Here is a 67,205-nt window from a genome sequence, read left to right on the forward strand (position 1 = left end):
GAACAGCAAGAGCCCATAAATAAAACACTGGTACCTCTGGTGCAGTGACCAAGGGCAGTGACCTTGGTGTGCCAACCCTTCCCTCCACCCATTCTGCAGCCATGGAGCCAGTAGGATTTTTTATTATATGGGATCATGGCCAGGCCCCAGAGATACAAGCACAAAATAATGTTGGATTGTAAAACAACAGGCAAACAAAGCTGCTTAAACCAGATCCACTTATATGCCAGTGGTCAAAAATAAAATCAATGAAAGAAATGAGGTTTTGATGTAAAATTCAAATGTTAGAGATAAAATCAATTAACTTGGGTATGGATTATTCTCTTTTTATTCTGAGCTGAGAGAAATATTATAGAAAAGCTCACAGCACTGGAGCATCTTTGCTTCCTGGGCTCATCTGGGCTTTGGAACAAAAAAGAGTCCCATGAGTTCATTTTTATCAGGGGAAAAAAAGCATTTTTAACCCAGTGACAAAAATATCCATTCCTATTGTTCCACTTCTCTGTCAGCTGCTGGGATGAATAACCTGGCATTTCCTTCCCGTGTCCTGCAGCTAAATCTGCAGGTTTCAAGGGAAAGCTCACAAAAATGGGGAATTTCTAAAAATTTGGGCCCATGTGCAACTCTCAGTGGCAAGCAGCTGCTGTTGGCCACTGCCTGAGAGCATGGCTCTAATATGAATTTCACTGACATAATTCTGAAGAGAATCAGGGTACTGGGATGATCCTGAGCTGGCTTGCAATCATTTGCTGCTTTAATACATGTCTTTAGAGAGTTAATCTGAAAGAGGACGGGTTTAGATGAGATATTGAGTAAATACATTTTGCCCTGTGAGGGTGGGCAGGCCCTGGCACAGGTTACCCAGGGAAGCTGTGGCTGCCCCTGGATCCCTGGAAGTGTCCAAGGCCAGGTTGGATGGAGCTTGGAGCAACCTGGGATAGTGGAGGGTGTCCATGCCCATGGCAGGGGGCGAAATGAGATTAAATCCCTTTGAACCATTATAGGATTCTAGGATATTTTCCTGCATCTCCTCTTATTCACTAAAGATGAAGAGATTTTGCAGCAAAGCAGAGCAGAAGGGTCTGAAAAGGATGGGCATTGCTTTCCCAGATTGCATCTGAGGTCTCGTGTTTGGAGGATGCTGCCTGCCCTGCTCCAGCCAAACACAAAGGACCATGTGAACAGAGTTGGGCTCCCTGGCCAGGCTGCCAGCATTCCCAGCCTGGGAATGGCAGACCTGGAGCAAAAAGGACTAAAATTCCATCCAAACCTCTTAGAAAGGCATCTTTATCTCAACTAGAAAACCAAATTTGCAATGTCTTGGAGAGTACATTGTGCTTGTGTAGTGACTGCTCATGATGAGCGGATATCAATGCCCTGCATCCGAAACCTCTCTCAGGGCACTCCATGTCCATCAGCAAACCCTCATGGCCCACGAGAAGATTTGGCATTTAAAACCTGTGCCCAACCCAAAAATTGCAGCTGTGAGCATTGCTCTTGTAAACCTTTCAGGAGAAACATCCTTAAATGAAACCAAGCCCCATTCTCTTGGACTCCTGATGCCACCACAGCATGCCCAAGGACCAGGAGGGTTCTCCATGAGGATAAGGTGGCACCTCTCTTCCCCACGGTCCATAAAACGTGCCTACCATTCATTATTGGGCTGCTCAGAGCCTTGTGTGGTCCATTATATTTTATGCCAGTTTCCTAAACATTCACAGTTAAATAAACTATGATAACACTTCATAAACATTTTTCTAACATGCGGAATGTTTGACATGAATTTCAGCTATTTTAAAACTAATAAACAATTGTCAATCGGATGTTGGAGACTAAGCAGAAGCCACAACTGTTCTTATGGAACATCAAAGGCATAATAAATATCTGATTTTTTTTTTTTTTTTAAGTGAGGCTTTTGTACTTTTGCCTATGAGCCTCTGTCAAGAGCGGGGAGGGACGAGCACTGGGGCTGTGTGTTATTGACTGCTGTGCTTTGGGTTTTCAGCAAAAAATAGGAGAGGTTACACTTCATGGGATCAGCTTGCACTTCAGAAATCTCCCAGTGTTTTGAAAAGAAGCTGAGCAGACACCAGGCTCCTGAAAGTGCAGACACATTTTTTTCTCACAGGTGAAAGGCACCTTGCAGAGCCTCCCTGGTTCTGCCACTCCTCTGGCATCACTCCTGGGGTAAGCATGACCAATGGCACTTCGATGGACACAAAGCTCACACTCCGAAGGGATTTTGCACTCCTGCAATGACCACACCCTGTCCCTCAGCAGCTGGGACAGTGCCACCAGGCAGGGATGGCAGCACCGAATCCCCACATCCACCCCAAGCACTCACAGCTCCTCCCTGGAGCAGGACCAGCCCTTTGATCGTGCCCTGATGGCTGGGAAGGGGAGACAGCTCAGAAAAATACTTGTCAAGAGAAATACAATGTCCGTGGAATATTTTTTTTCTGAGGAGTGCCCTGGGTTGAGGAAAAAGAAAAAAAAAAAAGAAAAAGAAGAAAAAGCTGATTTCAAATAACAGCTCATTTACAAGAGATAGACTGTCTCTCCTTTAATCTATTGTTCACAACATCCCTACTGGTTAAAGGTTTCCCTCCCAACAACAAGAGCTTGTGAGCTTCGAGAGGAAAGCAGCACAGGCTAATATTTATCTCTGGGCACATCCATCAGGAGGGAGGCACCCCCGGCAGCAGAGCTATCAGGCCCGTGCTCATCTCTCCTGTGCCACGAAGGATGTGCAGTTCCAGAGAGATGAAAGCTGTTCCCCTCTTTGGGATGACAGATGGTGGCCAGCGTGGGGGAGGGCTGCCGGGATAATTGTGCTGCTTTACAAAAACTGCAGAGTTTTGGAAGCAAATCTGAGGGAAAGTTGTACAGGCTAAGGACCAGATGCAATGAAATCTCTGGTTTCTGCCATGACACAAGACAGAAGCACTGGACAAGTCCTTTAAAGCCACGTGTGAGGCTCACAGGGATTTGGGATGCTCTTGCCAAGCTGCTGCAGAGCCATCAATCCCCAGTACAGGGCTGTCCTTGTGCCTGAACAGCTCTGCCTCCTGGAGCCCCTCTGCCCTCACAAACCCTCCACTCAATAAAATCCCAGGGACCCATAAAATGAGAAAACAAGAAGGCATGAAGCTGTCAAATAGCTCTCCCAGCCTTCCCCAGCACTTTCTGTGGGCTCCCAGGTGTGATGCCCAGGAAAACCAGGCAGGGAGCTGCTGCAGCTTCCACTGGCTGGATGCTCTGCTCCACCTGACAAAACCCTCTCTAAATTCACACCTCAGCTCGTGCCATTGTGAGCAGATGCCTCGTGCTGCTGCTCAGGCTTTGTTTTAGTCCCTTCTGCTCTGGGATGTCACTTCTTGCTGACAGATCTGTGCCTCTCACATCTGTGCTGCCGCTGTCCCCCTGCATCAGAGCCACAGGAAGGTTTTTGCTGGCCCATTTTCTCCCCTCCTGCCCTGGCTGGCTGGGACAGGGCCGGCACCCAGCTTTTCCCACCGGCAGGAAAAGGCTGGTGAGCCCCACTGGAGCCAGTCTGGCTGCTCTCGGCAGAGCTGGGCGCTGGGGCAGATAAGTAAACACTTGCAGCTCTGACATAAATTACTTTAGTCCTTGACAGCAGGACACTGACCAGGGTCGCCTGATAAGGGAGGGAAAGCCTTGCATGTCTCTCAGTCCCACTCAGATATTTCACAATAAATGTCACTGGGAAAGAATAGACACTTCTGTAGCCATTAGGCAGCTGCATGTTCCTGTCACCTTGAGAAGAAGGGACGCATTGTCAGAGCTGTCGGAGCAGGCAGGAACCAGCTGTTAATCTGCTCTGACATCCTTTTTCACAGAGCAAGTGTGAACGGGGCGTTGCAAAAACCCAGTGGAAAGGTGATTAAAAATAGGCCCTCCATGAACATCTCCAGGGTCTGTCACTGTGCTGCTGCTGGGGAACCAGAGGATCAGGATGGAGACAGCAGCTCCTCCTGGTCTCAGCTCCATCACACTCTGCAGACCTCTCCTGCCTGTGTTTCCCCTCAGCAGGAATCACGCTGTCCAAGGAGGGGCCATTTCCCTTCCTTTCCCTTCTGAGGGTGGGCTGGGGGCTTCAGGCACTGACTGCTCAAGCCCAGGTGACAGAGTCGCAAAGCTGACTAAAGATGAGCTGGATGGAGCAAGTCTGCTCCTGGCAGATGTCACAGTGATACCTGAGGATGCCACCAGCTCCACCAGGACACCCTGCTCCTCTGCCAGACATCACCCATGGAAATGTGTCTGCAGCATCAGTGTGCAGCTCTCTCCACTGCTCTGGCTGAGGGGGTCCTGCTCCCACAGGCCCTCATTACAGGGATGCTCACACTGGTGACAGAGATGTGGTACAGAGATGCTGGGAGTCAAATGTACCTGATGGATGGCTCTGAACTTCCAAGTGAGTCCACCTGGGAATCTCTGTGGCTTCATTGCAGGCAGGCAAAGGACACAGAGTCTGGGCAAGGGGCCGTGTGTCTGCTCTTCCACAGGTGTTTTGGAAAAAGTGGGCTGTGGGGCTGGTGTTGTATCACACACTCAGCTTAGAGCCTGGCTTCAAATGATTTCCCAAGTCAGAGATCCCTGCCTCCACACCATCTCCTTTTCTTAGGGACATTATTGCCCAAGGTGCAGATTCCTGTGGTGGAAATGGGTTTGGGGTTTGTCCCAGTGGGTGAGACCCCAGCAGAGGTGTTCCTGGACTTGTTGCTTACAGAGAGACTTTGCTGGCCCAGCTTTCACTCCATGTAAGTCACCGGCACACACTCTGCCAGATCCTTCATCTATTCGTGGATCACCATGTCCTGCAGATCTTCAGGGCTTTGCTATGAAGTTTTTCAGATATAAACCCCTTTTAGTACTTCAGATAATAGGAAATCTTGTATGGAAGATATCTGTGTAGTGTCTAAAGCATTTAGGATACTCATTAAAGGGGTATTTCCCCTGGTACCTCATGTGTGACCATTGGAGGAGGATTCTGGTCAGTCCATCTGCAGGCTGCCACATCTCACCAGGGTCCCACCATGGCACAGGCTGTGCCCCCCCAAAGCCCCAGACCCCCCTGGGGACCTGGCCTTGGCTCCTGTCCAGGTATGAAAGGTCTGGCCAATGCTGAGAGATGAAAGCTCCCTCGCAATCCCATGTTCAATATTTGATTGTGCTCCGCTGCTTAGACTTTTAATGTGGTTCTGCTTATTTTTACAGGTTTCCCAATCTGCCCCCTCCCCAGATTGTTTATATATTTGGAAAGCCTTCTGTTTAGTGCCTGTAATACCCCTGACGTTCTTTCTCTGCAGTGGTCTTCCCTCACCCTCTCTTCTGCTGAGACTTAACTGGGATTTGTTTCAATACTAATCTCTCAAATTGTTTATTAAACCACCTCCTGATTTATCTGCGACAGATTTTTCTTGAAGTTATAAAATTTCAATCAAAATTCCTCGGGGCATTTCGCATTCCCTTCTTACGATCACTAAATCCTATTTATTCTTGGTGTGACCCCCCTGGCTCCCAGCCCGGGCTGGGGAAATGGGAATGCACACTGCAAGCCACTGGCTCCAATTGCCCCCCTGCCCCAGCAACCTCCAGACAAGAAAACTTCTTGAGTTGCTCTGCCTAAACCATTTCTTCCCTTTCCACCTCCAGCCACTAGCAAAGCTTCCCTGCTAGCAAGAGGGAGTTTTCCTCCTTGTTCCATCCCTTGGCACCTAGCTCCAAGCCCATAACATGCTAAATAATTCCTCTTCCACCTTGGTGTTTACATTCTTCGGATACTTTCCGCTGCTTTTCATGTCCCGACTCCTTTGGCCCTTTGCTGGGGGTACCCAGCTCCTTTCATCTCGGCCCATGGAGCAGCCTCCCAGCCCTGGCTCCCTCCAGCCCGCCCAGGTCAGCAGCACCAGCACTGCCCAGACTGCTTTCTCCCCCAGAACAGACTTATCCACCCATCCCAGTCTTTCTAGGATGAGGTTAGCCCAAAGGATGAGCTCGTTCTCTGTGCCTGGATCCTGGTTATCCATCAATGTTTCTGGCTGTCTCACTTGACATAAATCAGGTATAGATTGGGTCAGGCAGTGTTTTATATCCATTTCTGGCTCCACAGGGAACACAGCTGACCAAAATCCTGGTTTGAGAGGCACTCCATGGATGCACACGGCAAAACTTCCTCCTCCCTGCTCTATTCTATCTCCCACACCAACGCTGCAGCTTTTCCTACTGCCCAGGGCAGTCTTTACACAGAGATGAGGACAGAAAATATTTCACCTATCTGGAAAAAAAGGTTTGATGGTCAGCCCTTCAAACAGCTTTTGGGATCTACTTAAAAGGAAAGAAACCCTTTAATGGTCTGAATACCAAATAATGTCACATCAGGGATTCAAATCCTTCCAAAGGCTTTATTCTTGTTATAATTTAATTATATACCTACTAGAGCAAAGGAATGACCAGTCAGTAATTGGAATGACACATCTGTGCAGAGAAGAAAAGACCCACATTTTTAGTTTAATAGACACTATTTTCCCTGAACACAGTCACTGACCAATGTTAGCCAAACTAAACAGTCCACCTACTATACACAGGGCACTTCAAAGGGAAAATTAAAAGAGACAAAACTGATATGAGAGGATGAGGAATCGCAGAGGGTCCTTATCAGGATCCCTTTCAGTGGATGTTCCCATGTTTTAGTGGGGGAAAAAAAAAAAAAAAACAACAACAACAACAAAAAAGAGCCGGGAACGAGAGCCTGATAGAGGATTTTCCTCTGGCTAGACACAGGGTCTTTAAAAAAGCTGCGGCAGAGTGTGGGATCATTAAACACCTTCAGATTCCTTCCCCACTGCCAATCACGGCATCAGCAACCGCCCTCTCCGTGGCGTCTGCTGATCCCACTTTGAAAACCTCCCCATTTATCACTGCTGGGAGAGATCCTGCTGAGACCGCTGGAGCCTGCTGCTTGTCAACAGGGCACCTTATCTTCTCCAAACATTTACTTAACCCTTTGTCTGGCAGGCCGGGAACAATGGGAGCCCGGCCGGGCCCCGGGCTGGGGATCCCAATTCCAGCCCTGCTCCCTGCCCGGTCACAGGCACGGCGCCCAGCTGAGCTAAGGGAGGATGTTGGAGACCACCAGCCTCCAGCTCCATGGTTACTTGCATCCTGGTAGAGCAGGGAATTATTTTTGAAGTGTTTTCTACCAGGGACAGAGGGAAGGAGCTTTTCTAGCTCTAAGCAGGTAATGAAATACATCATCAGAAATTCAAACAGTGTCCAAAATCAGCTACGTGAGCCCAGAGCTGCTGCAACTCTACTTGAAAGAACCTTCAGAAGATGTAGTTCTTGCTGTGTACTATAGATAATAGAATTTTACTCTAAACTCATTGCCATTTCAAATAGAAAATTCCAGATGTGTCTTCATTTAACAACTTATTTCAAAGCAGCTTTTCTTATAAAAGCTGGCACTTTTATTTTTTGAGAACTTTCCTATGATGCAGTGAATGAACCAGAACTACAGGTTCCCAGTGGAGATGGGTCTGACACTTGCAAGAGGAAAATGAGATCTCAGCTCTTGACCTGCAGTACAAGAGGAGAGAAACCCACGGGCCAGATGTGCACAGAATCAGGCAGCAGTGATGAGTTCCCTGCTGCCAGCAAGGATGCCTGTGGGGCTCCAGATGAGGAATTTTGGCATTTTGGCATGAGGGACCCCAAGGCTGCACATCCTCACTTGGTAAGCAGCCTTCAGCAGCCCTGCAGCAGCGGATGGCGGGGACAGACGCACTGGCCCAGCAACACAGAAGGATGAAAATCCCAAAGGAGCCTGAGGACATCGAGATGAGCTCTCCCAGCTCAGCTCTCCCAGTTGTGAACAACCTGCAGCAGACTGGCCTGGGCTGAGGACAGTAACAAATGGTGTTTGAAGCTGAGTTTCAAGTCTTTGTGTTGTCGCTGTAACGCTTTGTGCCGTTATCTGTGACAAGAGCAGGGAGTTCACGTCTTTATCTGGGAATAAAGACTCACAGATCACGGCAGTGTTTGACAATATGACAGCCTTGGGAAACCTGGAATACAGAAGGAAACAAACATACCTTCCAGCAGAGCAGTGGTGGCAGACTGATGCTCCTTTCTCAATCCCAGTCTGGATTAGTAGGTTCTTTGAAGTGTTTTAATTGTCTGCCTTTCGTGTGCTTGTTACCAACCACTCCAGAAGAGAGGTGAGCTCAGATATCTGCTGGCCATCCCTCCAGGATTGGGGACCATGACCAGTCAGTAAGGAACTGGTAACACAGGCAGAGAGCTCTGGTCACCTTCTGAAGGGCAGCAGCATTTACCCTTCAAACACTGCCCACAGCAGAGCCATCAGTGGAGTTACTCCATGTGCTGAGCGTAGGCAAGGGCCTAAAGAGTACTCAAACCAGGCTAAATTTCACTAAACTAGGAAGTGTGCTGTGGGCATTAGACTGGACAGTATGCACTGAATTTTTTCCAGTGAGAGCAGGGCCCCTCATAAAGAGAAGCTCTATTCAGAGATATTCAGTTACTCAGAGAGCTACGCATTGATCTCAGATCTACAGGAAATTTTAGTGATATTTTGTTACTTTGTGTCTCCTTTTTGGACAGTGAACATTCCAGCTTGCTCCAACTGATAACTTATTTTTTTCTAAAGATCTGTGACTGAGAACTGGTGTTTCTTCAGTGCTTCTCCACCCCCATATGCTTGTTCTGCAATTTTGGACAAGGAAAGCACAAGCTTTGTACTGCTAAAATGGAGACAAGATTCCCTTGTCTTCTGCTCTGGTGTTTAAGTGATATTGTGATAGAGAGAGAAGCACATAGAAACAGGTGAAAGAAAAGGTGTTATATTTGCCTGAGAAGAAAGCATCCACCATTATTCATCTGGAAAAAAAAAAGTAAAAAAAAAAATCAAGCCAAAAGAAATCCAAGGGTGTAAGTGGCTCAGATAACTTTGGATCTAGAGGGGCCTTTGATGGAGAAGGAAAGCAGACTTTGGATGTAGCTTGTACAGCCTTTACCCTGGCAAGAGCCATAGGAATGTGACATATATTTAGCCAGCATGCCTTGAACTTTAGAGGACACTGCTGTGCAACTCATCACTCCCATCCCCTCATGTTTTTTATTGAGGAAGGCTCCCAGAAATTGCCAGACATCTGATGTATTCCTCTGGGAGTGGAGATAGTCATTCTGGCATGGAGACACCTTTTGTTTTCACAGAGCGTTGCTGGACTGACTGCTGAAGTGGCTGTCACACTGCTGTCCCCAAGCTGAGTGACACTCCAGCCCCCTTGGCAGCAGAGGCCGTGTTTCTGTGTGGTGGGAGCATTTGGAGTAAAGCCCTGCGTGCTTTGGCAGTGCCAGCAGAGCTGGTGAGGCTCACCCAACACCGCAGCCCTGGCTCCATCCCACCGCTGATAACTGCAGCTCCTCCCAGTCCCAGCCAGGACAGGGGAATTGCATCCCTCTTAGCCAAGGGGATGTGCTCCCCATGGAGCAAAGGCCATCCCTCGCTGTCCAGAGGGATGAGTTCTAGTGTCTCCTGACTCGGGACAGAGGGGACAGAGCACAGTTCCACCTGTCTGATGCACAGCCACGGTGCACTGCTTCCAGCACGAGCAGGAATGATTGGACAAAGGCAGCAGAGCTGCCACTGCACTCTGAGTTATCACACAGTAGACCCATCAGTGCAATTAAGACTCTCAACAGAAGCAGTTAAAGATGTTTTTCTACACCCTACTGTTGGTGGGCAGGGATTTAACATTGGCATTGGGCTACCAGCATACCCAAGAAGAGAGAACTAGTCTGAAAACACATCCTATGTTCCTCTTTCAGGCATTGAACTGAATAAGTTTCTTTTCCCCCAACCAGATTTATTTTGGCTTAGTTTAACAGAGTAGGATGACTACCAGGAGTTAAAAAACATAGTACTGCTTTTTTCTGCAGCTTGCAAAAGTCAAATCTCATAATTTCAGAACAGACATATCTGCATCAAGCCCACCAAGACAAGAACAGGCTTTTGAGCTCCCCCTCTTCAGAGCTCTCTTGCCCCAGCCCTGCTCAGAGCAGTGGAGATGCTCTGGTGGTGGCAATGTCAGGTATGAGCTGGCTGCTGTGCAAGGATCACAGAGCTGACAGCAACTCACTGGGTCTGAGACATGAAGGGAGCTGGAAAAAGGGCACTAAGCCCATGGAAACTCAGTGAAGACACCATGGGGCTTTGCCATTAACAGGCTGCCATAGACCAGAAGATCAGCTGCAGTAGGTTAGTGGCCACCAGAGCTGATTTCCTCACTGTCACACAGACACTCAGCTTGCCACAGCTGTGACAGGAGAACCAGTAAGAGCCCTAGGATTATGTTCTACACATGAAAAAACCCCACATTATTAATTTGATAGAAGACAGCTATAAAGCAACAGGAAACAGCGTGAGATACATCCAAAACTGTCAGCAGGAACCACGGGAAGGATTAGAATAAGAATAATTGCTTTAAAGTGCTCAGCTGTTATCACAACAAAACTACTAAAGCAGCCAGGACCACCTTCATCCCCCCAGTAACCACAGGTACAGGAGAATAGCTCCAGGTACAACCAACAGGTGAGCTTCCCTGGGCCTGACCTGCCAAAGCTGAGCCTAGAAACCCTGGCAGTGCCCCGTCCTCATCAGCAGTTGGAACAGGAACAAGGAGGTCAGACCCCATCACCACGAGGGAAGGGAGAAGATTTCAAGCTTCTCCAACAATGAATGAAGCACCTCTGGAAGAAGCCAGTGTTACTTCAGACCCTGAAGCTACATTCCTGTGACAATACACGATTTAACACACTGCAGGGGCCCCAGGGAGGAGCAGGTCTCTAGTTCTCAGTCTCTCCCTTGTCCTGGGCTTGCTTGGACTCTGAATTGAAACTCAAATGCTGCACACCAGGAGAGCAGCAAGTGCTCACATGGGGTAAATGTGACATCACTGAAGGTTGCTGCTTACCTGAGCCCACCTGGGACCTGCAGTGCCTTCATCTCCCTGCTCCAGAAACATCCAAGCACCCAAATAACCTCCCTAATACAGCCCAGCCCCTCCAGCCAGGGCTGGGGGATGTCTTGCTCATGTGCCCACCTCTCATTTGGGCCACACAGCACTGATGGAGCATCCTTTGCTCCCTGTAGGGAAGCACAGAATTAATATTTTATGCATAATTAGTAATTTTTCATTCATTGCCACTTCTATAAAGTGAGTCCAATCTACAGCAAATTTGTCTAGAGTGATAAAAATGTAATTTCAGGTTCCTACACTTTCATAGATTTAACATTTTTCCAAATAATCTTCCCAGTTCTTACATTGTTTGCCTACCTGTCATGGTCTTCTTTTAGACATAATTTTGTTATCTATTACTTTAATCCCAAAATGGTGAGGGAGTGCTACATGAAAAAAAAAAAAAAGTAATGGGAATAGGCCCAGCAAATGGAGTTAAGGAGAGATAGGAAGGAGCCAGGATCTGTCAGCTCCCCAGGGCCCTGCAGGATGCCTGGGAATGACAGACAGCATTTTCCTCAGATGAGGCCAAACACATTTCTTGATAAACTAATTAAGCAAATGTGTTGAAACAATGTGAGTGTGACTTGGTGCTCATGGCTGGGGCTGCTCCCAGGGCAGCCCTGTGGGGAGCAGAGTGTTCTCCCAGGGACATGGGACTGAGGAAAGTGCAATTTGGGAGGGGGCCATGGCTGCAGTGCCTGCTCCAGGGATGTTCAGTGGGTGCCCATCTCTGGCACCATGTGTGGAGCAAGGATCACTTTATGGGGTTTGTCTGATACAGAGTGGGGTGCTGAGGCCTGTGGCATGTCACTGTTCCCATTAGCTGGGCTAGCCCATAAGTGTTCAGCCCCAACAAGAGGTGATGTTTGTGGGTCACACTGGCAGGAGTATGGAGGGATGTGTTGCAGGGAACTTTGGGCAATAGCTCTAGGTGAAGCTGCAGGTAATATTGAATTACTGCTGCTGCTGGAGGTACTGGCAGGAGAGAGAAGGAAGATGGTGGTGGTACCCTGGAGAGAAAGGAAGCCCAGTGCACCCATCAGGTGAGCTGGAGGCAGCTGCTTTGGGGTACCCTGAGCTCATTCTGTGTCCATCACTTCAGTGCTGTGCCTACAGCCTTCCTCCTCTGCTCACACATGTGGTCTGGGCCCAGACCATGGGGCATTTGTACCTTTAGACCTTACCCTCTTTGATGACACAAGAAGCATCATTGAGTTCAGCTTGATGTCCCCAGCATTCTCTGCCTTTGTGTTTTTCCTGCAGCCAAAAATAGCGAGCAGGAGAGCGGTGCCAGGGCGGCTGCTCCCTGCCCGGGCTGGGGACTCCCTTCCTCCACCCCCTTGGAGCCAAACCATCAGCAACAGCAAAATGAAATATTCCCATCCCACATGCTTGCTCTAAGGATGAAAGATTACATCCTATCCTTCCTTCTCCTCCCTCTTGGTCCTCCACTGCCTTCCAAACATGACGTTGGGCCATGTGTATCCGGAGCAGCCTTTGCTCAGACATGACAACCTGGACTTGACCCCTGAGCTTCTGGCTCCACTGAGTCTTCCTGGCCATTTCGGGCAGCAGGAACCTCTGTCAGCACTGGTGATGGATGGGTTCAGTGGGAGAGAGACCTTCAGACAAAAAGTCTCTCAAACACAGCGACAGTGAAAAGTAAAATAGACCCTGAGCAGCAGCAGCCTGTGACAAGTAGAGTTTGTGGTTCAGAGCTGCAAAGGGCTGTCCCTCCTCAGGGACATTTGGTTGTCACCACCCTTTTCTGCAGCCCGTGGTGTCCTTTGAGAGCTTTTTCTCTTGCCCAGGTATATGCTGGCTTTCAGGCTTTCCCTCTCTTCATCTTAACCAGCAAGAGCTGGAAATAAAACAAATAGCAGCAAATGTTTCTCTAGTGTGTCAAGAAGCACAGATGCAGAGGGACTGCCCAGGTGGGGGATCAGACACAACACCTGCCCAAAGCCACAGCTCTGGTTATGCACAAATGAGCTCCCAGCAATGAAGATGGTTCATGGGTATCTCCAGTTGTGATCAGCCTGGCTTGACCAGCAGATGACTTTATTATGTCAGGCAGGGTCAGGACAACTTCTGGATGGGATCTGTCTCCTCAGAGTTGTGCTATTTGCAAGATATCAGTGAACTCCAGGAGATCAGACAACCCTGCCCAGCACCCACCCCACACAGTCCTGGCTTCGAGTGGTGGCTTGCACTGCAGGAATCCCTGGAGAGAGTCAGCCTGGTCTTGGAGACATCAGTCTCTTGACTCCTCTGCAGAGCTGGGGAAGCCAGTACAACCAGAAGAGGAAATGAGGGCAGAGGAGAGAGGATCTGACCTTGTGTTTCTGTCTCCTTTTCCAGATTAAGCCATTTCCTTAATAAGAGACACACACCCTGCAGTCCAAATATTAGCTGAGTTTCCATTTCAGGCAATGCCATCAGCAGCAAGCCCAACCCCAGCATGCGCCTGTACCTGCTCTCCATTGCATGACATTTTAACATTGAAACCCCATTAATTGTTCAGACAAGTCCTTCATTTGTGTATCCAGCACAGATGGCAAGCTCCTTCACAGCACCAGTAGCCTGAGCCCTGGACTGGGGGAACATCAAATCAGAGGAACAAGTCACAGCAACCCTTTGCTGCTGCCCTGACTCCACATGGGTGTGAGCAGAGCAATTCTGCTTCTGGGGGTGGCTGAATTCACGTCACTCCTTGTTCCACCACCAAAGCAACAACCAGCAGCCACAGGGTGCAAATCATTTCCTTCAGCCAGGGGTTCAAGGCTAAGGTCTAATCCTCTGGGAATACTGGCTGTGACCAGGGAATAGGGGTTGCTGCTGGATGGTGGCTGTGTGTGCTCCAAACCCTTGCCCTTATTGCCCGTGCCCCTCGTTCACCTGGTGCTTTATGATGGGCTTTGCTAACATACATGAAATTTAATTTCCGGTTATTAACCCACAAAAAGGTATTGCTGTTTTCAGAATTACACTGCTTCCAATTAGTGTTGCCCTTTGGTTTATGGTATGTTGTTTTTCTGGAAAACCTTTGAACCAGGCTGTGCACCAGCTGAAGGGCATTCTGGGGCTCTTAATAAAGATTAACTCTTTGGAGCAAATACCTGTTCTGATTCATGAGAACTGCAGACTCACAAGGGAAGGGGATCTCAGGAAATCCTAGATGTCTCTTTGCTTTCCCTTCAATTTTCTCCATGTATATTTTCATGCTTTGCAGTTCCCATTTTCCTGCCGTGCTGAAGGCAGTGTCTTTCTTTCTGTAGGTAGGATGGTCATGACAAAGTAAGAATTTTTTTCAGAAGCTGGACATTCAGCCACTGCACTCCTGCTAAGAAAGCCTTTGGGCTGGTTTTGTCCCATGCCTCTGTCAAACTTGTGTAGAGAAGAAAAAACTTGTGACAGCAAGAGGAGAGAAGGTGCTTATTGTCACCTAGGAACAATGATACACAAATTTATTTGATGTCTTGCTCATTGCTGACTCTCACCACTCACCTTTTTTCCATGCACCCATGAAATTTTATGCCTCAGAGTCAGCTTTAGTGTTTCTGCTTTCTTTGGTGTTACCATTTACTCAGGTCCTTACCTTCAAACTACCAAATACAAAGACAAAAGTGACCTCAATGGATGTATTTTCACTCTGACTGGCTTTCAGCTTATGTTTGTTATTACATCACATTTCTATCTCCAAAGGCTGTAGTCTCCCATGTTAATTTATTCTTTCATTGGACCTTCCCCAGGCAAAATATTTAAAACCAGGGGGAAAAAAAAGAAAATTTACCTTAGGAAATTTAGCATTCATTGCTGTCTTTCAGCCAGAAAGTTCTCTAGACTTTTTGCAGCTCCCCTAGGAGACAGATGATTTGCAGTGTGGGTACTTGTACCATACATGTGCAAGGCAAGTCTCATCTCTGAGAATCCAGTGCTGAGTTCTTGGAGAGCCAACGTGTGCAGCACTCCATTATCTCTAATTTCAAGCAAAAAAGTATTAATTAGAGTAATCTTTGAACAGGCTTGATGTCCAGAAGGACAAGATCCACATGTTTCAGGAGCATTTCACCCCTCAGATGCAAACCCAAGGCAAGATCTATGTGCCGGACAGCCATGGACCAATATAATCCTTGGATATTCTCATTCCTTATGGAAATGGGTGCTTCATTCTCTGTTTGAACAGTCTTGTTTAATCAGCTCCTCTGGACCAGCACTTCTCCTAAAATCTGCTCTATAAAGCAACAAGCCCAAGATTCCTGAGTGGGAAATCCGTGGCTGTTCCCTGTTTTGAGCATGGCTGTATATCTGCAAGGACATGCAGTGAGCTGAATGACTCCAACCTTGGTGGGTCTGAGGACATTTATTGTGAAAAGCATCTGGGGAACCATCAAAGTAATTGCTCAGGGCTGATGTACGTGTTTCTAATGAGTCTCACTGCAGAGGGACTTATTCAGTGTCTGCGTTATTTACACAGGACAGCACTATCAGTAAAAGGCCTTATTATCTTCTCTGTATTTGTAACTGTATCTTTCAGTTTAGCAACACTCAAATTCAGTGTGGCTTGTGTTTTTTTATTATTTTTATAGCTTGTTTCCTCTTTAGTGATATTATCATGGAGCCAATAAAACTGCTTTCCTTCTACATCTGGTCAAGGGAAGATTTTGCTGGGTACACGAGTCATATTTCTGTAAATGCCTCCAAGTGAATATAAAAAGCTGTTGGAAGCAATTGAGTTTATTGTTGCCTTATGTACTGCCATTAATTAGGAAATAAAGTGAACTGCATTTTATATCACTTGTAATCAAAACGTTACAGTCTTAATGTGAAGTCTTCCAAGTGCAGAGCTTCAAAGCAGCCTCTGTTCTCGTACAAATGAGCAGTGAGGAAAAAGGATACAAAGATTCTTTAAATTTTAAAATTCATGGCCCAGATTTTCTGAGTGCTGCCATGCAATGAGGCAGGATGGAAGCAACTGCACCAACAGGGCGGGCAGGCAGGATAACTGCACCTGGATAACCTTTGCCATTGTGTTTTATTCCACCACTGCAGCATCCCAGTAACTCTGGTAACTGAGGATGGCTCCTGGATTGGGTACCACGAAACACCCATCTTTAGCAACCACCCTTTACTTCAGATTAAATTGATGGTTTCATCCCCTAAGTCTGTTTTCATAGAATTCAGAGTTTTCTTGATGCCCTTTCCTGCCTCCCAGTTTAAAACACCAAGCAAGATAAAATATAAATAATAAAAGAAACACAAACAAAATACTTGAAAAGAAAAGAAAGCAAGAAAAAAAAAAAAAAAAAGAGGCATTTCATCAGCAACCCTTTTTTCATAACCTTTAACATTAGGTGCCTTTGTCAAGTCCATTAGGACCATATCTGCACTTTCCGGAGTTTGAATGCTTTCATATATTTGGCTCCATATGAACAAACTGGTGGAGCAAACATATTAGTAGATCATTTGCCATGTACATGATTCAGATACCCAGACATGTACAAAACCCAGGCAGGGATTAACCAAGTCTGACAGCACTGAAGTGACTCCAGTTGTGTGTATGTATAAGCGATAATGAACCAAAAGCCCTGTTTGCCTTCAAATAACACACAAAATGATTAATTAGACAGAGGGCATGAGTAATAATCACAATATTATATGCTCCACCATAATGGAACGCTGCTCTCTTCTTGCTTTGTTCCTCTAATCTCTGAGAAGCAAATATCCACTGGGTGTTACCAGCAGAGTGGGAGGCAGATTGTGGTTGCTCACAGGTTATGAGCAGCACTTCTTTCCCACTGTGATTTTATACCCCCGGGACATCCAGAAAACCTCTTTGGAAAATACCCGATTGCTAAAGGATTAAAGAGATCTGCAGGAAAAAAAAAAAAGCAGAGTTCTAGTTGCAGATTACGGACTTGAACGTGTTCCCATTAAATTAAATGGTAAAATTTTCTTTGATTTGGAGCTGGATCCTGAATGCTTTATCATCAAGATATTCTTTGCTAAAAGTCATAGCTTGTTGTAGACATACATAAGAAAAAAGAGCAGTTGCACAACCCCTTATTTCCTGTTTATTCATCTCTTTCTGCTGTGAGGCAAATCTGCTTTTTTGAGTATTTAGCAAGCAGCTCTTCCTTCAGGGTGTTCCCACCCTGGCTGGGCACAGGAGCTGCTGGGTCTCAGCCCTGGAGCTCGCCCCAGCTCAGCCTCCAGCCCGGCCTGGGGTCGGCAGATGGAGCAGCAGCCTTGGCTTGCTCCTGTCTCCTTGTCCCTCCAAGGAGCAGCATGGATGGCAAATTTCCAGCATGGACTGGAGAGCTAAAGATGATGTCAGGAGCCACCTTATGTCTTGGTTCCCTGCCCAGAGACCAGGCAGCAGCAACTGCACGAGTGCAGCTCCAAACTCTCTCTGCAGTCCCAGCCCTGCCCTCCGCACTTGGCTCAACAGCAAAGAGGACAAGGAGATTAAATCCTCCACCAACACTCTGTGCCTTTATGATGTGAGCTGTGCTTCTCCCCAGCTCCCCCAGGAAGCCCACACACCACACAGAAGTGCACAGGGGTACAGGGCCAAAATTTGTCCTTAGGTTTGAAATTCAACCGACACTAAACCCAACTGAACAGACACACTTTGTTTTCCTCATTAAAATAACAAACCCCATTTTTCTATATTAGCTATATATAACTTTAACCATCCTCCAAAGTTAAAAATATTATAGGCAAATTCCTGTCTTTGCCTATTTTTAGTTGCTATTGTCCCCTCTGACATTTTGGTGCATGTATTGACTTGGATGCTCATGGAGCTGGCAGAGGTTCTGCAGGGGTTGTTCAGTAGGAAGTGACCAGGGAACACAAGCTGTGATGCATTTCTGCATTTTAATTCATTAATTCGAGCTCAGCCCAAGGGAAACTGGTGCACTTCCTCAAGCACCACTTTATCTTCTTCCCCAGGGACCCTTGGTTTTGGAGTGAGAGAGGAGGTGATCACACTGCCTGTGTGGGAGCAGCCCTAGACAATGGAGTTTACAAATGAATATTTGTTTTTTTCTACTGTATTTTTCTCCTTTAAATTCCTCCCACCTCTCTTTCCTCAAACACTACCTGGTTTGGGGGTCCACTGTGCAAGCAGGCTGTGTTCAAGACAAAACAGCATCAATACCCAGGGTATTTGTGATGCATCATCACTTTCTGGTGAAGATTTTTTATCTAGGATTGCAAAAAGTGCTTTCTCATTCAGTCTGTGCAGTATGATGTTTCCAATATCAACTCTTGGTCCCTCTCTGCCTTTGAAGGATGTTTTGAAGCCACTGATGGGCAATGTAAATGGAGATGTGAGAGACCCTCACAAGCTGTACCAAGCTCCTGCTTGTTTCAGTAGAAACTGAGAAAATAAGAGTGAAGGTGTCTACCAGACACTCCAGAAACACTGCCTGGATAAGCATGGAAAAACTGGTAACTATTCATGATTTAACCATCTTTGTAAATATTGCAGAAACCTCTGAAACACAGAGGCAGGCAGCTCTGCCAGCATGAGTCATGAAAATCAGATTTATCCTCACCACGTCTTGATCCACATTATCCCACTCCCAGCCACTTCCCTTTCCACAGCTCTGAAGCACCCTGCACCCCACAACTGCTCTCCTTGCCAGACAAATGTCTCCCTGACATTTGCACACCCTCTCCCATGACTGACCTCAGCAAAGTTGGAGTCTGATGCAGAAGGGAAAATATTCCCTTCACTTGACATACCTACGTGTTAAAATGAAACAGGCTCGTACAGGGAAAAAAACCTCACCCTTATCAGTGTGACATTGTGGAGTCCCACGATCATAATCCAATATTAGTGTGTGATAGAGGTCCTGCTGCTGCTGCAGCCCATGCTGGGGGAGAGGTGGCACCTTGGGGGTGACCTCTGCGAGGCTCACCTGCCTTAAGCCCCCAGCACCTCCCTCAGACAGGGGGATTTGTGACTTTGGGAGGGGAGAGGAAGGTCAAGGACACCTCCTTCCCAGTCACTGAGCTTGTGCAAAGTGCTCTGCAAGAATGAGAATCAGATGGAAAATTATGGGAATAATCAGATCTCTCAAAGTCTCCTTCATGCCCTAAAAGCTTCCCAAATTTACCTCAGGAAGGACTGTGGGAAATGTGGAGAACTCTATGCTGGGGAGATGTGGAGGGGCTGAAGTGAAGGTTGGATGCAAATCAGTGCCTCTCTCCATCATTCCACCTGCCAAATCTGACTCTTTTCCCCACTCTGCAGGCCACAATCTCATTTGGGTTCCTGCCCTTTATCTTACAATTTCTCAATTACTCCAGGTTTCAAGGACCTCACCTTTTTGGCACCTGAATAATCCATTCAAGGGCAATCTCTGCACTCCTTGCCCACGGTGCAGGTGATGACAGCCCTTGGCTCAAAGGTTATTGTATGAAGCAGGGTTTGGCCCCTGGTCCTGCTTCTGGATGAGGATGTTTGGCAACAGAAGGCAGCTTTCCATGGTCACTCTCTCCTCTGAGCATGTCAAAGCTTTGCTGAGGAGAAAGAGCTTAAGGCCATTAAACTTCCACATCCAAATGGGATCCATGAAATTCACCTTGTTCCCTCACCCTGCCATCAAATCCCAGCCAACAGGGACTCTGAATCTTTCCTCTTTTTGTAAATAAAGGGATGTATATGTCAAAGCACTGTACTTGGATGTGAACCTGGAAAAGCCCTGTGCCAAATGATGGCTTATGAATTTGAATCTCTACTGGGAGGGCTGCACTTCAGTCCTTCTGGCACCCTGGCATCCCCAAAACCTTCCCCAAAACCCTGCCTGTAGCTGTTAGAGCCAAACTGGCCACATGTGCTTGCTCATATTTATCTTTCTTGAACCACTCTGGCTCAAGGAGGGACATTTAACATGTCAATCATATTCCCATTACTGTAGCAATTCATTAGTGCAGTGGAATGAGATCCTGAGAGAAATTCTCTCAAAGGAAAGGGGTGGAGAAACAGGCTGGGGAGTCTGCAAGGTTAATTCCCTGGGGAATTGCTTTATTTTTTAATTCAGTGCAAATTCAATCATGTTTGTCAGCTGTTTTAAGGAAAATACAATTACCTCAGGTGCTAAGACACCATGGAGAAAAGGATAACTTGGGACTGGTCTGAGTTATATCCCTAAATACAAACCAGATTAAAGCTCCAAACCAGAGACAGGAGAAACAGGACAACAAATGGCACTGCTCACACAGGCAGCCACACACCACCTTCCCCAGAGGTGACATCTAAACCTAATATTAAAGTTTAGTGTGACCACGGTTAGATGGTGCTAGAAAAACTTATTTTCCTTTATTTTCTGCAGTCTGTACCAGAGAATTCCATCAAAACAGTGGCCCAGGCAGCAGCCCCTGCTTATTTGCACCCCACACAGATCAATGGGATGCACAAGAGCTCCTGAAAGCCCAGCATTTGTTCCTGGCCCAGACTCCAGCAGCTGCTGAGGGCATCCATTTATAACAGAGACAGTGGAGATCCCTCTCAGCACTGCAGAAAGGCTCTTTACGTCATAAATTGTATTTAAAGACTCTTTCAAGGAGACAAGCAAATTTAAGAGGGCAGTTAGCTCCTGGCACTTAGATGCATAACTTTATTTGAGTATTCAATTTCCTCCTTCATTCATAAAGTAAACAATCTGAGTTATCTGAAAGTGACTGTATACTCCTGCAGTGTTTTCTTAAAAGAGTCAATAGGAGCAAGGCGACATAAAATGCTTCAGAGAGCATGACACAGGAAAACACGAGCCTTTAAATTATACACATTCAGGAAGCGGTTGAATTCAGCATTTTAGATGGAAAGGTTAAAATGTTTGTGCTGAATTGTATTAAATCTTTCACCAGTAAATCCTGTAGGAAGCAGAACATTTGAAGGAACCTACTTATTCCCAGTGTCTAGGAAAGACTCCCAGAGTTTCAGAGGAAAATGTCCATTAATCTCATCAGACAAGTGCAATCTAATAAAAGCTGTTGTTAAGTTAAGGCAACTTGGTTAAGTGTTTTCCAAATTTAGTTTATTCCTCCACACCCCCCCAAAAAACCCACCTTTTGGTCTGAAATGAAGAAACTTTGTTGCTTTTCAGCCTGAAATGACCTTTTTGAAGAAGATTTTACCAGCTTTTGGAGAACTACTGCTGGGTGCTGGCAAGGGTGGCCAGGGCTCCTCAACAGCAGCTCAACTCCACTATAGGATGGGTTTGTAGATTCAGGTCCCTCAGCAGGACAAGCCCACTGTCCCCTAGCAGTGGTTTCACTTCTCAAACACAATCCAAACTTTATCAAATGGATTGGTTTTAGCCCAGTTCCACAACAAAATCCAGAGCCAAGTAACCAGAGCCATTTCTGCCACTGACCTCCTGCTGCACCTTTTCCAGGTCATTTTGCCTCATGACATGCCAGCTCCAATGACTGATGAAATGTGGATGGGACAGATGACTTCTGACATGAAGATGACACCAGAAAGTGCTCTCACAACTACAGAGTTAAAGATGGGGAGCCAAGCTTGAAAGTCTGATAGAGTTTAAACATTTTACCTCTGTTTGACCAAAAATCTCCCTGAGGAAAGGAAGGAATCAACTGATAGCAAGGCAGTATATTCACAGCCTCTTTCCAAATTAGAACAGAATTAATAATTTCAGTGGAGGACTGAAAATGCACAGCTAGACTTTTTCAAGAGGTATTTAGCACTTCTGGAGCCCGGAGTGCCTGATGATCCAAAGCGTTGAAATTTGTGAGCTTCCCAATGGTCAATTCAGCCTTGGCTGGGAAGGGAAATTCTCAGCTTTCTTACAAAACAAACTAAAAGCAAAACAAACCACTTTTCCTGGTGAGACTTTCATTCAATTCTGCAGACTCAGGAAGCTCCCAAGATAAGCCTCCACTCCAAGGATACGCTCCACACTGAGGCCTAGACCTGGCAATTAGCAGGAACAGAACGTGCTTAATGAATTACCACATTTGGGCAGCCAGACTCAGGAGGGAAAAATAACCTAAACCTTTGCCTTGTGTTTTCTGCAGACCAATTGTGCACTTCAATAAAAGGCATCAGTGATAACAAAAAGCATGTCAGTCTCCCAAGAAACCTTCCAAGGAAGTCCCCAGATTTCCTGTTTCTGAGTAAGGTTGAGAAACCACAGCAATTTCTCCCTGACATTTTTTTTCCCCTCATAGTTTTGGCTTTCAGTGAGACATTCAGAAGCACTTAAATACTGAGTTTTAAAAAGCTTCTAAACCTCAGATCAGATTCTGGTTTTGTTTGGATTTGTTTTCTGATTAAGAGGTAAGTAGATTTCTATTTTATCCAAACCAATTTGCCATGAATTAGGGACTATCTTTAGCCAGTTGCTCTTTGAAAAATCAAAACTAAATTTAATTACAGGAGTGGAAGCCAGCTATTTTAGAAATTGTGGATACTATTGTGGTTTTATTTTTGGCTTTAAGCTATTGTAAGTGGAAGAGGTTTTGGTTGCCATTTATCCAGGCTGCCTTTAAAAATTCCATCTCCAGTGACCTCACTCAGATTTCTCCAGATGTGTCTGATTTTGTGGTTATGTTCCAAGCCTCATTGACACCACTGTGGCCAAAATGATTGGTGAGGCACCAACCAAGCCACAAAGGCAAAGCAAGCCAAGAAAAGTGAAGAGGTATCAACATTTCAGAGGCTTCAAAAAGTTTAAGGAAACTTTTTGTTTGAGCACAAAGGTCTTGTGAAACCTGGAGCTCCTGAGGAGAAGGTGCCAATATGTGAAGGCAGCTCGTGGTGTCTCCAGTCTATCCTGGATGTCCCAAAAATGTATAAATTAGTGCTTTATAAAAGTCCTGTTTTACTTAGGTTTAGATATGTCTAAACCTGGGGAACAAGGGTGGGTTCAGCACCCACGAACACCTCAGGGTGCTCCTGCTCTCCCAGCTTTGTGACTTTGGGGTGATGGGGCAGGTGTGGCTCTTCTCTCCCCAAGTTTGGTGCCCATAACACCACAAAGGTATCTCTGTCCCTGAGACTGGAGTGCCCAGGGCACCCCACACAGCAGGGAAAGCGGGGAACATGAGGACACAGCTCTGCATCCTTGTCAGGAGGTGAGGGCAAGCAGCAATGTCAGAGTCAATGACCTCAGAGCACAGCCCATCTGAGAAGGAGAACTGTTATTAAAACTGTCTGCTCAGAAATGAGCTATCCATTATTAATATTTTAAATTGCTAAATCCTCTCTAGCCGCGTGTTAATATGAGGCAAAGCTGCATGATTTAAAAGCAAAGCTCAAGCCACTGTCAATCACTCCTGGGAGTGTAGCAAAGCCTGCTGCAGGAATATTGATGAGACAAATTTTCCTTCTGGGAGAGATGTTTCTGGAACAGCTTTTCTGGGTGCTCAGCCTCCTTCCAGAGAAGGTGAGGGATCTTTCAAGTGTTGGGACTGTCCTGTGACCCACAGACACTGCACTCACCCTGAATGCAGAGCACAGGACAAAGCTGGTACACCAGGCTCGTGCTCACAGAGCCTTTCCTGTGGGTGCAAGGTTGGATTTAGGAGCAAGCTCTGCAATGAACCAAGAGAGAAACACATTCAGGAATTATGTCCCTTTATTTATGTCCCATTTTTCCCCAGGAATTATGTTTGGTTTTTATCATGGGCTTTCTACAGACTCCCGAGGAACTCCAAGATCCTTCTTGTACCTCAGCACAGAGGAAATGTTTTCTTTGCAGGAAAACATGGTTTTGGGCATGAACTGAAGAAACCCAAGCTGAAGACAGGAAGTTCTGGGTTGCTGTTGGCTGAGATGAATGTAGAAATGGAGAAATGACAGCCTGTATTTGTCACTTTTTTCCTCCTGAAGGAAAGTTGATGGCAACATGCTCAGCTACACCTGGGTGCCAACTCAATCCCAAACCTGAACTTGTTATGAATGTATTATTTAATAAGAAATATATACATTTTTATACCCATGATGACCTAATACATTAAAAATGCTTTAGGACAGCAGAAAAGCCAGTTTACAATGCTTCCAAAGCCATTCCCACGGCGTGAGGCTCAAACACCACCGTCATTCCTGACTCACCACAAGCTATCACCCTCCCTGTAAGTTCCCTGCTCCTGTTTGGTGCTGTGACATTATTAATCAGGGAGGAAAGATGTCAAGGTCAGGCTCAGGAGTGGCAATCACCCTGCAATGCCCATGCAGTGATGGCCTTGCCAGTGACAGCATGGGGAACGTTCTCCCACAAAGCAAACAAAGGTGGATCTGAATCAACTGCCTCCCAAAAGGCCACTTTCAGGTGCCCTTTGAGCAGCAGCAGCTTCCCTGTTGAACATTCCTGTTGCAGATCCCTACAGACACACATGGAGTGTCTGTTACAGCCTCCAGGGGTAAATGATTAACTCCTGTTCCACCTTGGCACTCACCTTAGTCCTGCTCATGCAGGAGGGGTGGGGTCTCCAGCAGTGTTTCCCAACCCCCTGGCTGAGGCCACGGCACTAAAAGCTGCATAAACACTCCCCAGTCAGGTGTCACAGTGGGCTCTGGGGCTAAATTCCCATGATTTCCATTCATTTAATGAACTGGAGCTGTTCTTTATTGCAAGCAAGGAGTGAACAGATGGGAGGAATGACACCAACATCCGCAATAACAGTGACACGAGGGCTCTGCTCCACTCCTGTCTGTGCCCACTTCTCTTTTTCTCCCAACAGTCTCTCAGGTGGTCCCACAGAAGGGTCAGTCCCATTCCTTTCCCTAGGGAAGGGAAATGTGAGCGCAGGTGAAACTGGAGCAAGGGCTGGAAGTTTCTACCAGTGTTTGCTTGGAGTCATTTGCTTGGTTTGGAGGAAAAAAATCGTAAGAAGAATCTCACTTTGCTGTTTTCTATCCAGCTTTCCCCCCATGTACGCTTATGTGCACTCATTCCCAATACAAGGGCTTCCAAAGCTTTCCCAGGCATGAAACTAGATTTGCACCCAAACCAAGACAGAATCTTCTACTTGAATGATAAAATTTTCCTACTTGCTCCTGTTTTCTTCTAGATCATCAGGAAATTCAAATAGCATCCCCTTTATGAGGGTAATTATCTCTATGGGAGAGCTGCTGAGCGGGGTTACCTTGCACCAGCTGAGAAATTTGCCCTGGGAGCAGCTCAGCCTCCAACATTTTCAAACAGCACAATGGTCAAGGTCTGCTGTTGGCCACATTTAATGCTGCTGTGGAAATGCTTGCTATAAAATCTCTCTTGAAATTCCAATATTAATGCATTTCCTAACGATGTTAAGGAGAGCCTGCAACAACAAGGCAAAGGCTGGTAAACCCCAGCAGTCCCAAGGCAGTAGAAAACTGTAGCTGAAGATGCTTTTTGCCAAGACTGACCATAAAAACTGTCCAAAACTTCTCTCCATCCTTCTTCTTCACACCTGTGGTATCACTGACATGTTACCTGTGGTGATTCTCTTGGGTAGAAGTTTCACTGGTACATGGGATTGATATTTTTCAGAGAAGATGATGGATGAGGAAAAACTCCCTTTTTACAAGAGCCTTTCTGGAATGTGCTGCTCAACAAGCTTCCCTTTGAGAAGGAACTTTGAAATAAAATCACTTTGCAGAAGGTGTTATTGCTCCTCATTAAGTGTATTCTATGTAAATTTGATACTGAACAGAAGAAATTCTTGGAGACACCACCTCCTTCCAACCCCTGGCCACAAAGCTTTCTCCAGGAAGGACCACCTGATGTGATGAAAGGACTGGTGTTGTTTGTTTTCTTCTTCTATGCATACAATGGTGAGATTGAATGTTCAGCTCTGCTTTAGCTGCTGCACGAGTAAATAGCCTGGATATTTAATTACTGCAGCACATTGACCTGGAAAACAGCCTGGGTTGTTTTCCTGGCTGGCACACGACACCAGCTTGGCAAAAAACCCCAAAACATTGGAGAGGAGCAGTGAAGCAGTGGACAGAGACTGGGAAGGAGCACTGAATTTCCCTCTGTGCATCACCAATCTCTTCCAGAGTGATTAAAACCCAACAACAGAGCCCTACACCCCTTCATCCCCTAGAGCTCTGCTGTATCTGGCTTCCACCTTCTTTCCAGGACAAATCTCTTGGATCCACATAATGCTTCACAGACTTTTCAACCACAGGGAAGGAAGTTTGATGCCCCCATCCCATATAACCATGGTGGGAGCATTCCCCAGCTGGCACAAACCATCCAAACCCGGTGCACAGCTTCTCCCAGGGCTGTGTGTCCCCAAGGCTTGTGCAAGGAGCACTCAAGCTCCTCTGCCAGCTGGGTGGTATTTGCAGCTTAGGCAGAGCCCAGGCTGCAGCTGAGCTGCCACATAAGTTGTGCTGAACATTTCTGTGTGTAGCACAGGAGAAATGATGGTTCTGTGCTCCAGCATAAGTGACACCCCATTAGAGAGTCTGGGCCTTTGGGGGTCTGGCAGACATGAAACCACAACTTTCCATTTTCCATGCAGAAACCTTTTTTTTTATGTTTTTTTTGTTTGTTTTTTTAAAGCAACTGCTTGGGTGAGCAATGATTTTTATTGTGTTATTAATACGACCATAAACAAGAACAACATGTGTTTATAGGCTCAAGAGCTTCATTACTCGCTCTCTGACTTGGTAGAAATCACCGTGGCATCAGTTTAAAGTGCAAAATGGAGCAAATCATTGTAGCCATGTTGTAAAATCATCTGGGCAGGCAACCTTTGAACAAAAGCAATTGATAGCTCTGAGGCAGCTGTACAACAGCAGTAAACAAAATAGTTGTCCACAAGCCACCAGACCTGCAGGAGAGCAAATACACCCCATGTTTTGGAAGGGGAGGGAGCACTAAGGGGACTGAGAAAGGTTTGGGAAAGAGAAGTAAAGGTTATTCTCTGAAGATGACAGAGCTGCTGTTGGCACAGAAGGTGGGGAGGGAGCTAGGAGGGGTGGGACAGTGCCTGCTGTGGGGGGAACCTGTACCCTGGTCAGCTGCAGGGTCTGGTTCTCCCAGACCTCAGTTTTGTGTCTGATCTCCTTCAGCCCTGATGTCCCAAACATTCAAATTCCTGTGACAAACTGTGTGGGCTGAGCTGGGCTGTGCCACCAGGAGGTTGTAGGAGCAGGACTGAGGATGTACCATGAGCAGGGAAGATCCAAACTTTCCCATGTTTTGTTTTTTTTCACACCTACTGGGGCAAATGCTCCTCTTTGCCATGTAGTAGGGGGCACAAAGGGATGTGGACCCCTTGGGAAGGACTTCAAAGTGGCTGGTGGGAGAATGGCTAAATATTGCACAGAACCCCCTGGATGTGAGTCTGCCTGGGACCTGCACAGGGGTGCTGGATCTTCTGTGGGTGCAAAGACCTGGAGAGAAGGAATTTCCTCTGTCCCACAGGGCTGGGCAGACACGTTGCCTCTGCCACGAGGAGACCAAGGGACACAAGTGCTCAGGAATGGCTCCTGCCTTGGGAATGGGAGTGAAAGATTGGAAGATGCTTCCAAGAAGTGAAAAACCAGCGTTGTGGATGATATCACCCAGTGAGGGCAGGGAGTGAGCAGGAAGGAAAAATTACACATGTCCCAGTTGTTTCACTTCTTGTCCCTCTGCCTCGTTTCGTCTGTCACCAGCCCCCGGAGCATCCTGACGCTTGGTCGACGGTTACCAACAGGCAATAAATAAAGCCTCTGGAGCCACTGGTGTCAACATCTTGGCATTGTTTAGGTCTCCTTGTTTGCCTTTAAAATAACTCTCGTCCTCGGGGTCATGCAGATGAAAAAGCGAGGACCCCCTGCCATCATCCACAGAAATCATCTTGCCATGACTTGTGCTGCGCTGCCTTTTGTTCCTGCCTGCAAAGTCTGGGGTTTGGGGAGCTGCCCGGGAGCACTGCTCATTACCCAGGGCTCTGCTGCCTCTTGCCAGCCTGTGCCTTGACACGTCACCCGGGGTGCCAGCAGGCCGCCTGAGCTGGGGCCACATCGCCCATTTCCCTGAGTGCCACACTCTGGGCTGGGTTTGGGATGCTGTACCCAGCCAGCCCCGTGCTGCTGGCTTATCTGCTGCCCGGCTGTGCCTGGCTCTGCTGCGGATGTTGGCCGGCCAGGGGGTGGAAAAACAAACGGTGGAGATGTGGATCCATGCTCAGAGCCTGGTCCTGCAAACACGGTGTGCCAGTGCCGGGCCTGGCGCTGGAGGGAAGCCATTCCATGACAGCCTTTGCCCTGGCACTGGAGCTTGGCATCATTAGCAGGCTGCTAATGAAGCTCCGCAGGCACAAGAATTACTCCTCCAAAGACAGTTTTCATCCATGATAAAAGGGTGGCTTACACCCCCACCATGCCTGCACACACCAGCCCCTGCTGGACACCAGTGCTCCCCAGTGCCTGGAGCATCTCCTTTCCTCCAGCAATGGTTGCATGATGGAAAGCATCATCCTCCATCTCAGCTGAGTTGTGACTTGATGTCAGATTCACTCTCCCTGATCCTCTTTAGCCTGTTGTTTATAATAAAAATCAAGCGATCCATCTCTTCTGACAAGAGGAAGAGTTGCTCCAGGAAGCCCTGGACAGGTCAACTTCTATATTAAGGAACTATTACTTGACAGTTTCCTGGCCATAAATAGCCGTACAGTGAGGCTGGGGATTTTATTTAGAAATAACAAATAAAGTAGGCCATAAGTAACTTCATGACCTCGCTCCCCCTTCATTTCCCACCCATCTCTCCTCTTCAGTAGGGTCTATTCCTCATCCCCAAATTCCTTGGGACTTACAGGACCTCCATTTCCCACTTCTGAGATGCTGCAGAAACATGCTACTGCCAGCTTTTGGAAGTGTGGTGTGGGTTTTGCATCACTGAAGATTTTTTGCTACAGCTCAGCTCCAAGAAAGTTTTCTACTTGGCCTTCATTAAAATAATTAAAAAGCAATCTGCTCTGTATGCTGAAAGCTGGAAACCCTCCACTCAAAACATCCCCAAAACTGGATTCAAACAATTACACCTCCAACACATCCCTTATTTTTCAGTCCCTCAAGCCTTTTTTTTTAAGTTTTAGAGGACTAATTTCTGATTTTCTAATGCTCAGACTTGGCAACATTCCAATCAGGAAATACAAAAGAAAAACCCAGCATTTCAGTATTCTTTTATTATTGGGAGGTTTTGACCATTTTTGTCATGCCGTTTGCCTAAAATAATAATAAAAACCTCTTTGTTTGGAGCTGGAAAAGGAAGAGCAGCGTGTTTATTTCATGTATGACTCATCAGCTCAGTGTTGATATGCAAAACGCTTCAGAAGCTAACACTCTATAGAGATGATAGTTTTTAATATAAAACAGTAAATGTTTAAAACAACCATTCTTTTTTTTTTTTCTTTTTTCTTTCTGTTGTGGCCAATAAAACATAAGGCAGGCCATGTAGCTTACATTTTAATAAAATTAAGTTATTTGGTGCCATGTTATTACAGTCTTTTATTGGAAAGTGGAATAAATTGCACACAGTGGAGTCATAGGAGGGAGAAATCACTGCGAATAAACATAGATTCTGGGATGCATTTATTTGCTGGTTTCATGTCAGAGGAGGAAGGCTTTCCCCAGGAAAACGGAGGTGGCCCCGGGGTTCTGGCCTTGAGGAGGCAGCCCTGGGTCGCTCTGGGGTGGGATGAGCTTTTTGGGGACTTGGTGCCACAGTGGGGTCACCCCAGCCCCATGCAGCTGGCGTTTTCCACGGGCATCCTCCAAGAGAAACCTGTCCTGTGTCTCAACCCCCCGCAGTCCCGAGGCGCAGCTCATCCTCCTGCCCGTCGACAGCTGAAGACATTGGTCCCGAGGCTTTCTGCTGGAGGCTGGGGTTCCTAGGCGAGGGCCAGGGCACACCAGGAGTCCTGCCGGAGGGGCACGCTCAGCCCTGGCTGCGGGGCCATGCTGCTGGGGGAGAAGCTGTAGTCCTCGGGCTCAAACTTGAACTCGCCGTGGCCGCCGGCCAGCGCCTCGTCCGACTGGCTCTGTGCCTGCCCGGGGAGGGAAGCAGAGAGGGGTTAGGAGGCCTGTCATCAACCACAGGCCCACTGTTGTAGGGCAGAGGTAGACTAGGGTGGGTTGTGAGCAGGGTGGGCTATCCCTGATGCTACAGTTCCCTTCAGAGCAGTCTGGAGCCGGGCAGGAAGGGTGCTGCACCCCCTGCAAGCACAATGACCAGGCAGAGAGGTGTGCCAGGGCCCATCTGCATTTATTCAGTGATTGGATATGTCCAGTTTGGAGATATTTAGGTGTGTGTGTATTTTTTCAGAGCACAGCACAAAGCAGATTTCTTGGTATCAAACAAAAATCCCCTCTCCCACATGGTGTAAGCAGCGCTGCACCAGGCCCTTGGGTGCTGGGCCTAAAGCTTCCCCTCCATACACACATGTCCAAGGAGGGCTTAGACTCAGCATAAAGACAATGTTGGGCCACAACATTTTGATGTGTGGGTTGATTTAGAGCCTTTTTCTCCCTAAATCAAGGTGAAATAGCAACAAGCCCCTAGGAAAAGCTTGGGACAGAGGAGGGGCCTCTGACAGCCTCACAGCTCCATGGTCTCTGAGCACCTCAGGGCTATAAGATGCTGATAACGCATGCCCAGGGAGCCTTTTCCTGGGGGTTACAGAGGATTCCACCCTGGGCTGATCTCTTCAACTCAACAATGTTGTTTCCAAGGCGGGAGATGGGAATTAAACTCGGCTCTGCACTGAAGCCACAGCAGAGCTTGGACACCCCAGTTCTCCACAGAAGGATGCAAGATCCCATGGGAAGCCAACAGGCTGGAGACCTTTCTCATCCACAGCATCTTGTCTTATGTTCCCTGCTTCCCTCAGCCTGAGGGAGTCCGGGCTGGTGGCCACAGTGCAATGAATTAATTGCTCCACCTCATTAAGGCCCCCAGGACAGCGGCCATGGAGGTGTGTGGATCATCCACCCCAGCCATGAGCCACGGCTCCGGGCCCTGTCCCTTACCTGGGACACTGACACGATGGTTTGTCCAGGATACTGTGAGGTTGTGCTGGGCTCTGACTTTAAAGTGACCGTGCTGTCTGAGTTGGTAATGGAAGAAGGGGAGTTAGTGGCCGAAGTCGTGGATCCTGGAAGACAATTGGTAGAGGGCAGTGAAGCAATGCAAATCTGCTCTTAAATGAATTTATATTTTAACAGCAACCATGACATCTGTCTTGGGTTGCAATGCAAGATGTAACCAAAGTCTGTATTCTATTACCAGCTGTTAAAACCAAGTAGGGCAGTGTTCTTTACCTCTTCCATGACCCATCCCTCTTAACTCCAGGGGGATATCATCTATTAATGGGCCATTGGGTCTCACTGCATGACTGATAAAACTAGATCATCCCATTGTGAGATGCTCCACTCAGGGGAAGGAGCCAAGGATTCCTGCCTGGATATAATCTGAGATTTGGAATGCCACAGTAATCCTGTCTCCACTGGATTCGCAGAGGAGAGACCAGACCCATCTACACCACCATTGAACCTCCAGAGGAAAGCTACACCCTTCTACAGGACCATTGCTTTAACAGAACCACATCTGTCACTCCAGGAGGACTGCAGCCACCATTTAATGGGACTGCTACCAACACCCTGACCAGCAGGGTGTCAGGTTGTAATCTGACAGTCAGTGCTTTGTTTTTGTGGTTTTTTTTCTTTATACTACTGCATTTTTAATTTTCCTAGTAAAGGACTGTTATTCCTATTCCCATATCTTTTCCTGAGAGCCCTTTGATTTCAAGATTATAATAATTCTGGCCGGAGGGGTTATATTTTTCTATTTCAAGGCAGGTTCCTGCCTTCCTTAGCAGACACCTGTCCTTTCAAACAAAGACAGCATCTCACAGCACGATTCTACTCTTTTCCTTCTACCACATCTGTGTCAGAAAACACTTTGTATTAGGCTGTCAAGATGCTGATGGAGGAGGAGCAACCCTTTCACAATCTGACAGTGGTTTTTTTCCTATTACTCAATTTAGCCCAAATCTGTGCAAACATGAGCACTGCTGCACTGGAACCAGGCGCCCACAGCCCAGAGGAACCTGGTCAAGAGCATGACAGCACTTAGATTTTCCACCAAACATCTTCCTATCACACAAGGCCTATGCAGAAATCCAGATCTAAAGCAGTCACCAAGGAAAAATTCTCATTATTTTCTAAATCTCATAATTTTCTTCAGAAGATGAAACACTGTGAAGTGAACTGTGCTCCAAGACCCCAGGATGGATCATAACACTGTACCTGTTGAGGCTTTGCCTTTGGTAATGTTTTTAGGCTTCCTTTTCCTCGTCTGGATGCTTTCCTTTTTCATGGCCAGAGGTCGTGGTACCTTGACATTCATAAAGTTTGGAATCATTAATATTATATTTTATTCAGCTCCTTCCCACACATGTTGCTCTCCTATTTCTGTGCTGCTCATGCAAAGCAGCTAAAGTCCTTGTCCTTCACTAGGAGCTATTTTTCTCTGCATCAGGCCTTGGCTGGAAGATATATAAGGCTAACAGCTAAGGCTTCCCCACAATTTTTGTTTTTTCCTTTATTTCCTATTTTTCTTTTCCTGATTTATTAGTGACCTTTGCAATGGGGCTCTATTAAATTACAGACTGACAGACTGAGAGCCTACAGGGCTTAGAGGGAATGGGCATGGGGTAAAGAGGCTTCAGACTTTGTGGAGGGATGGAGTCTCCTCTTTGGCTGGTGGACATGTCCCCAGCATCTCCCATCCTCTGTGGGCAAATATTACCAGCCAGCCCCCATGTGGGCTCCAGAGCCTCCTTCACACATTCTTGACTAGGACATAGAGAAGAAATACGCTCCTTATCTCAGTCTGGGTTTGGGAAGCTTCAGCCTCCAGCTACTGGAGACTGGTATGATTTTATTTCATGGAATCCTAGGGTGGTTTGGGTTGGAAGGGATCTTAAAGATCCTGTAGTTCCAGCTCCTCTGCAACAGGCAGGGACACCTTCCACTATCCCAGGCTGCTCCAAGGTCCATCTAGCTTGGCCTTGGACACTTCCAGGGAGGGAGCATCCACATCTCTGCATTCCAGCATGCCCTCAGCCTCACCCTGGAGAAGCCCAGTAGCCTGAGCTTTTAACTGCTCAAGGAGACGGGACTTTGGTACAGCTCTTCTGGGTCCAGTCTAGAGGCTGGTCCTTCCAGAGCTGATCCCCTAGACCTGCTGGGCAGTGATCCCCAATCCCAGAGGGTCCCTCCCGGTGTGGCTGTGCTCCTCACCCCGTGGAGCTTCATGTACAAGCCGCAGGCGTTGCAGACGGGCTCGCCCTCGGCGTTCCTTCTCCACAGGGTGGTGTTGGTGGTGTGGCAATTAGTGCAACAAAGGCCAGCACGTCTCGATGAAGACTTCAAAACAAGCAAACAAACACGTGAGGGCACACACAGGAATGATGAACTGAGAAGTTTCACTTCATATCAAAATGAAATCTCCAAGTATGCCATATTCCCAGAAAATGTGAAACATGCACAAGAGCCAAATTCAGATCAAAGAAATTACATTCAAATGAGATCACTCCAATTTGCAAGTCTTTGTTTGGTTTGGGGTTTTTTACTTGTTTTGGTTTGGAGGGGTTTTTTTTTTGGGATTGATAAACCTGTCAAATATCCTTGCAACTCATTTCACAAACTTCCAACAAATCTGCTGGAAGTGATCAGGACTCAGAGCATAGAGAACTTCCCTCCAGGACATCCACTCAGATGAAGAAAGAGATGGAAAATGCCAGCTGGGCTTTAAATGCACAAAGAAAATTCATACTTTAAGTGAATTCTTCTGTTTTCCTGCACTCAGAACTACCAGTAAAGTTAGAAACATCCCAATTAATCTCTGGGTTGAGACAACTGGAATCAGTTGGCTGAACTGGGCAGAACCAAACTGAACTGCTCCATGATGAGACCAGGGAGGTTTATTCTTCAAGTCTCACAGATAATCTGTTCTCTTACAGGCTGTAGAAATACCCCACAGACATTAATTAACAACATATTTTGTGAGTGCAGTGATTGCTGGCTCTTAAACATTAATAATTCCAAATGGAGAAGGAAAATATTCTGGCAGAAGTAGCAAACTAATTTCTGACAACTTCCCTCCAAGCTGCTGGAAAATTCAGATCTCTCTTTATACAGACTTGTCAGCTCAATAGGCATTTCATTTGAGAGTCTTTTAACACCAGATATTGAAACTATTTTAATAAAAGACCTCACTAAGTGGAAGGTACCTCTGGCATAAGTAATATCTCAGGCTCTCCACATTTAGGTGTCTAAATATGTTCTTCAGCTACTAGAAAAATCGCTTTGAATCCGCTCAAAGGCAGACAAAAGGTGATGGAGGCAATAAAGAACTCCCTGTTTGTTTATTTTTCCATTATTGCATGATATCCTGACTGAGCAATATAATGAATGAGGTGGGAAGAGGAGGAATAAAAATGAAATGTTTTTACAAGGTTAGCAGTCAAATAAAGATCAGCTTTGAATTTCAAGAGGCACAAGTGACATGCCCTAAGTTTGATTCACTCGTTACTCAGCAAAGAGGTCTCAGCAACTATTTGCAAATAATGGAATTACTTTGGGAATTATTCAGCTTGCAAGAAATAACCAGGCAAAAATAATAATATACCAAAATGTGAGCTGACAAGCCTGGCACAGAGGATGAGACAACAATCTTTGTCCCTGATTTGGGACATGGTGTCACAGCAAGATCCTGGAGCAGCAACCCAGTGCCCTTTAGAGCCTTTCAGTTCCAGGGCTGTGCTTCTCTTCCCTACATCCAGGAGGGGCCTGGGCTCCCATGGGAGCAGAGAGAGGTGTGGAGCACCTGAAGGATGTGAGGATTCTGAGGTCCAACTCCTGCCGTGGGCACAGAGGGGAATTTGGAGCCACTCAGTCCTGGGATAACTGTGCCTGCTGCAATCTGTCCTTGCCTGCAGATGGGGAAAGACCAGTGCAAAGCCCTTTGGAAAGTCTCGAATTTTCTGGGCCACCACAGGTCCCTGTGATGGAGGGACACCCTCTTCTTGTTTCACAGGAGGCTTTGCCCAAAGCTTGCAGATGAAGTGACAATGAGACCTGTGGCTCTGGTGGCCCAAGGGCAATGCCAGCGCTGCCAGAGCTCTGCCTACGCTGCCAGCACTGTTCCTGCTCATGGGCTTCCTTCTGGGACAGTGACAAGTGCCTTCTATCCATCCTGAACATCACTCTGCAGGCTGGCTCCTCCTCACACAGCCAGGGAGAGAAGAAATCTTCCTACATCACTAGTACTACAATTTAATCCTCAGAAACCCCGTGAGAACCTGCCCCTGCACCACAACCTGCCAGCTGAGCAAGAAAGAGACAGTCAAGGCTACCACTGCTCACTGAAGGACGAGGGTACAATACATTAGTGCTGGTTTCCCAGAAATTCTCTTGAAAGAAAATGCATTTCTGCCTGCCTCCACCCCACTGCCTTTGTAGCATTCTGACCTTGTCTAGGAAGTTGTTGATTTCAACATTGTGCTCAGTGTTTATTTATACAAATGCACCATACACTCAAACAAAAACTCTTCACAGACCTGGCTTGACAGCCAAGTGCTGCTGATAAGCTCAAGGAATGGTGAATTGGTGCCTATTGAATTAACTGCATGTGAGAGCTGCTTGGAGAGCCCAAAAAATTCAAAGCCAGTGGGGAAGGTCCTTCTGAGGGAGACCAAGATGCCAGGGACTTTGCTTCACCTCCTTTTCAAAGGTGGAAAAGAAACCACTGGCTTTAACAGGGGAAAAAAAAAATAAAAGGCACTGAACCCTCAGATTTAATCAATGCTTCTCTGCCCCCATTTCCAACAGATTTGAGGGGACCTGTGGTTTACAGGAAAGATGTTATAGGGAAGTGTGCTGAGGTATCTGGGCTCAGCTCCTGAAAGTGGGGAACTCAGAGGCTCAGAGCCAAAGGCAGCAGCATCCTCTGAGATTTGCCTTTGTTACTACAGCTCTGGGTAAATCTGCACCCTGGAGGATGAGGGAGCAGTAAGAACTGAGGGGCAGAAGAAAACCAAGGCACACACCATGAAATGGCTTTAGGATCCTATTAGACTGTGCCAGGGCTGTGATACCTCCCATCCCCGCCTTCCCCAAAAGCGTCACCAAACCCACTGCGCATTGCAAACTGTAAAAAAGGTCAGGCTCTTTTCAGAATTCAGCTCCAGGTTAGTCCTTCAGCTCTGGGTGGTGTGGGAGCTGCTGAGCACAGGACAGCCACTGCATTTGCCCTCATGCTCTGCTCCATGTTCCCTTCCTAATAGCAGAAATTGCATTTGCCCTTCACCAGCTGCTCCTGATTTCAAAAGTGATCTGGATTTTCAGACTAGGTCTAAGATATCACCCTGTGAAATACACCAAGAAACTCTGGCTAGAAAAGGTGCTGCCTGAAATAAAGTGCTGCCTCTGTCCTCCTCCAATACAAACCCTTTCTGCTGAGAGCCATAGCCTTTTGAGTCCAGACACAGGCGGGAGCAGAGTGGCTGTCCCTGCTGTGCAGAGGATGTTGCCCTTATCTCAAAAAAAAAGTGGAAACAAAAAATGAAGTGGAAACTACACTCGCTGTGCCATGCACGAGCAGGCTGAGCTGCAGGACATCATTCCTGCACTGTTATCTGGGCTGTGCTGTGCTCTCTGCTGGGGGACTTTGCTTTGTGAAAACAGAAGTCAGAATAACTCCCAGCGCAGTGTCTACGCACAGAACAAAGGTCGTAACGTTAAGGATGAAAGCAACCATTTTTCTCTCCTGTGTCTGTATTTCTCTGCACTGTGAAAACTGATTTCACTGTTCCTACAGCCACAGAGCTGCTGCATTCACTGCTCTGCTCCCAGAGCTGGCACCTTCTTGTCCATGATCAGTGGATCCCTCCTCTTCCAAAAGGGCAGAACTTGTTGCAACAAGACATTTCACATCCTTGGGAAAACCCAAACTTTCAAAATGTTTCATTCCAAAATGGAAATGGAATGGAAATGGAATTTCCAGAATGGAAAGTCAAAATTGCAGCCCCTTTTCTAATCCATAAACCAAAATCCCCTTAAGTATTTCAACCCTAGCAAAACACTTCCCCTGGACAAGAATCAGCTCTTTCATTTAAGCTTTATCATTGTTGTATTTATTGCCAAAATAATTAAAAAGTTTGGAAGTACTTTGGTAATTCCCAACTATATTTGCTCATCCCTGAAAAACGGTCTTAATTTTGCAAAGAAGCGTTTTCCATCAGAAAACTTTGTTGAAATGTTTGTTGAAAAATGCCTGATGGGTGCTATAGATGAGGCTCAGGCAGGGTGCAGGCAATGCATGGCTGTCTCTCTTCCCATGTGCTGAAATAAAATATGGAATAGCAGCGAGATGTCTCCAATTCCCTCAGGGAAAAGCTGCTCAAAAATCCCTGAGAAATTCATCCAGTGGCACATTCAGATGCCAGTCTGAAATGCAGAGTAGGATTTGAACTGGTTTGCACCTCTGTCTATGCAAGGATCGTGTTTGTTCTGGAGAAATCAGCAGCGTAACTCTGAGATTTGCGGCACAGCAGCGACTGGGGGTTCAGATTTAATGTCACCACATCTTAGGAGACAGAAGGATTTTGGAGAGACAGGCAAATCCTGTTGGTTAATGCTGAATATTTCACACAAATGCCTTGATTTTAATGTGGTGAGCAAAACAGGGTTTTTCCATGGAGCTACTAATTTAATTTTGCGAATCCAGAGCTCCATTTCCGAGGGTCGGAATCAGAACGAAACATCTTGCTCAATCTTAATTTTTCTTTTTTCCTGACCGATTTTCATACACAAGAACTTGTCACATTTGGATTATTGCAAATAATTTGTTTTGCAATACAAAAAAAATAACTGCAGGAATACACCCCTAGTGAAAGCCCAAGGAGCTGCCAGCTGTTCCCCAGCATGGATCCAACAAACATCCTGTTTGTAATGACGGTGTCTGATCACAAGCTCTAAAACCAAAACTGTTACCACCAAATTTAAACATCCCAAAGCGACTCCACAAGAAAAGAAAAAAGAGAAAGATGCTCCTTTCCTCCCTCACCATGGGATCCCAACTGGAGGAAGCCCAACATTACATTGACAGAGGGAATTAATGCTTTAACCAGCAGGGAAACTGGAAACTGCCAAACCCCAAGTTTTCCCCTTAGGCAGGAGGCTGAAGGCAGCAGAGAGCAGGGCCCTATCCTGCTCCCATTGTGAGCAGCCACAAACCCACTGGGCCAGCTCAGGACCAGCCCTGCCTCCTGCTCAGCTGCTCTGCCTAAACCATGTCTGCATGGACAACTAGGAAACAATAATAATAATAATAATAATAATAATAATAATAATAATAATAATAATAATAATAATAATAATAGTAATAATAATAATAGTAGTAGAATACAAAGCAAAACACCCAGTGCAGGAACAGAGACAGGAGAAGCCTGCAGGGTCTGATCACAGGCAAGAGTGATTGTTCCTGCTCGGCTCTGGTGCAGCCCTGGGACCCCTCAGTCCCTTCAGCCCTGTCTCCACTGCCCTCTACTCGTGCCAGGACAGAAATCCCTCTGGCTTAATCCCATTCCCCCTGACCCCAGCCGGCTCTATGCTGTAACAAGGGTGTCCTGGCATTTCATCTGCGGGAGAACAGGGGGTCAAACAGACCCTAAGTCGAGTACAGAGACCCCAACAGGCACCGTGACAGCCCCCCAGCCCCTGCCCCGCAGCCAGCCCCGGGTGGAGCCGGGGCTCCCGGCGGGGTTTCCATCTCTTACCAGCCTCTTCTGCGGTTTGAGGGGCCGGTTGATGCCGTTCATTTTGTGGTAGAGCCCGCAGGCGTTGCACAGGTAGTGCCCGGTGCCGTCCTTCCTCCAGAGCGGGGTGGACATGGCTCCGCAGTTCACGCATTCCCGGCCGTCCCCGGGGAACTCCTCCAGGTATTCTGGAATAAAGAGCCGGCAGTGGGGGTCAGGAACCATCCCCTGAGCACGGGGATGTCCCCGGGACCCCGCCGGAGAGGGTCTCCGATCCTCTGTGCCCCGATACTAGGGGACATCCCCGTCCGGAGCGCGTTTATCTCCACCCTAAAAGTGTGACCCCAACCCCTTTATTTCCTCCACACCTTAATCTTTTAATATCTTGTTCAAAGACCGTCGATTCCCTTTTCCTAAAGGAAATCCCTTTCAAATCCCTTTCCCGAAAGGAAAAAGGGCTGAACATGGCTGGGGTCTCCCTGGGATGGGGAGGCGCAGGGTCATCAGCGGGAGAGCGCCATGTTATCCCAGGGTGCAAAAATAAATGGGAGCGGGGGGAAAATGAGGAGATTTTCCTGATTTCCATCACCAAACACACCCAGCCTCTGGCCGGGGCTCTGAGCTGCCCGCCGGGAGATGCCGGACAGGCACCCCAGGGGATCCCGGGCTCCCCAGCAGAGCATCACCGGCCGGCCGCGGCCCCAATTCCTGCTAGAGAGGCTCTTCCTCTTTCTGTCTTTTTGGACTTTTTCTGTCCCCGGGAAAAAACCAAAACTCCGGGGAAGCAGCCGCGGAGCAGCGTCCGCGGTCCATCCCTGCCCCGAGCACGGCTCAGCGGCAATGGGCAGCCCGGAGCGAAACCAGGACGCCTCTCCATCCAGAGTCGGCCTTTTTCCTCCTACCGTTTTTCACCCTCTTTTTAAAAAGAACTTATCCTTCTTGTTCTTTTCTTACGAGGAAAAATAGCTTTTATATTCTTTTTAAAAAAATCTTCGATCGGATTAATAATGATGCAACGGAAAGAAAAAGGAAAAAGGGCAAAACTTTAAAAGCCGGGAAACGGAAAATACAAATAAAATGTAAAGAGAAAAGGCAAAAAAAAAAAAAAAAAAGTGTAATAATTCACTGAATTAAAAAAAAAAAAAGGAAAAAAAAAGAAGAAAAAAAAAGGAGAAAGTAATAATTTAGGCTACTTGAGAGAGTTTACACTATCCAAGAGCAAAAATAAACGGCAGAGAGGACGGCAGCCGCTATTTTGGATCCTAAAGCACCGAATTCAAAGTGCAGAAAATATTTCTGAGGGATCACTTCCCTCGGCAGGACGATTCTTTCCCGCACAATGCAAAGGATTTTCACAAAGAGAAAACCCTGGAAAGAAAGCGCTGCCCAGCACCTCCGGCGTGGGAGGAAAAGCCGAGCCGGGGAGGGAGCTCGGTGGGGAGGGGGCTGCTTCTCTGCTTTAACTTTGTTCTTGGGGTGAAGATAAGATAATTCGGTTCACCGCAGTAAAGATGATAACGCGGCTGAGATCTTGAAGTGGCTTTTAAAGGACTTTGCAAACCACAGCCGGAGGAGGCTGGTGGAGAGCCCCCGGGGTTATAAACCCTGCGCACGGAGAGTCCTGTTAAATCAAGCCCGAAACTTTATTTGCTCAGAGCTTAGTTTAAAGGGACTCTCGGTGTGGGTGCAAAGGAATTGAAGTTTATTGTTCAACGCCTGAGCGCCTTTCGGTGTCTCCCCAAAGGCCGCAGAGCAATGCAGCTGCGGACCTGTTTGGGCGAAGGCAAATGAGGAGACCGGGAGTCTGTTCAAATATAAACTAATTTACCACAATAAATTACTTAAAAGGGAGGGAGCTATAAATCTGCCCCGCTAATTTAAACACAAGGGTAAGTATTGAAGCACAGGCACAAAGTCGATATTGTGGGAAGGAGATATGGCGGGGGTGGTGGTGGGGTGGGGAGGGAAGGGGTTGAACGGCCTCTCCTTCTCTGTCCTCCCGGGGAATTGCTCTGCTTTGAAACGTGGTCTTTGCCCTTCTTGTCACACACGCACCCCCCTCCCTTATCCCACCTCTGTCCAGGGTCAGCCGCACAAACCCCGCTCCCGGAACATCTCCCCATCCCTGGATAAAATCCCTCTCTCCTCTCCCGTCGGGGATGCCAGCGGGACAGCTCATCCCGGGGCCGAGCCACCGACACGCAGAGGGGACGGGGTATGAGGCTGGCATGGGGTATGAGGTTAGGATGAGGATGGGGGATGAGGCTGGGATGAGGATGGGGTATGAGGTTAGGATGGGGATGGGTATGAGGCTGGGATGGGGTACGAGGCTGGGATGGGGATGGGTATGAGGTTAGGATGAGGATGGGGTATGAGGTTAGGATGAGGATGGGGGATGAGGCTGGGATGAGGATGGGGTATGAGGTTAGGATGGGGATGGGTATGAGGCTGGGATGGGGTACGAGGCTGGGATGGGGATGGGTATGAGGTTAGGATGAGGATGGGGTATGAGGCTGGAATGAGGATGGGGGATGAGGATGGGATGGGGATGCGGTATGAGGTTGGGATGGGTATGAGGTTAGGATGGGGACGGCTCCCACTCAGCGCCCCGAGATGTCTCTGAAGGGCGGCGGCCACCTACCGAAAGTGGACCTGCGGCCGGGCAAGGCCGCCTGCCTCGTCTGCAGGCTGTGCAGCACGCTGCTCTCAAAGTGTCCGGCGGTCCAGGAAGGCGGTATCTCGGGGGTCACGTAGGCGGGGTAGGGGCTGGAGTAGGACCCGTTAACGGAGCGCACCAAGGCGTTGCCGTACTGCTCCCGGCCCCCGCCGCCCAGCAGCAGGGGCCCCTGGTAGGCGCCGTCTCGGCCCGAGGGGCTGCTGCCCGGCGGGCTGTGCGAGTACGAGAAGCCCGACGGAGGGTGGGGGCTGCCGGCGTTGAAAGCCGCGGCCTCGCCGCCGCTCTGCCCCCAGCCCGGGGGGTTGCCGAGGTGGCTCTGGTGGGGCTCGCAGCCTTGCAGGTAGGGCAGCGTCTGGAGGACGGAGGGCACCCGGGTGGTGGGCACGTAGACGGGCGAGCCGGCCGACGAGTGGAGGAAGTTGCTGGAGTCGTGGGAATAAGCCGACTGGCCATGGTTGGGGGTGAGGGCCAGACCCTGATACATGTTCCGAACTCGGCGGCGGAGGCTGCTCAGGGCCCGGCCGGCTGCGGCCCGGCGGTGCCGAGGGGCTCACTCAGAGGAACCTGGAGGGAGAAGGGAGAGCAGCAGGCTGAGACCTCGCACACACCGGGCACCCGACGGCCTTTCCCCCGCCGAAAACGCCTCTTCCCAGCCTCAAACAGGGGCTGAAATTTGTAATTTTTTTTTTTTCTTTGTTTTGTTTTCCTTTACACTTTCCTTTGAGCCACGGAGAGAATGAACCTCCTTGGAACGGGCAGCGACCCCTCCGGCACCTTTTCCCTCCCCGCCGCCCTCCTGGGCACCTCCAACGGGCCGGAAAAACACTTCAACAATTAAATATTTTTCCCAATAGTATTTCCCTTACCGTCTTTTATTTTTTTTATTTTTTTTTTTTTATTATTATTTTTTAAATTTTTTTCCCTCCCAACCCCAGGGCCTGGAGCGCAGCTCGGGGCCTTGTTGGCATAGACGCGGCCGGCTGCGGCCCCTCGGGTTCCCTGCGAAAGCATGGGCAGAGCTCCAGGATCAGGAGCATCCCCGGTGTCCCCCAGCCACCAGCGCTGCCGCTTTCCTGTCAAAAAGCGCGATAACCCTCGGGCAGGCCTCTCCTTGCGGACGGAGCGCTGCAGCCGCCGAAGCCCGCAAGAGCATCCCACCCTGGCCCGCTCCTCCCGCACAGGTACTCACATGGCAGCGTGCCGGGAGCGGAGCCGGGCATGGCCGGGGGGGCATGGAGCTGTGCTCAGACCATCCAGGGAAATCCCAGGAAAATAAAAATTAAAATAATAATAATAATAATAATAATAAAAAAATACACTGAAGCTCACGGGGAAGGCAGGAGAAAAAACAAACCGGCAGGACCCCCTGGAAGAGAGGGGCTGCCCTCTCCCGGTGTCCCCCCTGCCGCCTCCCTGTCTCCCGTGGGTGCGTCCCTGGCTGCGCCCGGCGGGGAAGTGGCGGCTCTGCCTCTGCCTCTGGCTCTTTACGGCGGCCCCGGTGCGGACCGGCCCACGTGACGGCCGGCGGGGCAGCCCCGCTCGGTCCCGGCCGGGATTGGGCGCCTCCCGGCAGGGGGGGACGGGATAAGTCCCGGTCCCGGCGGGGGGGACGGGATAAGTCCCGGTCCCGGCGGGGGGGACGGGATAAGTCCCGGTCCCGGCGGGGGGGACGGGATAAGTCCCGGTCCCGGCGGGGGGGGACGGGATAAGTCCCGGTCCCGGCGGGGGGGACGCGCCCGCAGCCTCCCCCCGGCGCGGGGCCGGGCGGAGCGGGGCAGGACGCGGCCCCCGGAGCTCCCCGGCCGCCCCCGCAGCGCGGCTGGAGGTGTCCGCCCGCCCCCGGGGAGGGCTCGGGGGTGGCTCCCTCTTTGCGGGCCCCGCTGCCTTTCTGGGGTTCGCTCCCGCACCCCATCTGGAGGCGATGCCCCCCCGCCCCGGGCCGCCGGGAGATGCTGGGGAACACCCCGAAAACTTCCCGGCGGGGATCTGGTAGTCGAGGATGAGAGCGGGTGGTTTTCTGCTCCGAGCGAGCGCTCCGGTTCTGTTTCGACTGAAGTCCCATCCTTAAGGGGAAGGGGAGCCTCAATCTGCCCCCGGCCCGCCCTGACTTTCTCAAGCTGCCCACGGGCCCGCCGAGGATGCGGCGATGCTCGCAGCGAGCCCGTCCCGGCCGTGCCCCGCTCAGCGCGGCTTTGCCACGTTCGGAGAGCAGCTCCGGCCCCTCACCGTCCCGTCGGGGCTGCCCCGCTTCCCGGTGCTCTGCTCTTCCCGGGGGAAGCAGCCGAGAGAAGGGTCCTCCTCCCTGCAGCCCCCGGCCCAGTCCCTCTGGCCTGGACACGGGGACAAAAAAATCCTTTCCCAGTTGTTCCCCGTCGGCGCCAGCCGGGAAGGGACTTCAGAGGGGAAGGAGCTCTTAGTCCCAGCAGCCCGCTTACCCCGGCTAACTCAGCCGATTTAACTCTCTTTCGGTGCCGGCCAGCGAGGAAATACTTCCATCCTTACCGGGATTTGTTTCCCGGAATTATTGCGCTTTTGCACAAAGTCGCTGCGCCCTATCTCCTCTCCAGAGAAACGGGGGGAAACACTGGCTGAATCTGTCCCGCCGCTCGCTCTATCCCCGGACAGACAGAATTTTGTCACCCGCAAGCCTTTTACGTCCCGGGTCGGGCCCCGCTCGGCCCCGGGAGCCCTCCGGTAACGCAGCCCGGCTCTGCCCGCCCGTGCGCGCCCGGCGGAGCCCGGCCAGCCTCGCCTCCGCAGGGAGCAGCGCTGCGGGAAGGCTGGGAAATTTCAGCTCCAAAATAAACTGGTGCAGGAATGCCAGCTATTTCCCTCGGAATAATGCAACGCAACTGGCTGGAGATGTATTTATTTGCTCGCGAAAGCGGCCGCTTACGGCTCGCAGGGTATCCCTGTGCCCGCAGAGCAAAAGAAGAAAACAAAACCAAAACAAATAATTCCCCCTCAAATAAACAAGAAGAACAAAACAAAAATTTTAAAAAGGAGAAAAAGTAAGGAGGGGAAAAGGATATTTTTTAAAAAGGCAGAAAATATATTTTTTTTTTTTAAATGTGAAAAAGCTATAGGAAAAGAAAATAAAAAGCCGGGAAGCCCCAGCCCCGCGGCGGCACGGATAGAACAGTACCCAGAGAAAACCAACCCCAAACCCTTCACTGCTGTGGCTGAGCCACCGCTGGAGCTTCCTTCGTTTCGTTTCGCGTGGGTTTCCACTTTTCACAATTTCAAAGTGTTACTTAACTGTAATTTATTACATGTAATTTTTTAAAAGTACGAACTACCCTCCCCTATCGCTTCTGGCGTTCAAATAAATGTGAAAACGTTGAAATAAACGAGGCGCTGCTAAATCCGGAGGGATGTACCCGGTGAGCGTGTTCACGGCGGAGAAACCCACCCTGCGCGGAAAGCTGCCCACGGAGCTGTGGCGTGTCTGTGGTCAGATCCATCCAGCTGTTGGGTTTTCCTGATTCATTTTTTTAAACTAGTTTTTCAAGGCGTTTTCTCCTGCGGAGGTGTCGGGGCTGGCGGCGGCTCCAAGGAGCGGCTCCTCCCGCGGGCTCGGAGCAGCCCTGGGCAGGTGCTCGGACACCGAGGTTCCAGCGGCAGCCGCAGGACGGCCCCGCGCTCCGAACCCGCTGGGCACCGGCCCGGGATGCTGTCACCCACGCGTGTGGTGCCCACGGCGGGGGAGGCGGCGAGCTTTGGGGTGTTTGTAGGATTTTGGGCTGCGATGGGTAAAGGGGGCAGGCGGGGGGACCGGGGGTCCTCCTCTGTGAGGAAGGCCCTGGCGGGCGATGCTTTATGGGGAGTGGGAGAGAAGGTGGCAGCGTGGCAGCGGTGGCAGCGGTGATCACTCCTCCGCAGCCCTCGCACCGTGCCCGGGGAGGTGTCACCGGAGCGGGGGACACGGGGACCCGGGGCTCTCCCGGGGGTCCCTGCCCCACCGTGGCGGCCGCACACCGCTGCCAAGCTCACGGAGAGGATTAGATACAAAAATGCTAACACAGCGCCGGTGAGGGTGATGCTCGGAATCCCCGATCCTCTCTTCCATCCCCGCTGGGAGCTGGGGCAGGCGGGAAGGCCTCTGGGGTACCCTGCGGTACCTCGGGAGCTTTGGCCCCGGGGCTCACGGGCTGAGTCGGAGCCGGCCCCGCTCCGGAGGGACTCACTTATTTGGAGAGGTTTGGAAAGGGACCGATCCCTTCCTAAAGGCTCCCCGTGCCCCCTCACCGCACCGTCCAGGCACGGCTTGGCTCCGGCTGAGCTCCAGAGGGGCCGCTGGGGCTCGACACGGCCCCTCTGGAGCCCTGACCCCTCCAGGTGAGGCTCCCCCGGGCCGGGACAGACTGCCCGGCGCCCCGGCCCCTCGGCCCTAATCCTGCTCGGGCTGATTTGTGAGCCCTGCGCGGGCCGGACGCGTGGGAGAGCCCTGCCCCGGCCCGGAGGGGGCTTTCAGCTCCCCCCTCCCACACGGAAAAGCCGGGGGAAAAAAAAAAAGACAAGTGGAGAGAGAAGGACAGAAACCTTCCTGCTCCTGCTGCACCGGGCAGGGCAGCGAGGCTCATCCCCAGCGTGGAAACTTCGGTTACTTTTCCCCTCGGTGCGCTGGGAGGTGACAATTAATTATGTCCCCTTTCCTTCCTCTGCCTTCCCCGGGCTGCAGCATCCTCCCCCGGGGCTCAGAGGCGTCTCTCGGCCCCCTGCCCTGGGTGAGCCCTGACCTCAGAACCGAGCCCTGGCTCTGCCCTGGGCCGCCCGCCCGGCACCGAGCCCCCTCCGATCGCCCCGTCCGGAGCACCCCCTGCAAAGGGAAACCCATCGCATATTTCATCCCTTCAGCCCCGGTGGGTGGCATCGGGCTCTGCTCCCAGCTCGAAAAGGAAGCATAAACTGCTCCAGGGCACAGGAGTGTCCCAGGAGCTACTTCCCCTGCCTGTGAATGACATGGGCCAACAGGGCTTGTATCTCCTTCATCCCCTGGTCTCCATTGCCAACACAGTCCCAAGTCCACATCCAGGTCTGTATCCCTCCATCCTACCCCCAGCCCCTTCCTACCCACTCTCCAAGGGATGGGCTGGTCCCTGCCCAGGGACCAAGCTCAGGTACCTCCTGCAGTCGAGGCCAGGCTGATTCCAAAGGCAGGGCTGTGATGGACACAGCCAGGGCTGGGGGAGGCCCCGTCCAGGGAGAGGCTGTGGACAAGGACTGAGCTGGCCCAGCTCAGCCAGGCTGGGACAGACAGGTTTTGTGCCTGGAAGAGTGAGGGGATGCCAGAGGGCTGTGTCTTAAAAGGGTTAAATAAACAGCAGGGTCTGCCAAAAATATTTATCTCCTGTTATATGCATGTGGCCGTGGCTCTCAGGAAGGGGGGCTGTGATAGGGGTAGGGGAAAGTATTTGGTTTTTTTCCCCCTCTTGCTCTGAGATCCTGTTTTCTTCCTCAGCTCACAAGGATTTCACTGGCACGGGGAATAAAAGATGTCCTGTAGAGATGATGTTGCTTGTTATCCCCTAGAGATCCTTTATACTGGGGTGCTTCAGTCTCAGCCGTTCCTCCAGCCGCTCATGAGCCAAAAATGGCTGCACAAATCACCCCTTTTCCTTTGATATTTAAAGGGTACAAAATGCCAGCTGCAACGTGTGCCCCCTCAGATGGCTAATTTGGCATGTGCCTCCTAAAAGTGGCCTTTGCTTGTGTGATCTGGACCCAAATTGTTTAAAACCCATTTTCCTTCCAGGCTGATTTAACAGAAGCTCCTAGTTGCAGAGCAGTCAGGAAATCCTCAGCTGGCCCAGTGAGCCCAGGAATACCCCGTGAGGGACAGACCACATCATTTTTTTTTTTCAGATGGGCAAACTGGTCTCTATGTTTGTTTAATTCAGGGGACTCTGCGGGGCTCTAACTTTGCCTCAAGCTCAAAGAATGAGGAGCTGCAGCCCAAGGAGGATACACAGACCCAGGAGGGCTCAGCATCTTGCAAGGTCTGAGGGTCTGACCCCACCTGGGAAGTTCTCCAGGAGTTTTGCCATGGGCAGGAGCAGCGGGTGACTCAGGATCCAGCCACGTGGGCGTGCTGGGGGCTGCCTTGGGTAAATGTTTGTGGGGTTGAAAGCAGAGGGCACAGAGAGGCACCAGCCAGGCAAGGAGAGGCAAAAATCTTCTGTACTGTGTAATGGAAACTATTTCCCTGTACAAACTCCAGCCTGGTGGGCTGATGTTGGGCATGCCAGCCCAGTCCTGGCAGAAGTCTGATATCAAACCACTTCCAGAGCCTCTCCAGCTAGGCAGGCTCTTCACCGTGCTCCCCACTGCCATTGCAGGCAATAAATGGGGGAAGAAAAAAAAAAAAAAAAAAAAAGGGGCTATTTTGGTATATTAACCTCCTTGTGGCCAGGTGAAAGGTTAAATTCACATGATTCATTGGCGGCTGAGAGACAGCACTTTGTTGCTAGGATTTTGGGGAATGCGGAGGGCTCCAGCGAAGGAGTCTCGCTAATCTTTAAGGGAGGGAGCCAGGCTCCTGTCTGACGGCTGCAGGCCCAGCAGCTCTGTGTTTCATTTCAGACTGTCACTCTCCTATCTCTCAGCTCACTCCCAGCTCCAGCTTGCTGCCAGATCTTGGGAACTGTTAACTCAGACAAATTTATAGATGGAAAAAGAACAGTTAGCCATTGTTCCTGGGGTGGGGGAGGGAGGAAAATGAGCAGCTTCGGCCACCAAAGTCATGATGTAACCTGGTTGTTGTTTGGTTGGGAGAAACGTGCAAAAGATCTTCATCTTCCCATGCCAGGGAAGGAAATTGGGACCATTATGTTACTACTAAACGTTGGGAGGTGCAATGTTGGTGCCCAAGTCATTTGGAGATATTTGTACAGTGTTTCCATAAAGTGGAAGCTCCCAGCTGGACATCTCTGGGGTATGAGCTCATTTTCTTCATCTCAAGTCCTGTGATACTGTGTGTTTTTCCTTAAAGCTTTGGGCTCTGGAGTAATGAGCTCCGCTATCAACAGCAGTGTTCTCATAAACAGAGCCCCTCACTATGTGGGATGCTGAGAGGAAACTGGAAATGGGAACATCTCAAGGATTAAAAAAGAAAAATCCATCTGGCAAATAGGGAGACCCTCAGATTCATTATTCCTTAGAAGTGCAATGACTTTGAGGAAGCATTGCTGATTTCCTTGGAGAAAAGTGGGAGACAGAAGTTGTTGTCTGACTGGTGCTGTGGCCCTGATCTTTGGTTGGATGCACTCAACCAGCCTTCATGAAACTTTAAATTTGCAATACAACATTAAACAACATTAAACCCCATGTCTTGAAAATGAGACAGTGCTTACTCACCTTAGGGTTTCCTTTACAGATTTCAGATGGTCTGTGGCTCCTGAACATGGGCATCTTTTGGAGGTTTGCCTCCCCAAACTACCCAAAGAAGAGAGGTGCAGATTTTGGTTTTATGCACCCGCTACACAAATGTCCCTGCAGCAAGGCTGTATCTGTGTTCCCTTCCTCGTGGTTTCTGCAGCTCTTGGCCATCTGGAGTAATTCCTGGTTCTTTGAGGCATTTTTGCTTGGAAGGAAAGGATTGTGAAAGGTCTGGAGGGTGTCACCTGCAGGTGAGTCTACCTGGCCACTTCTCCAGGAGTCCCTGCATCACTGTGGGATAACTCAGTTGTGTTTTTTATAGCTGCTTTGAATCCAGATCTCCACTTTTATAAATCCTTACACGTGTGCACAGAGTAGAAGGAAACAAGAAATTTTTGACTTAAAATATAAATAGTGAGAAGTTATGCACTTAGTAAATCTAACCATTTGAGAATCTGGCTACACAAAAAGTGATTTCTTCTTCCAAGGTCTGAAGGTTTGCAGAAGTCTGTTTTAATCAGGAGATGCATGGATTTGATTCTGAAGGCCCAAAATACAGCACAGTCCCAAACCATGACTTCCCCTCATTTTCCTTACTGGAGTTTTATTTAACTCTGCACTAACAGGGACAGAATTTCACATCTGATAAAATTTCTGCCCTATATCACCTATGCTATTAATGCTTGTTTTCTGCTTTATTTGGTATCTGTAACTAGAAGCACTTTTTTTTTCCCCACTTCAGGCTTGATGTGAAGTTTCTGGCTCAAAAGCCCAGCATTACACAGATGTGCACTTCTAAATGCAGGTCTGAATGAACCTCTGGTGGAAGTCTTCCACTGGAGTTGATACAGGTGCCCTAGGGATGAATTTGGGACACTATCTGCATCATGGGCTACTTTTAATTTTACATCTCTCCTCATGTGTTTTATGAGTCTAAAAATAATTTTCATGAGGGAGAAATGGCACTGTGACTTCTCATGAGCAAGGTACTGAAAGGATGCGACAAAATGAATGTTACAGCCTTTTCCACCTATTAGAACCAAATTTAATGTTCCCTGCATTGCTTTGCTGTGCTTCATTTGAGTATCCCCATGCCCAATATTCTTCCTGCCTCACTCACTGCAGGCTGGGCAGTCCTTCCACAGCTTCTCTGCCACATCTGTGGCAAACTGCCTTGGTTTGGGTCAGCAAATCTCTTCTACCTGACGGAACTTCCCTTCCCACTCCTCTCTGCCTCTTTGGCTGCATCCCTGACCTCTCCCAGCCTCGTTTTTCAGCTTCTCAGCAACCTCTCAGCCCTCACTAGCTGCTTTTTTCATCTGCTTTGGCATGAAAACATGGCTCCAATTAGTTGGAGAGGTGGTATGGAGAGGGAGAGGTGGAGAGGCAGCTGGTTTGGCCAGAGTGGGAAGCAAAGCACTTCTTTGTCTCTCTGGGCTGCCCAAGAGCTGCAGTGGCTTCCGTGGTTGAAAGCTCTGGAGCTGGGGGAAGAACGACAAAAGCTTTTTATAAATTTTTCAAGTAGAAAGTCAAGCAAGAACCTGGGCTTTGCACCATGAGAGTTTTAGTCCTGGATCACAGCTGGTCCTGCCCAGCTGCCTTCTCCCAGCACAGTGGGAGCCCACCAGTGCTGTGGCCAGGGAGAACACGGCAAAGGGCCACTCACAATCTCCTGATAGCTCTTGAGATTTTGCAGGAGCAGCCTGAGCAAAGCCATGTGTTACAAGAAACCTCTGGAACGATTTTAAGAGAGCAGAGATATGCAGAAGCAGAAGTCCTGGCAGGCTTTCATTCAGTTCCCCATGGAAGGGAAGAAAATTATGAGCATGTATATCCCATCTGACTGTACCCAGGCCAATCTCTAGGTAGAGTTTAACCATTGTCCCGCTCTTCCAAACCTTCAGCCTCACATCTGGTCAGCTGGTCCCTTCCTGCAGCCAAAAGTTGGGGGTCTTCCCTTCAGGGGCCATTGGCCAATCTGCATACAATTGGTGCTGTGGGTTGAAATGGAGGTCACCATTGAAATCGTGTGTTTCCAAGAGTTGTTTGATCAAACAGAATTTACAGACCAGGACAGTTATTGACAGAGCTGACAAAAGAGATGCTCCAATGATTTACACTCCAGGTGTGTTGTCAGAGCAATATATTTACCTGAGATCCCAAGAACTGTTAAAATTTAATCCCTAGAGACCTTCCCTGCAGTCCCTTGAAGGGTCACACCTCCAGGACCATATGAAGTCACCATGCAAATAGCCAAAAGTTGAGGAACTTCCAGGGGAAATAAGAACAGATACAGTGATTTAAAATGGTTTTAATGGGTATAAAATTGGAGAGGTGAGCTGATATAAGATGCCCTTTCCCTTAACCCAAATGTACAATTCTCCACAATAAAACTCTGAATACATACACATTAATCAGGATTATCTCTGAATGTCTAGCAGGCTAAGAATATGGATCCTGGAGACGTCAGCAGGAGGATTCATTAGAGGAGATGGCAAGTGCTTGGAAATGGGAAATGTATTCTCTTATAAACACAGCCTGCACTGGGGCTGACCTTAAGACTGAACAGAATTGGCTGGAGAGATGGGGAAGTCAGGGTAGGAAAACAAAGTTCACGCACAATTGTCTCATTTTTTTTGCAACAAAACTTCTTATTGAGGATTCTGCAGCTTCTCTTTTTGTTCCAGATTAGGGGAGCTCTCACCATCAAAGCTGAGACCGCTGAAAAAGCCATGCCAAATCAGCCCAAGCTTATTCTTTCCTGGTGAGACAGATTTTGTAGGATTTGGGGGTATGTGATGTGACTTCTGGAGGGATTCCCCCTCTGCTGCTGATGTGATGGAGCTTCCACAAGGTCAAAGCACTCCAAATTCTTGTCCCACACACCAGATTACTTGTTATTGTCTCTTAACTCTTTCCATTTCAACTCTTGGATATCAGAGTTCATGCACTTGAGTGAGTTCTTGTACTCAAAGATGCTGAATTCCAAGCTCCTCTGGGTGTGCTTGGGCTGGTTTCCCCTTTACTGCTGCCTCTCCTTGCTCCCTCATTTGCCTACTGAGCAAAATGAGAGGAGCTAGCACGAGTATGAAAAGAACTCAGCGAGCCAACATTGACTCCTACCTCATATCTATTAGCTGTAAATTACTTTAACATGAGTGACATCACACTTGACTCTCGGTAAAACAGTGTTAAGTTAGTGGGTAATAAAACAGCTTGACACTAATGATGGGTTCTGCGTGATGAATTACTGTCAGTGATCAGATAAGGGTTCTTGAGACTAACCTTGAACTAAATCTATTTTGTTGCTACATCTTGTGTGCAGTGTTCCACTTCTCACTGCGGGGATTAAGGGCTCAGAGCCCAATCCTGCTCTGTGCTCAGGGCTGAAGGGGCAGCTTGTGAGCAGGAGCATTTCCAGAAGCTGCTTCCAAGCATCAGGCTGCTCCCACGAGTGGAGCAGGGAGGGTTTGGCCTTAACCTTGAGAGCAGCATCCAGCTCCATGGGCCTCATGGTCACTGAGATGCTGGAACAGTTTCCAGCAGTGACTTCAGTATTCAAATCTCTGCTATTTTTAATTTAAGAAAACCCAAAAACCACAGCAAAAAAAGGCATTACACAACTAAGGCGTGGATCCTGAAAGTTTCGTTTTTTGGTGAGTTCCATGTGATGGATTTCATTATGGAATATTTTTTTGACCTGTGCATTAGGTCTGTCCTGCAAACCATGGATGTCAATGACCTCAGTGAGAATGGAGAATGCTCAGCAGCTGGCTGGACCAGGTCCTCATTCAAAGAACTTGTTTTACTTGCAAAACTTTGGGAGAAAGCTTTATACCCAAGAACTGGGAGCTGGCCAAAGTCAATGTAAAGCATAGGATTTTGAATATTTTTTTGCATGTATTTTCTTTGGACTCTAACCAGGGTGCTGCTTAGAAAAGGCTTCCCAAATTGTTTTACATTGTTATTGTTATTTGAGGCTCTGTTTTCATTTATCATCCAGGTAAGATGCCTGGGAGATTTTTTTCTATACTACTTCTTGAGGAAACCATTGGATTAAAACATTTACCATCCTTCATTTTTGTGGATAATCATTGATGTCCTGGCCTGTTTATTGCCTGGAATAATCCTGGAACATTTATTTGTTACAAATGGCTGCAACAAAGAGAAGTTTTCACTGTGTGCATCCAGATACCTCATTCATCTGTGATTGTGGCAGAGCTCATATCAAGATGTACTGGTTTTAATGCAAGTTGTAATTAATTTTGGAGAGGAGAGCCTTTGAGAGGGTGGCTCCAGTGCAATGGAGAGGAGTGTGGGGAAAATGGCTGGATCTGTCTGGGTCTTCCAAGGGACAGGTTCTCCTGAAGCAGGGACACCACACCAGGGATACAGCTAACTGCTCCTGCTCTCAGTTCTGTGCTAAACCACAACATTTTTATTGGTGCTTCCAACCCAGCAGTCAGGTAATGAAGAGCCCTGAGACAACATTTGAGTCAAATTAATTAGTCCCTATATCAGCCTATGGCCAACAGTCCTGCATGAAGGATCCCAAGGATGGAGATGATGGCTGGGCTCTGTCTGTGCCCCTGATCCCTGCTCCCAGGGCAGGTGGCACAGGAGCAGGGGTTGGAGGGGTCACAGGTATTCCTGAATAACACCTCCAGTGAAGCAAATTCTGTTTTGTTCCATGCACTTCTTCCACTGAATCCCATTTTTCTCAGAATGTTCTTGGCTGTTCAGTTCCATTTGAAAGGAGTGGGCCTTTTTCTGCATGATTCAATGCAAAAATAATTTTTCTTGGCTTTTTGTTTGTTTGTTCATTTGTGTTCCTTCCTATCCTGTATATTGATTCCCTCTGGGAAAAAAAAAAAAAAAAAAAAAGTAAGGAAAGAGAAGGAAAGTAACACTTCTGCTTGGAACAAAAGGGAGGAGACTGTGTGGGAGATGTCAAATGGAGAAGAAAATCCCTGGACTTTTTCCAGAAACCCCCATCCACTTGAGCTGTGGATACAATCAGTTTATCAAAACACCCTCTGGTGCATTTCTGTGAGGGAGTGGAGATGTCCCTCCATCAGGAAAGGTTTTTAAATGGTCCTGTGGGTTTATTCAGCAGAGGTGAGGTTCTCATCTCTATCACAGCCCCTCTATGCAAAGCAGAAAGGTGCAAGGGGAGACAGAGAGCAGCTGGCACACTCTGATGGGCCTCAATGGAGCTGGGAGGAGATCTGGGTGTGGTGGTGGCACTGGAGACACTGGGGACACTGGCACTGCCATTGCTTGCTGACCCTCTGTGGAGATGCAGCTCTGATCCCTCCTGCTGTCCCTCACAAACCTTCCCACTCCTAAACTCACCCAAGCCCCAGCCCTCACAGTCCTTCCTCTCCCTCCTCTCCCCTCTGCTTCCCAGCTGGGTGCTGTCCCAGGGGAGAAGCCCAGAGCTCTCTTGGTCACTGATAATTTGCTCTCATCAGTGCAGAGGAGCAGCTTGCAGCCCACCCTCCCTCCTGATCCTGCAGTGAGGATTTGGGGGGCACTGGAGACATGAAATCCTCACTGGATCTGCACCCCAGACATCACTGCTTGGAGGGGGGAGGCACGTCAGCAACATTTGGGCAAGATCTGCAGGCGTAGCCAGAGCTGAGGAATTCCTTCTTTCTTCCATTCCACCCTTTGATTTGCTGAGCACGACTGGGGGCACAGATTTTACATCCCTGCTTCTGACAGAGCAGCCCATGAATGTGTCACACACATGCTCACAGACGTGTCCAGGCTTAAATGCTTTTGTCTTCAACATGCTCCTTTTTATTTTTCCCTCTTTCTTTCCCTTCTCTTCCTTCCCTTCCCTGACATAACTTAGCCCAACTGACCAGAGACTCTGTGACTACCATGATGAAGGAAAGAAACAATCCCTGGATGGAGCAGCAGGCTCCAAACAGCTTATCCAGCAGATGCAGGAGCAGGAAATGCATCTCATGTCCAATTTCTCATACCTTATCCATGACTGCTGTGCTCACACAACACGTGCAGCCCAGCGATACGCGGTGCAGAAGGGTTGTGGTGTGAGCCTTTCCTCCTCTGCTCCGAAGCAGGGACTTGTGCTGGGAGGGAAGAGGGCTCAGGAGAGGTGCTGATTTGGCTGAGATGGGAAATACCCGTGGGCTTACGTAAAACAGCCCAGGCACTGGGAATGGAGCCGTGCCCACGTTTGCTTTGCTAATTAAGCTTAGCTCGGGCTCAGAGGGACTTGTTTTGGAGGGGTAAATGAGATGAGATGGAGCAGAGCCCAAACGCTCTCGCTGCTCTGCAGAGCTGCCTCTGGGGCTCAGGGAGGTATTTGTCTTATCCTTTTGGACCTGGATCTGGTCTCTCTTTCCCCAGAAGCACCCTGAGTCCATCAAGCAGTGAAAACACTTGATGTCACGACTTCCCAAGGCACAAGCAGGACCTCCTGTCCCAGACAGCCCAACCTCTCCCCAGCCAGCCTTATCCTAAAACCAGAGCAAGGAGCAGAGGCCAGATTTTCACAACAGCAATGCACTTCAATATTCCTGCATTTGTGCAAGAAAGTTGTTGTCTGTCCCCATCTCCTGCATGACAGGAGCTTCAGGTCAGGATCCCAAATTGCATCCTACACAAGCTGTTCCCTTGCTTTGCAAGAGGAGCTTTTCAAAGAGAAGTAAAAATTATTTTGGTTTGTTGGGGACTCTAACGTAGTCTGGACAGAACAGCATGCAGTAGCACATTCAGAAACAAACTGGGACCAGTCTCCATGCTGGGTTCTTGGTGTAAAACACCTTTCAGTGTTGACTCTGTTTCCCTGACCTCTCCAACATCCAGTTTCAGAAAAAATATTTTTATCATCTAATATTTTTTTTTTTTTCCTTTTTATACTCTGCCATAGAAAAAAAGGATTGAGTGAATAATCTAATCCAAATGAAATTCCTTTGGCAACGAGAGCGGGAGAGCAAGGATTGTGCCCTGAAACACAGCACTGTGCAAGGCTGCAATAATAAAATCATTGAGAACTGTGGGAAAGATGAGTTCAAAGTTTTAGAGAAATCCCACCTGGGTGTGTTTGTGTGGGAACACCTATTTCTGCATGTCAGCACCACTTGCACAAGAAAAATTTAGCAAAGCTCAGCCCCAACCACTGTTTTAAAACCTTATTTCTGCAGTTTAACCCACAGAGTAAGTTTTTTTTTTTCTGAGTAGAGTTCACTGTGCTTTAAAAAGGTGCCCACAAATTTAATAATTATCATGACAAAGTTTCTACATTCTTGCCCAAATTCCAGGGTTTTCCTCTAAGCTGGCTGGCCATACTGTAAAAGTTGGTCATAAATATCTGTCTTTGGTATAATAAAAGCAATGTTTATATTCTTGACAGAATGCATTTGTGAACTTACAGTCATTAGAGATGTAAACTGAAGGCAAGAAGATAACCTCTCTCCCAAATGTTCTATTTATTTCTGTAAAGTAATTTGTATGATTTATCTTATAGACTAAGGTTTATGGTTCACTTTGAACTCCACGTTCTTAACTCAGCAATTGCCTGTTTGGGCTGAAGCGTATAAGTGATGGCATGACCCAAAGTGCTAGATGAAAGGAAAAAGACAAAAACAAGGCAGGCTTCTGGGATTTTAACCATCATTTCTATATTCCATTGACATCTCTGGGTTAAATATTTTCCTTTGGAGGCCAATATGATCATTCCATCTGTGTGCCATATCTCCCGGTGACACGGCAGAGCGCAGAGCTGGGGCATCTTCAATGAGCCATGCCAGGATGTGTCCAACCAGGAATGCCAGGGGGTCAAACATTGGCTTCAGTCAGAACTCCCAGTTTACAAATACCCACAAGCATTAAAGCAGCATCTATTTCATGATTCATAAAAGAAGAATTTGGTGTGGCCCCGTGTGCTGGGCTGGAAAGCCCACGGTTTTTAAAGCCCATGGTTTTTAAACAGGCTCTTAAGTCTTGTTTGCAGGAGATAACATTTAATACTGAATAGACACAATCTTCCTGATTTTGCAAAGTCTGGAATGAGCTGTGACCTGCTCCATTCATCCAGCACCAGCCAGAGAAAGCTGTTGATGTAGCAGGAAAGCTCCTACAACGCTCAGGTTTGGGGCAGATGGTCCAGAGCAATGCTGGGGGGTCTGCAAAGCTCAACACAGAGCAGTCATGGAAAGGTGGGGTGACCCCAAGTTTCGGTTTGGTTTTGTATTTTTACCACCATTTTTAAAGTAATGTCTCATTCTGACACCTTGTGAGAAGGCAGTGGATGTGCTGTGTTAAATATTTAAGGTTGGTTTGACTCTGCTCACTGCTGAGTGTCTTTCTGCAAACAGGGGTGTCGTCCTCAGGGAGAATTGCTGAGGGCAGGGTAGGACCTGTTCCCACCCTGCTGTGGGTGCTGAGTGCAGCTCCTGGGGAGATGTTTGTTTTCATTCAGCCCAAATTTTAGCAGATTCCTGATAGAAGGATGTAATTTAACACAGCTCATTTCTCAGCATCTCTGTCAGTGCCATCAGAAGGGATGAAGCAATTTCTCCATCACTGAGCCTGGCAAAAATGTAAGAGACTCAAGTGTATATCATGACATTTATCTTTTTCTTTTCTTTTTTTTTTTTTCTTGAATAAGTGAGAAAATCTGGAGTAGGAGGGAAAATTATCATTCCCAGACCTGGCTGGAAGGTGGAGTTTATATTCTGTAGGAAACTTGGATTATTCAAACCATTTTTCATTCCAAATCAGTGTCAAAAAGTCACCTCTCCTCCAAGAACAGCTCATAAACTGGAAATTTTGAACATTTTCCATTGAGAAACATCTGAACAGATCAATAATAGAATAATATATATCATATATAGATATGAGATATAGATATGAAATATATACCAAAATAAAACCACGAAAGTAAAACTATTCATTTTGTTGCATTCCTCCTGCCTGTTCTCAGAGCAATGGGGTATCTTCATGTTTTCAAGATGACTAAAAACAAGAACAGCTGACTTTAGGCAGATTACTGTGCTTTGAAAAACAGTCCTAGAAAAACGTCCTGTGAAATTTTAGTTGTTCTGGGAAGCTCTAACATAGGAGAAGGAGATGGCTTTGAAATCCATGGGTAAATTCAGGAGTTGTTTATAAAAGGTGCTGGCTCAGCATGCATGGAAAGTGTTCAGCCACCAAACACACCCAGGGTGCAAGGACAACCTCATCCTCTCCACAACTCTGCCATAATTTTGTTTAACACCAGCACTTGTTTGGTTGTGATTTTATCTGGTGGCACTGGAGAGTAATTCCAGTTGGGAACTGTCAGGGTGCCTGCAGAAATCCCTCCTGGATGCTGCAGGATTTGGCCCCTGGCTTTCACCAGATTAACAGGAAAAGATGCTCTTTGTAGCAGATAGGCAGCAAGGCTGGAAGTTATTGAGGCCATTTAATCTCCTAATTGTTCTCTTATGAATTTACCTGCCCTGCTGGGCACTTCTGCTGTCTAACCACGCTGAATGTGATTTCTGAGAGTGAGGAAGAGCTGTGTGCTAAGTGCTGCCTATATTTTGGTGCATTTAGTTATCAATATGTGGAATTCTGTCCAGTCCTGGACGTGAAAAATCCGTATCTTATCTGGCCTCTGCCAGGTCAACATTACTCACAATTCAGACACCATTTACTCTGCAGGGCTGAGACCCGTGTGATGCCTGGCTCTGACCAGTACTATTACTCACTTACTCTTGAGAACACTATAATTAATCAGAAATACATGTTAACACCCTGTCTTCTCTCCCCTGCCTCCATCCCAAGTCCCCACCAGCCACCCAGCTTCTGAAAACCACCGGATTAAGCCCTTACTGAAGTTAACGGGAAAAAGCTCAGCAGGAATTCATCATGCTGGGGGTCAGCCTTCTGCTTTTTCTTGTCTCCTAAGGTAGGCAGAAAGCCTGGAGAATGGGAGCAGGGTTAGGAGCTACCAGCTGCCTGAGTCTGGTGCTGCTGTGCTGGATGTGGCCAACGCTTGGTGTGCAGGAGTGGAGCAGAAACTTCCCTGGAGCTGGGCTAATTGGAGGCAGAGTTTGACACTGAAGGTGATCTTGTGTCAATAAATTATTATATAGTACATTAAAAGTTGTGAAGGGAAGGTGGTAACACACAATTCTTTGCAGGTGTAAAAATTACCCTCTTTATTTTTTGGTGATAGACATAATCCACTGATATCAAAAATCATACTTCTGAATTTTCCAACTGCTGTAGCACCAAAGATGTTACCCAGTGATTAATAGGGCTGACAAAAAGGCCACCTGCAGGCACCCCAGGGGCTCCTGGCTCAAGGATGCCCATCCCTGCCCCAGGGATCATCTCCCACCCAATTTCTTCAGCTCTAGCAGGGAAACCATCCAAAGAAAGCGGTGTTTGAGGTGCTCCCCCGCTCAGGAACACGAGCTGTCCTGCCCACATTCCTCTTAGCACATACATTTAACCTGAAACATGGAAAATAAGAGGCAAGACCTGGCCCCAGCACTGGGTTGTTGGGAGCTGGTGAAGGCAGGAGCAGAGTGTACAATGGACCATCTGTTTCCCTCTATTTTTATTCCCAGATTGGATCAGCTGGGCTAAAGGAAAATAGAGAGATGGAGCAGCAGCTCTGACAAGGGGCATGGGCACTAGGGAAGGTGCAGAACTGAAACAACCTCTTACAGAGGCAAGTGGAATGGAGACAGTTCACCAGAAACCAGGAAAAATGAGAAAACCTCCAAAACACTGAGTGTTGCACTCATTTTAGAGAGCTGCCTTACCCCATCGCTGGAGGACACTGAGTTTTCTATAAGTCCCAGGCTGCTTTCTCAGGGATGGGGTTGTTTTTCCCAAAATTGTGCCCACTTGCCCCAAAATGTCTCTGAGGAGGGCCTCAGCAGGGCTCTGTCTGGGTCCCAACACAGAGGCTGTGACTTGGTGCTCTGCATGGGAATCACCTCTTCAGTGTCAGGAAATCTGCTGGTGGCCTTGATGTTAAGCACATGATTAAATGCTTTGTTCTTTTAAGCCTTGAATATATAAATAGTCTCAGGTTGCAAGGTGCATGAGAATAAAAATGGGCAGGATTCAGAGCCTTCTAGAGGGTTGTCCCGTGCATCAGCAAAGCTCCTCTCTCTCCTGGGTCAGGCATGAAAATGGACATAATTCTGGCTAGAAAAACCTTTTTTTGGGTGGGGCAGGTACTTGCTGTTGCTCAGTGTATATTGGCTGTCTATCAGAGCTGTAAGCATGTGGGAGCTGGGCAGCAATGGGGATTTTCCTGCCTGGAGCTCTTGTTGCCCCAGCAGAGGTGTTGGGTGGTAACCCAGGGGTGACCCTGGGGCCATCCCCATGGCCCTTCCCCTGCTCCCACCCCACGGGTGTCCCTCCAGCCGCCCCAAGCGCTGATAAGAGAGAGGCAATTGCTGTTTTCTCTCTTTGGGGCTGACCTGCAGCTGACCCTGCTCTTGACAGGTCACTGTGGGAAGCTGGCCAGGACGGAGGGACAGGAGCACAGTGGGGCTGTCCCAGGCTCGGGGATCTCTGGGCAGCACCTGGGGATGCTTTGGGAAGCTGGGGCTGCTTGCTCCTGATGTGTGCACCTTCCCCACCCAAAGTATGTTACTGGCATCCTGCAGCCCCCCCCAGGCACTCATCCCTCTTTGAGGGGTATTTAAACTAAAAAACCCCACTGTTTCACAACATCCTGGCAGAACCCACTAATTCTGGGTCTCAGTGGACGTCTCAGTGCACTCAGAGGGTAAGGGTGGGTGAGAGCCAGCCTGGGGGGCACAAGGCTGCACCCTACTGCAAATTCCTGCCCAAACTAGAGGCAGAACCCCCTGGTGTTGTAGAAGAACCCCAACACCTCCCCTGGGGTCGTGGAGAAGGGCCCCTCACTCTGTCTCAGCCCCATGAACCTCGGGCCCTCCCTCTTCTCAACACCTTCGAATGCCTGAGACATCAGAGTGCACCATTTCAAGCTCTTCTTGGCAGCCACAAGGTATAAAAGATGATAACAAATAAAAGCTGAGATAATTGCACAATCACAAAACTCCAGGAGTAGTGGAAGAGAAAAAAAAGAGAAACACTTGTTGCAAGATTCGAGGTTTTATCATCAGAGCTGGAATTGTAATCATTAAAAGCAAATATTGCAGAGCAGAAATATCTCTGTTATAAAGTCAGATGGGAATTTTGCCCTAAAAATACCTGACATTTCTCTTAGCTGTGCCATAGGAGAACCTCTGGACCTGAGCTGAAAATGTGTGAGGTGTCCTATAAACAAATAATATCAATATCTGCTTTGTGATATTTATACCCTGGATAATAAAACAGAAATTAAAGTTTTGGCAAAAGAGGGTGAGAAAGCATAAAAAGATTATGAAACATGCATAAGAACTCACTGGAAGAGACATGAGTGAATACAGAGTGTTTTATCATTAATATCATTCCTCTTAGAGACATATGTATTTTGAATGCAGCCAAGAAATATAAAGGTGACATAGCAAAGTGATTTTAAATAAACAAGTAATAATAAATAGCTTGAATATATCAACAATGAAAGCACAATGAAAAGGCTCATATAAATGAAGATATTGATGGCAGAAATGCATTTTGCACAATGGTAAATATAATAGAAATGCTAACATTTATAAGTAGAATAGAAAGATTTGCAGGAAAACTGTTGTGAGGGGCAGAAGGTTATTCATTTCAGAGCTTTTGATTGTCAAACTCCTTCAGAAAAATTACACACTTTCATTTCAGCTCCTGAAAATTACATATGCTTTTTTTTCCCCTAAAATATAATCTTGTTCATGTTTTCAGAAATGTTTTTTTTCCTGTAAGTGCTTCAAACAAACTTTCACAAATAATCCCTCATTTTGGCTTGTATTGCTCTGATAAATCATTGAAACAACACTCTAAATTATTAGAATCAGTTGACTCAAGGAGTTTAACATTTAGAATTGAGATAAGAACCAAGAAGTCACCAAAGGCAACTTTGAGTCCAAGAGTAGAACCAAGGAAAATCTGTAAAGGGAGTGTGGAGTTAATGGAAACACCACTTGAAATATTTACCCTGTCACTTAACAGCATATTCCCTCCAGTTTTTTTGCATGTCCAGATAAATACCAACCTCTCTGGCTAACGACCTTTTCCAGAGCTTATCTCCTCCAGCAACGCAGTGTCCTTGGGTCTGTGATCCTGCTGCCTTCAGACCCGCAGTGCTCACTGCTGTGTGTGCTGTGGGAGGGCAGGGGACTGTCCTGCATCCACAGCCACCCCAGATGGCCCAGGGACCCCCAGCACTTGCAGGTGGGATGATGATGGGAGGCAGCTGGGCATGGAGTGACCCCAGGGTCTGCCTGCTCCTTGCTCCCCTCCATCCCTGGGCTGCCTCTGGAGGGAGGAGAAGCCGTGTCAGGCAGCTGCTGGCAGCGTGGCTGCTCCTCTCCTGCTGACACACCCCATGTGAGCTCCAGGCGGGTGCTCAGCCCTGGGTTTTGCCCGATGAGTGGTTTCTCCCAGCCATATCCTTTCATGACCCCTTTTCCAAGGCTTCCCCCTCACCCAGGAACATGTGCATCCCTGCTTGGGGCTCGGGAGAAACCCAGGGACTTATTTGAACCAGATCAAGAGGGTGTGAGTGGATTAGGGGAGGATGTAAAGAGGCTCTGCTCAGGCTGCAGCTGTCCTTCGTATGGGACCCTATGGAAAATGCAAGAGCTGCTGTCTGGTCCTGCCTTTGACCCATCCCAAAAACCATTCAGCTGGAGGCACCCCTGGAAACCTCGCACCCATCATACCCTCTGCACTACTCTGCCTCCAAGAAAACCAAACCTAACATCATTTCCTGGCATCTGGGAAGCCTGAACCCATATCTATTCCTGCCCTCTGCTTTTTATAAATTAGCTCCCAGCATCAAAATATGTTTTCAGAACCTTCCAAACACTTTATTTATCCAAAGGATCATGCAGGGATAATCAATCCCCTGAGCATCTGGTTTCTTTTGATTTCTTTTTGCTTTTTTTTTCTTCCCTCTAATCTGGAAACCTGCTGGGGAACCAGCAGGAGACGTGTATGATACTGAGCAACTTCATTTATGGGGCTTATTCAGTAAAAGCTCTCCCAAATGAATCCTGCTGGTAGGGGCCAAGCAAGGAGAGAAAGAGAAGGGAAGAAGGTTGGGCAGGGAAGAGATGATGGGCTGAGGACAGGCATGGACTTAGAGGAGAAATTGTGGACATCAAACGTGGCTGAGGCCAGGGATTGTGCACGAGCAAGGAGAAGCTGAAAGGTGAGCACTGGGAGGGACACACAGGCAGAAGGGTGGGGAGGAAATCACTGAGTGATAACGAGGTTTTCCTTTACAATCCTGGTGCACACAGTGTGGAGTGAAATGATAATTAAAGCATTGGAGACTCCATGGATGGGGCAAGTCTTTGGTCACAGCAAGCATGGCTGCTCACGCTGGGTGACCTCATGCAGTTTTTCTGCCAAAACTTGTGCAAAACCAGTTCTATTATGATGACACCACCTTTTTCAAATTTAGCTGATTTTACTTTGAAAGTGGATTAGGATAAGCCAGGAAAATACCATCATGAATGAGCATCCATACAGGGCGTTTATCATTTCAGATGATAAAAACATCAGAGGTTATGCTGGTATGGTGTTAAAGAAAAGTCCATTTTTGGGACTGTGGTTTGTGGTCTTTCCACCTTGAGGAGATGGAAATGCTTCTTAAAATCTTGTCCCAGCTGAGCCACTGGGTATCTGACCCAATGTCACCCCAGACAATGGAGCTGCTGCACACCCAGCCCTGCTCCAGCACATCATCATGTTGAATTAATTGGTTGTACTTGGGCAGGATCCATCAACATTTGAAGATTAAAAAGTCCCACCCAATCTCTTCAGCTCAAGAATTTTTACCCCATTTTCTTGCAAGGTCTCAATGAAATGACTCCCATTCAGCTGTAAAATAAATACGTGTGTAAATCGACGGGGCACACTTCAGACTTTGAACCGCAGAGCCGGGGAGCCCGGGCCGGGTGTTTTCACAAGCTCACGACTGAGCTCTAGCCCTTTGTAAACTTTTACTGGATTGCCTTGGACGTGGCAGGAGCAAACAGTCTGCCTCAGCAATTGCAAACACGCGGGGAGGCCGCGGCGGCGGCCGGGGAGCCGTGCATGGCACCGCCAGACACGGGGCCGGTGACTCACGGCCTCCCCCGGCCATAAACCCTGAAGGACTGGTAGGAATTGCATCCTGGCGGGGCTGGGACTGTGACTGGGGCCTTCAGAGCAGCTCCACCGAGAGGGCATCTGGGCGACGCTGCTGCTCCCCGCGCTGCCTTATTGACCGCCTAAATCCTCTGCAGATCAAAGCGGGGCTGAGAGTTTCTTCCTAATGCTGCTTGAACTACACTGACCTTTTCCTCTGGAACCTCTGTTAACTCCTGCCCATTATTCATTGTAAACAAAAGGGAGATCCAAAGGGTTTCCAACGGCCGAGATGGATGGGAAATGTTAGGAAGCTGGTGAAGGATGCTCAGGCAGATGACATGATTTAGGGAAAGCGAGGAATTCAGAGCCCATGGGCTGGCAGCCCCACTCCCCATTGTGACACCTTTAACTTTGTTCATGCAGAAGTGGCTTAGAAATGGTGATGAGCTGAAATGCTGGAGTGGCTCAAATATGAGCTTTATAACTCGGTCGTGGGTCAGGCTGGAAGGCGATCCCCAGCCCTGCTGAGCACATGCCAGTGCCATGGCATGGATTGCAGCTATAGCTGACAAAATCATGCCATCAAGCAGGAGGGACCTTGAACTCTGGAGCAGCTCTTCTTGGAGCTTTGAACTTTGTGGCTTGTCTCTGCTTCCAAAACAAATGCTGCTCTGCCATATGGATACTTGGCACTGCTGTTTATCCTCTCCTTTCATATCTTATCCTCTTTGGGAAGTCCTCTGGTAATACCTCACATGCTCTTTTCATTGGGAAGACCATGTGTACAGGCTTGCAACGACATTAAACCCCATCATGATCCATTACTCTTGTCGTAAAAATGTCTTTTTTCACATAATGCATCAGCAATATCTGTTTAAGCTTCAGGGATGTTTCTGCACAGGCTGCAGAGGGGAGGAACAGCAATGCACCCAACTCCCCACACATGAGTCCATGGTCATCCTGCAGCATGGAGGTGACAGCTGCTGATGGACAGCAGCCACAGCCAGGCCCTGACTGGGACCCAGGTTCTCCTGAGCCCTTCCTGGTGGTCAGAAAAGTGCTGGTAACAAACAGTGAGGTGGGCTTTGTGTGCTATGGCTTCTCAGGTTCGTATTCAGGAATGTGGCTTATCTGACAGCTCAGATCAATTCTTCCCCCTCTCCAGTGAACTGATGTCGAGCTGAGCCTGTCAGGCTCTGCCTGCTTGTCCTGCCTGCAGTTGAAATCTTGATGCAGGACTGGGGGTGACCTCCAGGAGCAAGCATCTTTCTCCTGGCTGCCTCCAGCAGCCCTGCTTCCCAGTGTGGATTTAAGCAGGCCTTGTCTTTCCCTGGCCATAACCCCCACCCCCTGCCTGGATGAGCCCTTTTCTGGCTCTCACCTGGACACAAAGGTGCGGGTGTGACCTGGCACCAGCGATAACGCGGAGCTGCTCTCACTCATGGCTGCCCCGTGCCCGGGCACTCTGCCTCCGCCAGGCCCCTCGTGGACAAACATCAATTCATCTCTGACTTTTCCCCATTCCCTCCCTGTTGCATCCTGGCCCTTGGCCCAGGAATTCCCCCCTGGCTGCCCATGGAGACTGCTGGAAACTCTCAGGAAAGTGCTTCTGAAACATCTCCACCTGGGCCACCTGAGGGCTGTGGGGATTTTTGGCATTAATGCCTGGGGATTTAGGTGATTTGGGAGGCACAGTTCCTGATCCAGTACAGTGGGAAGGAGACAATTTGCTGTGCAAGGCTGAGGAGATTGGTAACTCCTTCCTGTTGTGGCCTGTTTTAATGGAGCTACACGAAGGGGATAGGGAGGAAGACGGGGAATAACCATCCCACCACGCTGGCCCAAAATGAGAGGGTTTGAGATCATTCAGCTCTGCAACTGCCCCTGAGAGCTTCTGTGGTGCCATTCATGGGGGCAAACAAAAATCGCTGCTGCAGTTTCACCAAGTCAGGAGCAAGACGGATGAAACTCATGAACACGAAAAGCGAGAGCCCGATTTTGCTTTGGGAAGCCCGAGCTTTGCAGGGAACAGGGAGAGCTCAGCCTTCCCCTGAGGATTTGGGGTGTGTGTCTGTCGGGCACACAGTGACCTCTGCTGTCCTTCCCCCCAGCAGACCCCCAACCCGGCAGGGCACGGCAGATGGACACACATTTGATGGGAATAGAGGCTGGGAGTGTTGGCTGGTCAGCGCAGGATTAATCCACGCTCGCCCCAGCCATTCTGTAGTGCCATCTTCAGGCAAAGCCTCACTATTGCTGAGATCAAAGAGCCCAGCGTGGACAGCCCCAGCCCCTGCCTCCCTCTGCCGTGCCCAGCTCGGGAAGGGCTTGGGGTCCGCACAGGGGACTGGTCAAGCTCAGCAGGGACTTTCCAAGGATTTTTCCAGGCATAATGTCATCTAATCTCTTACTTGAGATCAGATGAGATGTTGTTCCAGGAGCCGGAGTCCCCAGCGAGCTGGAAGCTGGAGTAATGTCAGTTTTATTTCTGAGCAAGGGACTCGGCAGCAAAAGCTGCCTTTGGGGTCCTGTTTAGAACAGGGTGGCAGACAGGGCTGAAGATTCCCACTGTGCTGAGTGAGATCCAAGGGGTGGGATGGGGAGGATGGGGAGGATGCAGGCCTGCATGGGCTCCAAGGACAGCAGCCCTGGCCCGTCAATCCCTGAAACAAATCATCGCACCTCGCTTTGCTCCAGGAATATTTGCTGGTGTGCTGTAGTGCTGCAGGTCTGGCTGCACAGCCTGCATGGCCAGGGATGATCCCTGCTCCCTCAGGGACCTCCGAGGCTCTGGGGCAGGCAGGGGCTGTGTGGAGCAGCCACACAACAACCTGGCATGCACATGCTGGGAGCAGCATCCCCCTGTGCATGGAAGCAGCACACGGAGCTGAAGATTCCATCCGGATCCAGAGCCTGCAGCAGCTCCTGGAGGGCTCCCCAAAGTTTCCAGGGCTCTGCTATGCTCGTGTCTTAAAGCTGTGACCAGTTTTTCCAGCTTAGGGATGCAGGATGAGGAAGGCTCCAGCCTGCCCTGCCTGCTGCACACATCTGGCACAGACATGGAG

The 67,205-nt window shown here is 48.5% G+C and overlaps 1 protein-coding gene across 1 annotated transcript; it reads right to left on the reverse strand.

Moving 5' to 3' along the window:
- Positions 1–29,196: 29,196 nt before the first annotated feature.
- Positions 29,197–43,047, reverse strand: GATA5 (GATA binding protein 5). Its single transcript, XM_086852739.1, has 7 exons — positions 42,719–43,047; positions 41,494–42,093; positions 38,874–39,040; positions 33,334–33,459; positions 32,338–32,425; positions 31,060–31,184; positions 29,197–30,077 (listed from the first exon to the last, which is right to left on the reverse strand). The coding sequence occupies exons 2-7, from the start codon at positions 42,011–42,013 to the stop codon at positions 29,922–29,924; spliced, it is 1,182 nt and encodes a 393-aa protein (XP_086708865.1). The 5' UTR covers positions 42,014–42,093; positions 42,719–43,047; the 3' UTR covers positions 29,197–29,921.
- Between the last annotated feature and the right edge of the window lie 24,158 nt (positions 43,048–67,205).

Source organism: Cyanistes caeruleus, chromosome 16 (genome assembly GCF_971803275.1).
Source record: "Cyanistes caeruleus chromosome 16, bCyaCae1.hap1.1, whole genome shotgun sequence".
Lineage (NCBI taxonomy): Eukaryota > Metazoa > Chordata > Aves > Passeriformes > Paridae > Cyanistes > Cyanistes caeruleus.

Excerpts from the sequence above, each read along its gene's own strand:
- GATA5 (XM_086852739.1), bottom strand. The coding sequence starts at position 42,013 with ATGTATCAGGGTCTGGCCCTCACCCCCAACCATGGCCAGTCGGCTTAT. Across the intron at positions 32,426-33,333 it reads TGTACATGAAGCTCCACGGG|GTACCACGACCTCTGGCCAT; the intron begins GTGAGGAGCACA and ends ATGAATGTCAAG. Across the intron at positions 31,185-32,337 it reads CAAAGGCAAAGCCTCAACAG|GATCCACGACTTCGGCCACT; the intron begins GTACAGTGTTAT and ends ATTGTCTTCCAG.